The sequence below is a fragment of the Dipodomys merriami genome, unplaced genomic scaffold (genome assembly GCF_024711535.1).
Source record: "Dipodomys merriami isolate MVZ:Mamm:240054 unplaced genomic scaffold, mDipMer1.0.p SCAF_85, whole genome shotgun sequence".
Taxonomy (NCBI): Eukaryota; Metazoa; Chordata; class Mammalia; order Rodentia; family Heteromyidae; genus Dipodomys; species Dipodomys merriami.
In genome coordinates, this window is record NW_027206457.1 from 2,166,973 (window position 1) to 2,239,061 (window position 72,089).

Below are 72,089 nucleotides of genomic sequence, written 5' to 3' on the forward strand. Positions count from 1 at the left end.
GGGAAGTGGCGCTGTGGCTCAAGTGGTAGAGCGCTAGCCTTGAGCTGAAGAGCTGAGGGACAGTGCCCAGGCCCAGAGTTCAGGCCCCACAACCGGACCAAAAAAAAAAAAAATCAGCAAAAAGCATGACTACAGGCATGGCTAAAACGCTAGAGCAACAACTGAGCAAGCATGGCTCTGAATTCAATCACCAATACTGCCAAAATTGAAAATTTAGAAATGGAATTATCAAATGATTTCACAAATCCTGCTACAGGGCATAGATCCAAAGGAATTAAAATCAGTATGCTGAACATACATCCATTCCCTCATGTTCACTAAGGCATATTTACAATACTAAGAAAGTAGGATCAATCTAGATGTCCACTCATATGATGAATAGATAAAGGGAATATGCTATAAATACACCATGGAATATTTTTTTTGCCAGTCCTGGGGCTTAAACTCAGGGCCTGGGCACTGTCCCCGTGAGCTTCTTTGACTCAAGGCTAGTGCTCTGCCAACTTGAGCCACAGCGCCACTTCCAGCTTTGTCTGTTTATGTGGTACTGAGGAATCAAATCCAGGGCTTCGTGCATGCTAGGCAAGCACTCTACCACTGAGCCACCTTCCCAGCCCAACCATGGAATATTGTTGAGCCATGAAAAGAGTAGAATTCTGTCATTTAGAGCAACATGGATAGAACTAGAGGACACTATGTTAAGTGAAATAACACAGGGACACAGAGAAAAAGATATAATCTCACTTATGTACCCAATCTCATAGAAAGAGAGATTAGAATAGTAGCTAGGAAGGGTGGGGGGAGGAGAGAAGAGCTTCAGGGTGCAGGGAGGAAGAAATTCTACTGTTCTCTAGCACATGGGATAATTGCGGTGAATAACAATCAATTGACTATTTCAAAATAGGTCATACTGAATATTTTTAATAGTCCCAGCACACAGAAATAATAAATATCTAAGATAATGGATATGCAATTAGCTGATTGGATCGTGTATTGCTTGACATGTTACATCCTGCCCACAAATACGTCCAATGGCTATGTCTGTTAAAATTAAAACTGTAGCTGGGTGCCCTATGGCTCACACCTATAACCCTAGCTACTCTGGAAGCTGAGATCTGAGGATCAAGGTTGGAAACCAGTCCAAGCAGAAAAGTCCATGAGGTTCTTTTCCCCAAAATTGCAAGTGGAGCTGTGGCTCCAGTAGTAGAGCACTAGTCTTGAGTACAAAGGTCAAGGACAGTACCCAGACCTTGAGTTCAAGCCACAGGATCAACTCTCTGTCTCTCCCTGACTCTGTCTCTGTCTCTGTCTCTGTCTCTGTCTCTGTCTCTCTCTCTCTCTCTCTCTCTCTCTCTCTCTCTCTCTATATATATATATATATATATATATATATATTTCCCCCCCTTTGGGGGGTAAGCAGAATGTACACCTGCTAATTTGACATGATTAACATGCATTTTCCATTGTTCCAGTAACTTTTACGTATCCCAGGAACTCATTTAAGCCTTCTACAGCCCTAGGGAAGGGTCATGCTCTAGGCTAGCCAACCAGAACATTCAACCCCTGGCCACAAGATTTGGTCCAGCCTGGGTCATGTGACCCACATTGAGCCAGTAGAATTGTGTTGTGGAACTGAACAGAACGCGCTTTCTCCCAGTCTTCTGTCTGTGTACACAGTTTTGAACACTGTTTTTTCCACTGTCTCAGGGCGAGCGCATGCTTACTCTCTAGTAATTCCCCCGTACTCCCTTCTCACACGGAGCCATCACCTTTGCTTCCCCCACTTTTTTTTTCCATTATAAACAATTTTGTGACAGATATCCTTGCATTTCAAAAACAATTATATAAACAAATAAACACAGCAGTTTAAGGATAAAATGTTTAAGTAGTATATAACTGAAAGCAGTCGATCTGTCATAGACAGGAAAGTAGACAGCAGCAGCAAAGGCAAAGTGTTAGCCAGGACTTCTGATCTTTGTGTCTCATTCGGCATTCTCCCAGAATTAGCCTCTTTAATTCTGGGTGAGCAATAAATTTGTTTCTAAGTTTCTTTTTTTTTTGGGGGGGGGGGTCCGGTCGTGGGGCTTGAACTCTGGGCCTGGGCGCTGTCCCTCAGCTCTTCAGCTCACGGCTAACGCTCTACCACTTGAGCCACAGTGCCACTTCCGGCTTTTTTCTTTTTGCTTATGAGGTGCTGAGGAATTGAACCCAGGGCCTCAGGCATGCAAGGCAAGCGCTCTACCACTGAGCCACCTTCCCAGCCCCTGTTTCTAAGTTTCTACTGTTGAAAACAATGTTGTAGAGAACAGTCCCTGTACAAGCATTTCTCCTCCCAGGACTAATCCTAAGAATGTAGTTGACTTTGCTTAAGCTATTCCTGTCAGACCCTGAATTAAGTGATTTCATGGACAGCTCAATTGGTCTTCTCAACAGCCTGGTACCATTATGTCATTTTATGGAAGTGGGCAATGAGTCAAGTGGCAGGTGTGTGTGTGTGTGTGTGTGTGTGTGTGTGTGTGTGTGTGTGTGTGTGTGTGTGTGTGTGTGTGTGTGTCAGTCCTAGGGCTTGGTGTGTGTATGCCAATCCTAGGGCTTGAATTCAGAGCCTTTCACTCTTGTTTGACTTTTTCACTCAAGGCCGGCATTCTACTACTTGAGCCACAAATCCACTTCCAGTTTTCTGCTGGAAATAAGAGATGAGTCTCACAGACTTTCCTGCCTAAGCTGGCTTCAAACCTGGATCCTCAGATTTCAGACTCCTGAGTAGCTAGAATTACAAGTGTGAGCCATCAGTGCTCCACTGCATTCTGCATATCGATTGACATTTTCCAGCCCCCTCCATAAGCCTGCACCAACTAATCCTCCCCAGCAATATAAAGGGTTGATTTCCCTCCATGTTTGCCAAAGTTGGATACTGCCAGTTATTTTTCATTGCTAGTTGTGGCTAAACTTACAAATAAAAAATTTTACTTCATTACAGATACTTCTTTACTTTTTTTCTTATGTGTGTGTGACAGTCCTGGGGTTTGAACTCAGGGTTTATGCACTGTCTGTGAGCATTTTGCTCTTGGCCAGCATTCTACCACTTGAACCACAGCTCCACTTCTGGCTATTTTTTTTTCTATTTAATTGACAGTAAGTGTCTTACAGACTTCCTGCCCTGACTGACTTCAACCCTCAATCCTCAGATCTCAGCCTCCTAAGCAGCTTGTCATCAGTGCCCAGGTCTCTATCTTTTTTTTTTTTTTTTTGAATAGTGGATGTCTTAGTTAACTCAAGCTACTATAACACAATGCTATAAGCTGAGCCAGGGCTGGTGCGTGCGTGTGTGCGCGCACACACACACACACACACACACACACACACACACACACATGCAGTCATAAACTGGATAGGTCAGAAGCCATAGAAGTTGATCTCTCATAGTTCTGGAAGCTGGAAATCCAAGTTCATAGTACCAGCAAATGTGGTGTGTGGTGAGGGCTCCTTCTGGTCCTGTACCTCGTACCTTCTCACTGTGCTCCCTCTGGAGCGAAAGGCTACTGCGATTCTCTGCGCCTTCTTCATAAATTCTCCTCATGAGAACAGAGCATCCCAAGGCCACGCCTCCTGTCAGCACATATAATTTGGTTTGGTTTGGTACTGGGGGTTAAAGCCAGGGCCTTGCACATGCTAAGCACATGTTCTAGTACTAATCTACCCACCGTCCCTAACACAGGAATTAGGAGGGACACAAACATGACTGAGACTATATATCTTGTTTTGTAGTAATCAGCCGTTTCTGTTTTGTTTTGTTTCTCTAAATTTCATGTTCATATTTTTCACCCATTTTTGTGTTTACTGGGACTTGGCTTTTTTCTCTTTCTTTCTTTCTTTCTTTCTTTCTTTCCTTCTTTCTTTCTTTCTTTCTTTCTTTCTTTCTTTCTTTCTTTCTTTCTTTCTTTCTTTCTTTATTTCTTTCTTTCTTTCTTCCTTTCTTTCTGTACCAGTTCTGGGGCTTGAACTCAGGGCCTGGGTGCTGTCCCTGACCTTTTTTGCTCAAGGCTAGCATACTACCATTTGAGTCACAGCTCCACTTCTGGCTTTTTTGGTAATTAATTAGAAATCAGAATCTCATAGATTTTCCTGTCCAGGCTGGCTTTGGACTGTGATCCTCAGATCTCAGCCTTCTGAGTAATTTAGATTACAGGCATGAGCCACTGGCACCCAACTTCCTGGCATTTTTGTTAATGTTATTGTTATTTGTTTGTTTGTCAAATAAAGCTTTTGTCTTTCATGTACTCTGCAGATCTTTTCCTGTTTTATTTTTCACATTCTAAAGAAGATCATATGATTAAAAGAATTGGTGAGATTCAAGATGTTATTTCACATTTGTTTTGAGAGGATAATTTTTTTTATTTGTTGTTTGAGGAAATGGATGGTCTGAACTCGTGGTTCTTCAGCCCATCTGCATGTTTGTGGGTCCTGAGGCTCCTGGGGGCCCCTGGTGAAGGAGACCATGGGCAGGGTCTGAGGTGGCTGGATTTTTTATTTCTTTCATGGTTCAGCCAGATGATACAGGCATTGGCTGGGCACAGGCAGTGCGCCCCAGGAGGTATGCAGCCCACCGGCCCCGCCTGCCAACCAGCAGGGCTGATCCCTCCACCAGCCTGCTGGGCCTCTGCAGGAATATTCTGCCTTCCCTCATAGGTCGGCGGGGGCTGGAGGGGGGCGGGGAGAGGGGGGTTCTCTGTCACTGCTCACTTTCCAAGTTCCACCTCTGACCTGGCCAAGTGATGGGCCATGACACCATCGTGCCCACAACTCCTATTCTGTGCCCAAGACAGGCCGCTTCTGTTGAGTGCCCAGCTCCACCAGCCACCCTCAGGCCAAGTAGATCTGGGGCAATAGAAGGAATTATACACCACAGCAAATGACCCCGGCTTCTGCATTCTACACTCCACAAGCTATGATTTCCCCACACCACCAGGCTCCTATGTAGCCCAAGTGCTCTCTCCTTCCCTGAACATCTCGTTGTAAGGTCCGTTCCTGGATGGCTAGCAGACTCCACCCTCCTTGCAGCAAAGTCTCCACCCAGTACCTGCGTTACCTAGGCAACTGGGACACCTGGAAGAGGTCACATCTGCATCCGCTGAGGTCACATCTGAATTTGATGTGGCCACACCTTTCTCCGCCCATACCCTAGATAAGGCCTAGCCCAGGCCCAGACTGCTCTCTCTCTGCTGTTTTCTAGCTCTTTCTCACCTCTTTCCTTCTCTTCTCTTTCCCAGCTCTCTCTCTTTCCCAGCTCTCCCAGCTCTCTTTCCCAGGCCTTTGCCCACCGCGTGGAGGACCAAGATGGCCTGGTGCCAGCCGGAACGATGAATAAACCTACTCCTTACCTGAATACCACGTGCGTGCTGCTGTTCTTACTCGGCTACCTCTTTTTAAAAAACCTAACACTCTTGTCCCTTTTCCTGGGCTCCTCCCCACAAGACTTTACCTAAAGGCTTTATTTTAAGAGGTAAATCATGCTTGGCCTTCTTCCATTCTGTGCAGTGGGACCTCATCTCCTCTATGTGTCTGGGAGATGCTGAGCTAGAAGACTGATCTTCAAAAGTAGACTAGAGCTGGGCACTGGTGGCTCACGCCTGTAATCCTAGCTACTCAGGAGGCTGAGATCTGAGGATTGCAGTTCAAAACAGTCTGTAAGACTCTTATCTCCAATTAACCACCAGAAAACCGGAAGTGGCACTGTGGCTCAAGTGGTAGAGTACTAACTTTGAGCTGAAGAACTGAGGAACAGTGCCCAGGCCCAGACTGACCAAAAATAAAAAAGTAGCCTAGAACTCCAGGGGTCCCCAACACCCTCTTAGGGGCCCCACAGTCAAACTTACTTTCATAATGATACCATAGTAGATTAAATGGTGCCCCTCAAATGTATGTCCATGCCCTAATCCCCAGAAACCGTGAGTCTATCTAGACTTGGCTAAAGGCTCTTTGCAGATACAATGAAGGCAAGGACATTGAGATGACAAGATCAGTGTGAATCACCCCGGTAGCCTTGAGTCCAATGACAGGGAACTACGAGATTGAAGGGATGTGACAACAAGCCCAGGACAGCAGACAGCCACCAGCAGCTGGCAGATGAGAGAGCAGTTCTCCCTGGGCCTCTGGAAGAAGCATGACTCTGCTGACACCTTGAACTTGGAGTGCTGGCCTCCAGGACTATAAAAGAAGAAATTTCTGGTTCTGTAACTCATCAGATTTGTGATAATAGGTTACAGCCGCAGAAAGTGACTTCAGATACTGAGACATTATTTTCATCTGTTCTCTCCCTCCCTCCCTCCCTTCTTCCCTCCCTCTTGAGTGTGCTATGGAGTTTTCCAGAACTTCAGGACATGTGGCTTTAGGACAAACTGAATGCAGAAGCAAATATGAGAAATCAGCTGTCTTCAATTAAGTGGAATGATATGAGATTTAGAAAACAACAAATAAGCAGGCATGGTAGCATATGCCTGTAATCTCAACACTCAGGAAATTCAGGCAGGAAGTTGCTAAGTTCAAGTTCAGGCTGGGTTACATGGTGAGATTCTGTCAAAGAAATGAAGAAATGAAAGAAGGAAGGAAGGAAGAGAGAGAGGGAAAGGGAGGATAGAGGGAGGTAGGGAAAGCAGACAATGGCATTCTTCAAACAAATCTTTTTGTTTTGAAAAAACACTTGAAAAATATTATTTATATTTTAAAAATAACTAAAATATTCTTTATTATAACAATCCAAAGGAATGCAAGTAAGTAGAAAGAGAGACACCTGCAAAGCCAACATAGGGAACCAGCCTAGATACCCAACAACCCATGATTAGATAAAGGCAATGAAGAACTTATGGAGTATTATTCCACCATAAAGAAAAATGATGTGATCTTGTTTGCAGGAAAACAGGTGGAACTGGAGATCATGTTGAATGAGACAAGCAAAGCTTAGAAAAACAAATATCACATGATTTTGCTCGTAAGTTATGACATGATTGTAAAAGGAGGGTTGTAACTGAGGGAAGCCCAGGAAAGGGAGAAGAGGAAAATGGGGAGAGGGGAAGGAAAGGGGAAAGTGTGGGGCTGAATATGATTTAATTACATTAATGGATGATGATAGCATAATGAAAACCACTGAAAACTGTTTAAGAAGGAAGTAGGAGGGAGGGATTAAGAAAAAATAATTGACACCAGGTGACAGTGGCTCATCTCTGTAATCCTAGCTACTTAGGAAACTGAGATCTGAGGAACACAGTTCAAAGCCAGCCTGGGCAGGAAAAGTCTGTGAGACTCTTATCTCCAATTAACCCCCAGAAAACAGGAAGTGGGACTGTAGCTCAAAGCGGTAGAGCGCTAGCTTTGAGCAAAAAGAGCTCAGGGCCAGGAGCACTGGTCCCAAGTTCAAAAAAGAAAAAGAAAAAAGAATTGATGCTAGGCGACAGTGGCTCACACCTATAATCCTAGCTACTCAGGAGACTAAGATCTGAGGATGGTGGTTCAAAGCCCTCCTGGGCAGGGAAGTCCATGAGACTCTTACCTCTAAATAACCACCAAAATGCCAGAAGTGGAGTTATGGCTCAGTTAGTACAGTGTCTAAGCCCTGAGTTCAAGCCCTAGAACTGTCACAAAAGAAAAGAGAGAGAGAGAGAGACAGAGAGATAGAAACAGACAGAGACAGAGACAGAGAGAGAATAAGAGAGAGTAATAGAGGAGATGAATTTGATCGACGTATGCATATATGCAAATATCACAGTGGAATGCCTTTGTACAATTCATGTATGCTAATGATTTCAAGAATTACTAAAGATCTAAATCTTCCTTTTTAACTTCTGATATAGTAAACCACGATGGCTGTCCACATTAACCAAAGTTCTTTGAGGTCGTTAGTGAACCAAGAGTGAGCGAGACCTATGGTTAGATAATGAAGGACCACAGGGCTAGATACGCACTACCTCAGCTGCCTTCTCCAGCCCTCTGGTTCTCCCCTTGTGAAATGTGCCCAGATAGACTACATTTGACTGTTACTGGCAGAAAGCCCAACTCAAACTGGCTTAACAAGGTCTAACTAAAGAGTCCAGAGTCTGGGCCTTCTGCATTTGGCCAATTTATCTCTTCAACTGCAAGCACATCACTGTTGCTTTGATTCTGCCTCCCTACGGGCACTGGGCCTTGTCCTCATGATCACAGGATGGCTGCAGCTGTGCCAAGCATCACATCCTTCTATAGCAATGGTCAAAGTGGGAAAACTGTCCTCTCTGACTTTTCTCATGGTCCACAATTGCATCACGGTGCCATTTCTTACCAGGAGAGTGGCATTTCTAGTTCTCTGTGTGATTGGTTTGGTCTGTCCAAGATTGACTCTAGAGTGAACAAGGAACTGTGTCCTCTGAAGACATGGCAACCTGGTTAGGCCTTAGTAGGACAGAGGACCAGACTGCGGGGAGGCCCGGGAGGCGGCTACTGTACCTGCTGTGCCCCTTGGGGATTCTGGGTCTTTGGAAGTGACAGTTTCATGGGATGCTGACCTGGCTATCCCTTCACCAGGGACTTGGCCACAGGCCAGAGGATCAGGCTGAGCCCCTTTCCTCAGTTAGCCCCCCTCCCCCTTCCTTCCTTCCTTCCTTTCTTTGCCTACTTTCTGATACTGGGGTTTGCATCAGAGCCTTACGCTCACCAGGCAGATGCTGTACCATTTGAGCCAAATCTCCAGGCCTTTTTGCTTTATTTATTTATGTATTTGTTTAATTTATTTACTTTTTGCTGTTACTGGTCATGGGACTTGAACTCAGGCCCGGGCACTGTCCCTGAGCTTTTTCACTTTGAATCACAGCTCCATGTTCAGTTTTCTGGTGGTGAATTGGAAATAAGAGTCTCACAGACATTCCTTTCCAGACTGGCTTCAAACCATGACCCTCAGATATCAGTTTCCTGAGTAGCTAGGATTACAGGCATGAGCCACCAGCACCCATCTCATTTAGTTATTTTTAGTGGTGTCTTTCATTTCTGCCTGGGCCAGCTTGGACCATGATCCCTCTATTTGGAATCACAAGCATGTGTCTCCACGCCCAGCTTATTGGTTTATACGATGTCTCATTACCATTTTCACCAGGTTGGCCTTGAATGTGATCCTCCTCACCTCTGCCTCCTGAGTAGCCCACAGAGCTCTATTTTGAGGAAGAAGGAAACAAAAATCCTAGAATTGCTATGGATTTGATGGATGGTGTGTGTGAAGCCACTCACTGTCAGTCCTAGGAAGCACTGACGTTGTTGCTATATGTCAACATCCCTACAGGGAATCAACCCTGCAGCATACCCCAACCTGAACACCGCCCCCCCCAGCTGCTTTCCTAACAGTTCAGGAAGTGAGCAGAGGCCAGGATACCCCCTAAGTGTCTGAGGCAGCAGGTTGAGAGCAAATAGGCCAGGTGATTTGGCTCAGGTCACAGAATAACTCAAAACCAGTGCTGTTACCCACATCTCTGATTCCAAGCCAGGGCCCCTCTGGGCTGCACCTGCCACCCAGTCCCTGTGTGTGGCCCAGAGAGCTCAGATACCTGTTGTGACATAGGAATCTGGTCTAGGGCCATTGGTCATCACCTGGTCAAGAGTGACAGCAAAAATTCCCAAGAGAGAAGACAAGGGAGACTCACAGTTCACATAGCCCATGAAGGATCCCAGTAAGGAGAGTTCTTCTAGGAGCAGAAACCAAACACAGAACAGAAAACAAAAACAAAAAACAGACCTACTTTACAGTAAAATGTCTAGCTATTGTAAAGCAACAGATAGCATAAGCAAGGGGTAACAGACAAGCAGTAAATTTGGAGGGGGAGGGGGATCTTTGTGAGGCAGAGGACAAAGGGTTAACATCTGTAATAGACAAAGAGCTCTTACAAACAGAAAAGAAAGGGGCAAACAACCCGAAAGAAATTATGGCAAAGGACATGAATAGACCATTCACCAAGAAAGGAGGCTGAGTGACCACAGACAATGCAAAGATGGCCCACATTGGTGGCCAGGGGAATGCAAATTAACCCCACAATGAGCTATCATCCAGGAAAATTAGACGAACAGTAACATACACACTGGCTGGCAGGGGATTGGGGACCAGGCTCATCTCAGGCAGGGTTACTGAAAATGTAAATTATTTCCCATCTTTTGTGGTGTGTGTGTGTGTGTGTGTGTGTGTGTGTGTGTGTGAGAGAGAGAGAGAGAGAGAGAGAGAGACAGACAGACAGACAGACAGACAGACAGACAGACAGACAGACAGACAGACAGACAGAGACAGAGACAGAGACAGAGACAGAGACAGAGAAGATATTGGAGCTTGAACTCAGGGCCTGAGAGGTGTCCCTAAGCATCTTTTTGTTTAGGGCTGGCACTAGAGCCACAGCTTCACTTCCCATGTTTTGGTTTGGCTTTAGTTGCTGTTGTTGTTTTGTAGTTCATTGGAGATAAGTCCTATGAACTTTTCTGCCTCAGCTGACTTTAAACTACAATACTCAGATCTCAGTCTTCTGAGTAGCTAGGGTTACAGGCATGAGCCACTTGGCACCTGGACAATTTGGGCTTTTTGATGATTAATTGGAGATAAAAGTCTCACAGACTTTCTACTGGGCTGGTTTTGAACTATGATCCTCAGCTCTCAGCTTCCTGAGTAGTTCAGAGTACAGGTGTGAGCCACTGGCTCCTCATTTATTTCTAATATTCTGAGAAGAAATTTGGCAGCTTCAGAGGAAACTCGAGGAGTTCTATTAGGAATTTGTATTTTAAGCATAATTTTTCATTGAAGAATAGTAATATTCCCTTTAAAATATTTCCTAAACCTGAAAAATCTAGATAGAAATTAAAATGCCATTGGCAAAAATAGCAATGTATTCAAATGAGACCTACAAATTTGTAACACTGGGGACAAAGCAAACTAAATCTACCTGAGTGCTTTGTCATCTAAATTAGCAATACTTCTTTCTTCCTAGTAGCTTGGTAATGTTATATGTGTGTGTGTGTGTGTGTGTGTGTGTGTGTGTGTGTGTGTGTGTGTGTGTGTGTGTGCATGCACACATGCGTGTGTGTATATAAAGTGAGGAAATTTGAAAACCCTCAAATAGTTCTTCCTCTATTAAAAAAAAATTGTGCCATTGTTGGGACTTGAACACAGGGCCTGGGCACTGTCCCTGAGCTTCTTTTGTTCAAGGCTCTACCACTTGCGCCATAGCTCCACTTCTGTCTTTCTGGTAGTTAATTGAGGATAAGTCTCACTGACTCCTGAGCCAGCCTCCCCCCCCCCCCATGGCTTGGAACTGCGATCCTCCGATCTCAGCCTCCTGAGTATTAGGATTTCAGGCCTGAGCCACCAGCGCTCAGCCTTCCCTTCAGATTTAATACAAGGATTCTCCCTTCAATGGGAACCCAGATTCCAATTGATGAAAAAGAGCAGTCCTGCAGGTGAGGAAACCAAACCTGAGGGGGGGTGGGGACTGGAGCTGTGATAATGCTAGGTCAGAGGCCTCACCAGCCCCTCCTGGGTCTTTGAGAGCTGTCCCACACTGAGGCGGCCTCTGGTCCTTTATGATGAATCTCTGTCCCCCACTTGATGGTGGCAGAAGCATGGCAACTGCCTTCCCTTTCAGCCAGATCATGCTGAGAAGGGACTCTAATGCCAGCAGCCACAGTACTCAGACCTGTCCTTGAAGGTCACACACAGTCTGGAGGCAGACCTGGCCCTGACCACCTCATCTCAGCTGGGCAGCCAATGATGCATACCATGACACTGGGTAGATGGAAATAGCCCTGACTTGTAGAATAAGAGACCACAGGGTCTGGACCTCATCTGTCTGCTCCTGTATCTACTGACTAGACACAGGGCTTAGGTTAGACAAAGCACCCAAAATGTGCTTATAACAAAGCAAATGACTGAGTAGCCCTGGATGGGGACTTGACTTCAATCTCTAACCTGCAGAGGTGGAAGACACAGCTAGCAGAATTTGCCTTTGCTCTGCCAGATGTCGCTGAGCCTTGGCTCTACTTCATTCCTACCATGGATGAGAAAAATAGACTCCTCTTTGTTTTGTTTTGTTTGTTTGTTTTTGTCAGTTGTGGGGCTTGAGCAGGCCTGGGAGATGACCCGGAGCACTTTTGCCCAAGGCTAGCACTGTACCACTTTGAGCTATATCTCCACTTCTGGGTTTCCTGTTGTTAATTGGAGATAAAAGTCTCACAGACTTTCCTGCCTGTTCTGGCTTCAAACCTGGATCCTCAGATATCAGCCTCCTGAGTAGCTAGTACTACAGATGTGAGTGCCTGGCTCTCTCGGTCCTTTTAGGCTGCCTCCTATAGGAAGTTCTCCCTGACTCTGCAATCCCATGAGCGCTCTCTCTCTCTCTCTCTCTCTCTCTCTCTCTCTCTCTCTCTCCCCACCCCCCCTTCCCTCACCCCCCAATCCCTCTTCTCCACTAACCCAGGAAGTTTTCCTCAGGTCCTGGCATTCAATTTTGGCCAATGAGGGGATCAGGAGCCTGGGGCTACTGCCAGCCCCTCCCTTCATTCCTGTCCCCCCCCCGCCCCCCCCCCCCCCCCCCGCGCCATGAAATGGTAAGTAGCACCACCGGGGTGTAGACATTGCCACCCACATTTAGGAAGTAACCTGCGAGCTGGGACTGCTACCTCGGGTATGTGAAGGTTGTGGGCCTGAGCATGCAGATTGCCACATGAGGGCCTCAGGGCCGTGCAGAAGCACAGCTCTGACTAATCCACAGGCTGTAGCAGACAGGTCCCCCATGGGCCTCCCCTTCTGGCCAGCTCACCCCCACTTCTGCTCCTTTATGCTTTGTGTCTAATAGCCTGCACCTGGGGCTGCCTTTGAGGCCTCCCCAGGGCTCTGGCTTTCAAAGCCAGAGAGCTTCAGACATCACTAGCAGAGGGCTGCTCTGTCCTGCTAGGACTGGTAGACCAAGACTGTGCCCCCTTTCTAAAGACAGCAGTCTTTTGCAACCATTTGGCTCTGAGGTAGAAAGCAGAAAGACTGGGGGAAAAAAAAAGATACCATAAGTACTGGTTACTATGCCTGGTGCCCTTCCTGTCTCTAGTCTCCACTGGCTGAGACTGGAAAGCTTTTCACAGGTAAGCTACCTTTAGTTGAGACTTCTGAGATATATCGTCAAGAACATCCTGAGATGGAAAGACTACATTTTTTGCACTTTTGTTAACATGATCTCCACCCCCCTACCTCTCTCTGTCTGTATTTCTCTCTCTCTCATGCACATACTCAGGGTTGTACATACATCTTCAAGGCCCATTTCTGAAAGTCCAAAGCTTTTCCTACACAATGAGAAACACACTGGCAAAAACACTGTGGAAAATAGTACATCAGTTCCTGAAACATAGAATTCCCATATGGCCCAGCAATTCTCTGGATCTAGATCCTAAAGAAGGAAAAATGAGGTCCTGGATATCTGTATACTCATGTTCACATTAGCATTCGTCACCACACTCAAAAACATAGATGCAACCTGGCATGTCCACTGATGAATAAATGATCCACAAAATGAGGCTTATACATACAATAAATTATTCAGCCTAAAGAAAGAATGAAAGTCTCACACAGAAGATACACAGATGAACCTTGAAGACATTATGCTAATGGAATCTCTCAGAGACAGAAGGACCAAGAGTGTATGGATCCCTCCTGGACCACATATAAGCTAGGCAAATCATAAAGGCAGAACAAAGGCTGGTGATTTCTGAGACTGAGGGCAGGTGGGAACTGGGAATTTCCTTGGGGTAGATGATAAGGTTCTAAATGACAGCTGGACAGTACTGTGACTTACTTTAATTCCACTCCAAAGAGGTTAAAATAGTAAATGTATGCTATATTTACTTTCCACAATAAAAAAAGCTGAAAACATTACACACACACCAAAAAAAGATCACAATAACAACAACAAAAAGCCCACACACAATACCTTGGATCTGAAAAAAGTCACAAAACATTAGGAAGATGTAAAAAAAAAAAATGATCCAAGTAAATGGTGGTATACTATGTTCATGGAGAAAAAGAATTAATACTAGAAAGCAGATAAATCTTTCTGAATCAATCTATCCTATAATACCATTCCAACCAAAGTCCCAACAGAGGTTTTCATTGAATTTACTAATCCAATTCTAAAACTCCTGAGGAGGATTCTAATACAAGATCAACAAAATACAAGATTTTGAACTTTTGGGTAAAGTATAACACACACAAAGAAAGCACACCAATTATGCTAGTTACTTGTGGCTCATGCCTGTAATCCTAGTTACTCAAGAATCTGAGATGTAAGGATTATGGTTCAAAAATGAGATGGAGCAAGAAAGCCTGTGAGAAGCTTATCTCCAAATTAACCAGCAAAAAGACGGAAGTGGAGCTGAGGCTCAAGTGGTAGAGCACCAGTCTTGAGTGAAAAAGCTCTAAGGGACAGCCCAGGGCCTGAGTTCAAGTCCCAGAATCAGCACACCCACACGTCTTCCCAAAGATAACACATCCAAGTCACCAGGAGCCAGATGGTAAATTAGAATCTAGTCACAGGCGACTCCTGCAAACCCTGTCAGGCACTCCCACACCCCCATCTAAGGGATCCAGGAGTCTATATTAACTGGCTCTGTCCATTTCCAAACTCTCTATGCATAGATTCATAACACATATACTCTTGAGTCTGGGCTTATTTTTTCCCACTCAACTCATTCTCACTGTTGCTAGAGCAATTGATCATTTTTATTTTCAGGTGATTAAAATAATGATGTCCCAATGTATGAATACCCCCCCACCCAGTGTTTATCTCCTCTTCACAAGTATTTAACTTGCAGATGTTACAACTGCACTCTGTGCATGACTGTGGGTCTACATTTAAGGTACACAGTTTGTTAAGTATATTCCTAAGAATAGATCTGGGTCAGGAAAAAAAAAGTTAAGCAGGAACAGAGGTTTGTGTGGAGTGTAGGACTGTGAAGTCTTGTTTTACTAGGAATCAAAATTCATTACAAAGCTATTGTAGCTAAAAGAGACATATATTGACAAGTCCCCATATCTGCACAAACACACAGGATTTTCATGTATGTGCACACACATCCATCCATCCACACGCAAGCATGCACTTCCCGAACACCCCCCCCCCATACTCCAGCACTCAGCACAGAAAACTCTCAGGCCGGACTTCCCAGACCAGATAACTGAGTGTCGCGGTCCCTTTCAAGTGGTATCACAGCACAGTTCTGCAAGTATCCAGGAGACACCGGATGGAGAAGGGAAAGAAGAGAGAGAGCCCCCCTCCCCCACCCGCCCACTGGCTTTAAAGGGAGAACAAAGTGAGCCGGATCAGAGTATGCAAGGTGATGGCTGCGCGCTGAAGCCATTCATCACTGCCAGATGTGCAAAGGGTCAGGCTGCAGGGCAGGCTGGGCGTGCCAGCAGGGGTTGCCTGGACCACAGCCACAGCAGTGAAGAACCTGCACCGTCTGTCTCCCCCTCCCCACCCCCAGGAAGGGCTGCCAGGATGCAGCTCTTAACAAAATGACAATGTGCTTTTTTTTCTGTCCAGCCTAGAGGGGCTGAGGACCAGGGCTGGAGGCAGCAATGGCTTAATAAAGGGCTGTCAGTCAACTCTTTAAAAATACCCTCCTGCTGCCAGCACGCTCGCGCTTGTGCCTGCCTGCCCCCTTGAATGGTCCCTCGGTGACACACAAGGACAAATGTTTGCCCAGAGAGGCCTGATGTCAGGCAGCACACATGATCCAGATTGTGGAATCTATGCTTTCTTCACCTTCATTCCCAAAGGCATATGTGGGTCCAAGCAGGGTCTTCATGGTCCTGGGTGAATCATGAGGGATGACCTCAGCCTGGGCTTCTGAACTGTGGAGAGAGCTAGCCTCTCTCCTTACCCCAAAGCCAGGCAAACTCCACAGGGGATTCCAGGACTGGACAGAGAGACACCTGGGCATCTGAGAGGCTCTGAGCTTGGGAGCCGGGGAGGAGGAAAGGAGGCTCTACCAACCAGCCCCTGATCTGGCACCAGAGCTTCAACTGCAGGGCAGGTTTGTAAATAAGGCCCAGCGTCTGCTGGGAAGGATACCAATCTGCTGGAGGAGGTGCAGCCCAGCTCTTCTGATCAGATGGAAAAGTGCTCCCAGTCTGAGTGAGACAGGAGTTACAGCTTCAAAAAAACATGTTCCCATAGTGCTGTTGGCAAGCTTTACGCTAAAGTGGCCTTACAGAGCATCCCAGTCCCTGATGCGCTTTCAAACGCCATTTTCCTTCTCAGGTCTGCAGAGAGGCTTAGGAGTCTGCATGTCCAAAGCCAGATGACAGTTTCTGTGGGAGACTTTTGGAGAAGTGGAAAGGAATCAGGTGAGTATGGAGTACTTGGTAACTAACTGATCCTGGGCTCAGTCTGGCTGTGGCTTTATTAGCTGTGTGGTCTTGGGCAATATTCTTGACCTCCTTGAAGCAAAGGGCAGCAATGCATCCTGTGAGCAGATGGGGCACTGCATGGCTGGGACAGTCAGTGCATAGAAGAAAGTGCTTGGGCCTGGGGGCTGGGAGCTGCCATTAGTTACCCTTAGCAGATCAGGAGGCTGAGACCTGAGGACTGTGGCTCAAAGCCAGCCAGGGGAGGAAAGGCCAAGAGCATTGTCTCCAATTAACCACCAAAAACAAAACAAACAAAGCTGGAAATGGAGGCGTGACTTAAATGGTAGAGCATCATCTTGAGTTAAATAAGCCAAGCAAGATCGCAAAGCCTTTTGTTCAAGACCCAGTATATATAAACACATGAACTGCTTAAGATAAAACTACTCCCTGTGCGGGTGGACGGGGAGGCCTAAGGTGCCATAGGAAGATGTCTAGGAAACAGACCTGGAAGATGGGAGCTGAAGGCAGAGGGCAGAGGGGACAAATTAGAGAGGCTGGTGGGACGCGGGGTCTTTCACACCCTCCGTCCACCACCCGTAAACTGGAGATCACAACACCCCTGCTTTGAAACTGCTGAGCTGGCCACTGTGCACCAGGCCGGGCGCGCAGGGGGCGCTCCGCAGAGGCCGGGCGCGCGCAGGGGGCGCTCCGCAGAGGCCGGGCGCGCGCAGGGGGGTTCCGCAGAGGCCGGGCGCGCGCAGGGGGGTTCCCGCAGAGGCCGGGCGCGCGCAGGGGGCGCTCCGCAGAGGCCGGGCGCGCACAGGGCGGGGAGGGGGGGGGTGGTTCCGCAGAGGCCGGGCGCGCAGGGGGGGCTCCGCAGAGGCCAGGCGCGCACGGGGGGGAGGGAGCTCCGCAGAGGCCGGGCGCGCAGGGGGGGGGGGGGGCTCCGCAGAGGCCGGGCGCGCACACGGGGGCTCCGCAGAGGCCGGGCGCGCACGGGGGCGCTCCGCAGAGGCCGGGCGCGCGCAGGGGGCACTCCGCAGAGGCCGGGCGCGCGCAGGGGGGTTCCGCAGAGGCCGGGCGCACACGGGGGCGCTCCGCAGAGGCCGTGGCGGGCGGCGCCGCGGGAACACGTGCCGGGCCGAGCTGGCCGAGGTCGCCGCGGCCCCGGAGGCCGCGCCCCGCCCCCGCCGGCGGCTTTGAAGTCCCAGATGGGCCGCGGGAAAGGGGCCCCCGCGCCCGGCCCCCAGCCCGCACCTGGATAAACACGCGCTGCCAGCCGCGCTGCCAGCCCCGCCGCCTCCGGGGCCCCGCCTCCCCAGGCCGCCGCCCCGCGGCGGGGACGCCCGGCGGCCCGGCGGCCGGCCGCGGCTCACTTCAAAGCCCCCGGCCGCCCCCGGGAGGCGCCCTAATCAGCCCCGGCTGCCGCCCGCGCGCCGCCCGGCCATCTGCTCCGCGTTAGCGCGCACCGTCCAGTCCCGGACCCCGGGCCAGACCGGCTTCTCCTCCCCGGCCCCACAGGTCCCACTTGCCAAGTACCCGCAACACGGGGCCTAAGGTTCGTTCACCTTAACACTGCAGGATCACACACCCCAGAGGTACCATTCATTCGTGTATTCATTCATTCATTCAATAAATCGTCCGTGTTCGGTGTCATCTAAGGTCTCCGGGCTCGTCGCCCTCCATCCCTGCACTCCAGATAACACCCAATCTATTCACCAGGCTTCTTTGCTTTGTAGCACTGATATCCAAGCTTTAGCCCTTCTCTCTGCCCGGATCTGCCCAAACTCCTACTCATCCTACAAGAGCCCTGCTCAGAAGTTTCCTCTGTTGTGAAAGCCTTCCCTCCTCCCACGACCCTGATCTGCACCCATTTAGTGACTTCCTTCTACTAAAGAACATATGACCTTGAGTGACAGTGATTTATTCCTTTGCAGGATTGTGTGCCCACCCACCTCCTCCCTCACAGGTTGAGTCCATCTGGACCCTTCCAGTCAGTCTCTGGGTGGCCCTGGGAACTTCCCTCAGCTTCAGTTTTCTGAAACAACAACAAAGGATAAAATCAAGGATTTACACACAAAGCCCCGCCCAGGCAAGCACCTGTCTAGCAAGGATTGCCTAGTCCTCTACTTTTCTCTAGAGCTTCTGGCCCTGGGAAGCAGAGCCTCTATCTTCTATCGGGCTGCCCTCCTGGCTTCCCTCCCTCTGCTTAATTCTTCTCCTGTCGTTCTGCCTTTCCGCTTCCGGAACCCTAGGCTCTGGCCCTGCCAACCCTGCATCTTTGGGTCTTGGGCTAAGTGGGGCTGCTTGAATGCTAAGCAAAGGGGCAAGAAAGTACCTGAAGACTGAACTTTTAGTCCAGGAGTGGTGATGAGGCACAGTCCTGCTGCCTCCCCAGGGATGGGACAACCAGAACTTCAGCTCTGAGAGCTACTCAAGGACTTGTTGGAACCCTGGGCACTTGGAAGAGGCAACCCTAGAAAATGGAGCTAGAGCACCTGTCCAGGAAGCAATAGACCCGCAGGCTGGGCAGCCAGGTCTTGAAGGATCTGAAGTTACCCATGCATACTGGCAGACAGACGCACAGACAGACAGGACAGGTGCTAGGTCTCTCTGAAGACCCTTCTCAGGTCTTCACCCCCTTCCTCTCTGTCCCCACTTCTCACCAGCTCATGGGAAAGTACAGAGCCGCTGACTGGCCTCTGTGTATTTTGCTTACCTGTCAGACAGCAGGATGGAACTTGGAAAGATTAAATACTTGGACATGGGTTAAGATAGGAAATGGGTTGTGGATATTGGAGGACAAGAGGAGATACTTGTTTTTAAGCCATAAGGCTTATGACAAAAGAAGACCTGGGTTCCATTCCTGCTTGACTCGACCACTTCCTGGGTAAGATGGGGGAGTCCTCTGAACAGAGAAGGAAGGGATCAAAGAAAGCAGGCAAGCCAGCCAGTCATCTGTATCCCAGGCCAAGCACACACAGCGTTCTGGCTCCCCAGGAAAGCTGGCTTTGGTGAATGGGTTCCCATGCTGGGTAGAGCAGTGTCTCAGGTAGACAGGGCTTCCTGTGGGTACAGCTGTCTTAGACTAGATCTTAGGAACACAGCCTGAGGTAAGAGGTCAAGGGCTCACAATGGGCGCCTACATGCTCCACCCACAGGAGAGTGTCAGTCACCTGGAGAAGCAAACAGGAACAGAGTCAGGTGTAAGTTCAGCAACCTGCTGCAAACCGGCAGGCAGCTCTGGAAGCCAGGAGTGGAGGCGCTGGATTTCCTAGTTCTTGAACCAGCATGGAACAATAGCTCCCTGCTTTGCTGACTGCAATAGGCACAAAAGGGGTAGCAGGGTCCCAGGGAGTCCAGCCAAGGGCAGCAGGTGCTGGCCACACACAGCACACCCAAGTGAGCACTCATAATAGCCAAGCACAGCCAATCCATCATCATAGCCAATCCAAGAACTTCTTTAGCCCCGCCCTTTGGAGCACGTTCTAGGAAAGCACCCCCTGGAGGTGATCTGCTGTGTGGCGGGCTGGAAGAGTTACAGGATCCCTCAGGTTAGTTCCCAAATTGTCTGCAAGACCTCACTCATTGTCTAGGAACCTAGAACCTCCAGAGCAGGCATCCTTGGCAAAGGTGCCCTGACAGTGGTTTGACCCGATTACTTCCCAAGTGGAAGAGACTTCTTTTCAAATCAAGACATACCAGGGCTTGACAGATAGCCCGGGAGTACCTTAAATCTGGCCCCATCTTTTAGTATCTTGACACATGTTGCCCCTCTAGCCTCAACTTGCTCAGAACAATCAGGGAAGTTACAATTACTGAGTCCTTGAATTATTCCGATGCCCTGCTGGACTGCAGTTAGATAGCTGGGGTTCCCAGGTCCTTACATCGACCCCACTTTGCACAGGCAGTGGGCCTTGTCCAGCCTTACCACCATCCATCACCTTGAATTCCACTCATATGGCCCATGGGGGGAAAAAACCACCTCCAATGATCCTCATGCATATTAGCTGATTCCTGAGGATTTTTACTTGTTTGTGCTGACCCTGGGACTTGAACTCAGGGCCTGGGCACTGTCCCTGAGCTTTCTGCTCAAGGCTATCATTCTACTACCTGTGCCACAGTTCCAATTCCAGCTTTTTGATGGTGAATTGGGAGATAAGTATCTCACAGACTTTCCTGCCAGGCTGGCTTCAAACAGCCATCCTCATCTCTCGCCTCCTGAGTAGCTAGGATTACAGGCATGAGCAATTGGTGCCTGGGCTGAGGTTGATTTTATTGACAGTATTGATTTATTGACAATATTGATTGACTATAATTTATTGACAATATCTGAGTATATGGATTCCTGGGCCTTTCCTATGTTTCCAGCACTCCTTGGAGGAGCACCATGGACAGAAATACTAGTTGTACACTGAGCAAATACAGGAGCATGATATAACCACAGTATGAATGGGCCCCAGTGGAAATTCGGATTTTACTTGATCATTTCACAAATGACAGCCTGTGAACTCCTAAGTCCAGCAATTTGGCTGTTCTCCTCCATTCCTGGAATGTAGTATCCACCTCTGGGATATAGTATCCTTTTTTTCTTTTCTTTCTTTTTTTTTTTTTTTTTTTTTTGTTGGTCATGGGGCTTAAACTCTGGGCCTGAGCGCTGTCCCTCAGTTCTTCAGCTCAAGGCTCGCGCTCTACCACTTGAGCCACAGCGCCACTTCCTGGGATATAGTATCTTGAATACACCTATTTGTCCCACGATTAATAGTGAAGCTTTGTGGGTATGTGTGCTAAGTTATGAGCTCTGGGCCTGGGCATACTCATTTAGCTTTTTTCACTAAAGGCTGGCACTCCACCATTTTGGCCACTCTTTTATTCCTATCTCTCTCTCCATTCTCTTCTCTCTGTTCCCTCTCCCCTCCCTTCCCCTCACCTCTCCTCCCCTTCCTTCCCCTCTCCTCCCCTCCCCTTCTCTTTTCTCTCTCCTCTTCTCTTTTCTGTGTGTCTCCCCCCATTTTGCTGGTCAATTGGAGAGAAGAATCTCACGGAATTTCCTGCTCACACTATCTTTGAACCTCGATCCCTAGATCTCAGCCTCCTGAGAAGCTAGGATTATAGGTGTGAGCCACTAGCATCCAGCTAACTGCAGTTTTTAAGGTCATTGCATAAGGAATCAAGCCAGCACTGGCCCCCTGCCTGGCACACAGAAAACTCAGTCAACAATACTGCTATTTTGATTTTTGCCTCCAGTATTTTTCTGCTCAAACACTAGCGCACAGTGGACTTTGGGCTTTGAGCTTTGAAGCCCCTTCTAGGAGGTACCAGCAGGCTAGGGATCCCAATCCTAGCCGCCAGGCCTCTGTTCCCATTAAGAGTACCCCTCCTCCTCCTCCACCACCACCCAGCTGGCCTCTTCCCCTGGGGAGAAAAAGGGTAGGGATCACAGTGTCCCTTCCTATCTCTGGTTCAAAGCTACCGCCAGCCCCCACGTGGCCCTGCTTGTTTCTTATCTTTAATTTTTTTTTAATCGGGCAGATCCCCTCCGGTTACTTTTTCTGCAGCATCTTAGGACATCATTGCAGCAGGCAACAAAAGCATGCTTTCTGGAGCCCGCAGGGGGCCAGGGCAGAGCCACTTCAAAGGGATGCAAAGCAGTGGTGACAGCGTGTCCCCTCATTGTCCTCCTGGCAAGTCCGAGCCTCCCCCCCCCCACTGTCCTAAGGCCATCCTGAATAGACAGGCACAAAGGCCACACGTTCAAAGTGGCACCACATGCCCCATTGGAAGGCCTGCTTTGCACACTGCTACTCCTTCTCCTTCTCACACTGAATCCAACCAGCCAGGAGTGTGACTGGGGGGGGGGGTTCTCCTGTCCTCTCTCTCCTACTCTTCTATCTCTCTCTCCATTCTCTTCTCTCTGTTCCTTCTCCCCTCCCTTCCCCTTCCCCTCCCTTCCCTCCCCTTCCTTCTCCTCCTCTTCCTTCCCCTCCCCTCCTCTTCTCTTTTTTCTCTCTCCTCTTCTCTTTTCTGTGTCTCTCCCCTTTTCCTATCTTTTCTCTTTCTTTCTCCTGTCTCCTCTCTGTCTCTCTTTGTCTCTCTCCCTTCTCTCCTCTCTGTCTCTCTTCTCTAGCATCTTTCTGTAACTTGCTCTGTCCTCCCCTCTCCCCCCCCAGCCCCTGACCACCTCTCCCTCTCCCTTCTGCAGAACAAGCAAGGTTTGCCCAGGCACAGGTTTGTGGGGGACATGGAGGCTGTCCTGTGGGCTAGGAGCTGGGGTGGGGGTTACTGTCTGTCTTCCTCTGAGTTATTCATGTAATTGAGGAGAGAGGGGATCCCACCCTTGGCACCAGGGGTTGGAGACCTGCTGGGCTAAGTGGAAATCTAGAAAGAATATCAACTGGAATTTATAGAAAAGGAGCCAGGCCCAGAGATGGGAGAAACTTGCCAAACAAAGCTCCCAAAGCCTCCCAGCAATGCAGGTGTGGCCAGGGTTGATCTGGGGTGTTTCCATTGCCAGTCCTGTGATGCTTTATTTCCTGCAGGCATTGCTGCATGGGCCACCCTGTCACCACGGAAGAAAATAGCCCAAGCATTGAGGACCAACTCTGAGCACCTTGCGCTCCTGGAAGGTGCCCATCAGCCCTCTGCATACATTGCCAACATTGTTCCTGAGGCCTGGCTCACGAAGCAGAGGAGACGGCAGAAATGATATAGAGGGAGAAGGAAAGGGAGCAGGAGAGAAGTTAGCATGGTCTGCAGGAATACTAGTGGCGGCTCTAGTGGTGGCTATCAGCAGATGGCTTAGAAAGTCAGGTACGGCTCAGCAGGCCTGGCTCAGGTCTGACATAGGATCCCTTCTAGAAGGAATCAGCAGAGCCCTCAGCCCCAGGAAGGGGAGCTCAGAGGAGGCTTTCAGGGCAGCCTTTCCAGCCTCGACACAAGACCCAAGTCCCCCAGCCCATTTGTTGTACAAGTGAGGGGCAAGCAAAGCCCCTCCCCATGGCTCACTTTCTCTGAAATCAAAGAGTGCTCTAATTTGCAGGAGACTTGGTCCTAAGGTACAAAAAGCCCCCCTCCCCACCCGCCCCAGGGAAAGAGGCTGCCAAAGGAGCAAAGTGCTGGTGTCCACCCCCAACTGAAACCAGCACAGTCCCCCCTGAGCCGGCACAGATCAGGTCCTGGATTAAGGGGGCATTGGCACACAGGTACAGTGACCAGGCCACAAGATCTAAGCAGAAAGAACCCTTAGGAAAATGGAATGTTTGCCCACAGCTGGATGGCTCACAGCCTGGGGACCCCTATTACAGATGCTGAAGCTAAATGTTATTGTCTCCTTTTCTCACACACAGAGTGCAAACAACTAACTGCTCAGGTACCCCATATCATCTCCAGAACCCACTGACACATACCTGCCTGCAGTTGAGACCCTCAGAATGAGCTTCTTCTAGGGACAAATTAACACAAAGTATGTATTTGAAACCAAGCATGGTAACACACACCTGTAATTCCAGCCAAGTGGGAAGTGGAGGAAGGAGGATCACAGTTCCAGGCTAGCCCAGGAAAACACATTGAGACACTATCTGAAAAATAAAACAAAAAGGGATGGGATGTAGCTGAAGAGGTAGAGCACTTTTCTAACACACCCAAAGCCCTGAGTTCAATCCTCAGTATGGAAGGAAAAAAAAATTCAACTGGGCGCTTGTGGTTCAAGCCTGTAATCCTAGCTACTCAGGAGGCTGAGATGTGAGGATCACAGTTCAAAGCCAGCCTGGGCAGGAAAGTCCACGAGACTCTAGTCTCCAAATGACCACCAGAAAACTGGAAGTGGAGGTGTAGCTCAAAGTGGTAGAGTGCTAGCTTTGAGCACTAAAGCTCAGGGACAGCATCCAGGCCTTGGGTTCAAGCCCCATGACTGACCAAAAAACAAAAAAAGTAAGTTCTCAGTGGCTTCCTACTCTCTAAACCTCTGGCCAAGTCAAAATGCCAATAAAAATATGAACAACAGATACCATTAAGCATTTCCTGTGTATCAGTCTTTGTGAGAGACAGGTTCTGTTCTGTGTGTTTAACATCCACTCACCTAGAAGATACAAACAGGTATTCTTGCCACAGGACAGGGGCTCCTTGGCCCTCAGCAACACCCCAGGGGGACCAGGCCAGCCTTCTGAATAAGACTGTCAGCACTGAGGAACTTTTTTGGGTTTTTTTTGGTGCCAGTATTGGGGCTTGAACTTGGGGACTCATGTTCTCGCTTAGCTTAATTTTCCTCTTGAGGCTAGTGCTCTATCATTTGAGCCATATCTTCACTTCCTGCATTTTTTTTCTGGCTAATTGGGGATAAAAAGTCTCATGGATTTGTTCTCTGAACGGGCTTCAAACCATGATCCTCAGATCTCAGTCTCCTGAGTTGCTAATATTACAGGAGTAAGCCAAGTGATGAACTAATTTCTTAAGAGCTACCCAGAAAGAACTTGATCTTCCAACGGGCTTCTCAGAGACCTCCTGACTGCCAAATGGGTTCCTGATGGAAACTCCATCTCCAATCCTCAGCTCTACTTAATTTCACTCCCCTAAACAAATCAGTCTAATGAAGTTTGCTCTTTCTGTAAATGCGCGTGGGGAAGAAAACAGCAGATTGTAAACAGTTCATGTAGCTTCCCTGTTCAGACTCCATTGACTTTCAAATCAGTTCACGTCCCCCACCCGCCCAGCAGAAATAGACTCCAATGCGAACGCGGCATAAACGGCTCTATCATAAATGTTCATTCAACATTTATTCTTTCTCAAATCATCTCTTAAAGCCCTTTCATGCTAATGTCTAGGAGATGTGACATTAGAAAAATTGCTTTGACATGCTAAGGGGCTCCAAGATTAACAGAAAAAGGAAGGACAAGATAAAGCTTTTGGAAGACCTAGTTCAGAGGAATGCCTCCCGCTTTTGAACGCGTTCCAAGGTTGCAGCGCTCTTCAGCTCGTTGGCATACATGTAAATGAAGTGCTACAAAAGTCCCAGCTAAATTCCACTTGAATGAAAGCTCCCAGCCGCTGGCTGGTGCTGACACTGGGAGGGTGGCCAATGCACCATAAAGGGAGCTGGAGGGGAGGGGTTTTCTTGCCCTGAAGGAAGAGAGGGAACAGACTTCAGCTCAAGCCATGGGGTAAAAATGTCAAGATCAGGTAGGGTTCATGTGTCTAACACCCAGTGGCCAGATTGAGTGTAGTTACACTGCCAGCTGCTGGCCCCACCCACCGTATTACTGGTTTTGTTATTGTTATTATTGTTAGTGTAGTGCTGGGATTTGAACTCTGAGATTCTCACCTGCTAAGCAGGTACTCTACCACTTGTACCATGCCACTAAGTCTTTTTTTTTTTCTCTAGCTAGTTTTCAGATAAGGTCTCATGTGTTTGCCCAAGGCCAAACTAGACCACATCCTTTTACCTCTGATTGCCCCATAGCTGGGATTTCAGATATATTACTACTATGTTCACCCTCTTTTTTGGGGGGTGGGGGGGTGAGTGAAACGGAACCCAAGCAGTTCTCTTTCCCAGCCTATTGACTGGAGATACAACACCTACAGTTGACCAGCTTCTTTATGGTGAAAAGTCAGACTCTGGTAGCTCATACCTGTAATCCTGGCTACTCAGGAAGCTTGAGACCTGACACAGTGTACAAATCAGATGTGCTGTGAACATAATACTGCACTCCCCACGTATCTTAGTGTTTCTTAGAGAGGGAGAGAAGGTCCTTCACTGAGCTTCTTCTAAACAAAACACATCATCAAGGCTGGCTTTACCCCACTGATTTCTGTATTCTCATTACAAATGCCAACACACAGACAATTAAATTCCCTGGGCATCCTAAAACTTCAGCAGTGAGGTCATTTCCTGATCGGTAGTGGCCTATAGGTGGCACCCAGAGGCCAGGCTTCCTGGGGTACCTGCCTTAGGAGCTGACTCCAGGGCCATCCTCCTTCTTCTGTCACAGATGGGAAGACAAGGACAATGTCTGGAGGCCTTGATGGACAGCCTGAAGGGACACATTCCAGTGCCCAAACTCAGCCACCTTGCTGCCCCTCACAACCACAGAGCAGCCAGGAATTGTGGCCAACCAGGGGAGGAAAAGAGGAGTGTTTAGTAAAACCAGCAGCACAGAGTCAGAGAAACAGTGGACTCTCAAAGGGAACAGCAAGTTAGCGACCACTCTTAGCGACTGTCAGCAGTGTGACTGGCATCAGTCCAGCATCTACGCCAGCTGCTCCTCCATTTCTACCTGGGTGGTTCCAGCACCCTGGGTGTGTGTGTGTTTAAGTTTCAGCAAGGATTTATTTTCATGTGAAAGGTGAAAGTAGAAATAGGAAAGGAGAGAGAAACATTTCCCACTCCCTTCAGAGGAAATGGGAGTTAAAGACTCTCCAGGACCCTCTTTGAATACCCAAATCTGCCTGTGCTCAGGGTCCTTATGTAAATAAAAGACATCTTTGCATAAGATCTATGCACAGGACTCTGTATGCTTTAAACAATCTGGACCAATCTTTCCTTAAAATACCTGATACAAGGTCAATGCTAAGCACCAAATCTGTACTCATTCAGCTCGGCATAGATGTAGTTTTATTCTGAATATTTTTAGTATATGTCAGTACTGGGGTTTGAACTTAGTGCCTCACTCTTCGTGTGTGTGTGTGTGTGTGTGTGTGTGTGTGTGTGTGTGTGTGTGTGTGTGTGTGTGTGTGTGTGTGTGTGTGTGTGTATGCGCGCGCGCACGCGCGCTGGTTCTGGGTCTTGAACTCAGGTCCTGGATGCTGTCTGAGCTTCTTTTTGCTCAAGGCTAGCACTCTAGCACTTGAGCCACAACTTCACTTCCTGCTTTGTGTGTGTGTGTGTGTGTGTGTGTGTGTGTGTGTGTGTGTGTGTGTGTGTCATTTAGTAGAGATCAGAGTCTCATGGGTTTTCCTTCTCAGGCTGGCTTCAAATCACAATCCTCAGATCTCAGCCTGCTGAGTGGCTAGAATTACAGATGTGAGCCTTCAGCACCTGACTTATTCTGATCCTTGGCTAGCTGACCACAGGTCATGGAGCCTGTGCACCTGGAAGGACGCCTGGTCCTGGGTGGGAGGACACTGCTCTGAGAGTTGACCTGCTGGGCATGGTGCTTGTGCTTGCGGTCCCTGAGTGAAATGATAAGCATGCTGGTGAAAAGGACAGCAGCCCAGGCCCGCCTTGCTCCGGACAGGGCTAGAGCTGGCCCTTGGGAACAGCCGGTACTGGCGATAGGGACTGGGGAGGAGGGACTGGAGCTGATTCATGAAGGGTGAGGAGGACACAGGGGATGGCCGGATGAAGCTTAGCACAGCACAGCACAGCAGACAGAGAAAATGAGGTGATAGTCAGAGACCTCAGGGCAGCTCTGAAAAGGCTAGTGGCGGGGGAGTGGGAGGAGGGGAGGGGCTGGCCAGGTGGAATGGATGGTGTTGTGAAAGGTCTCACAGGTCCAGGCCCAGGACTGTGAGCAGTAGATAAAGCTGTTAGATCATGACAGTTTTTTCTTCCTTTTTTTCCCTGTCTTCTTCCTCCCCTCCCCCTTTTTTTTCTTTCTGTCTCTTGTTTTAAACTCTTTTTTATTTTTTGGTGGTATTGGGATTTGAAGACAGGTCACCTACTACTTGAACCATGTTCCAGCCCTGTTTTTGTTTTAGCTAATTTTTTTAATAGAGTCTGGTGTTTAATGCCAGGGGCGTCACACAACAGTCCGACCTGTGCTTCCCTGTCTAGCTGAATTACCACTATGCCTGTTTACTTACTGAAAAGAAGGGTCTTTGTCCCAGCTGGCCTCAAAGTTTGTTTCTCCCAATCTCTGCCTCTCAGGTACCTGGGATTACAGTTGTACACCACCACACCTGGTCTTGGGTTATTTCTTTACTTACAGTTTTTTAATCTGATGCTAGAGCCCTGAGTTTACCCCATCTGTATGCTGCAAGTTGACACTTCCTAGGAGTAGGCCTCAACCTATGACTCACAGGAGTTGATGTAGAACCACCCCAAACCCCTCATGCCCAAGGTAGGAGGGGGCACCTCAAAGCCAGGCATCTTACATCATTTCCCAGAGTGCCCTACATGGTGAGGCTCCAGTCTCCTTTGCCTGACAACGTGCCCTTTATCCCCCGGCCTTCCCTTCTCCATTGGGTCTCACTACAGTCTTTGGGCAGGTACATCCTGGGATTTTCTCCAGATAAGCATTTAAGAAACAGACTTAGGTATTACAGCAGGATTCTGTTGTGATCATGGTGAAAGATGCTGGCAGGTATCACTCATCAATTAACAACTTCCCAAGCTCATCCATTGTCACAGTGGCCCCAAATGGCTGCATATTCTGGTTAGAGCAGTGAGCTCAGTCTCCATCAGAGGAGATGTAGGACTCTCTCCTCTTGCCCACTGGTATCTCCTCAGAGCTGCCCACCCCCACCTCTCAGATCTCCAGAGCTTCCACTTGGGGTAGCTTAATACAGGATGGAGGTGGGGGGAGCTGGGAGAGCCTGAGCAATTATAATTCGAAGGGAAACATCCCCTTCCTGAATAATGTAGATTGCAACCAGTAAAGCTACATCAGAATTGCTGAAAACACATGAAAGTCGCTCGTGAACTGCAAAACTAGAGCCATTGTTTCATGGTGTGAAAAGAACAAGTGGTTTACCCATGTAGAAAAGACACGTTTAAAACATAAGCAGCTCTGAGCTGGGAGAAATTGTGTGGACCTGCCCAAGTTGCTGTGGATGAAACAGAGCTCTGTTACCTCGGGACTGTGAGTACGTGGGGTAGGGGTGGGGGCCAACCCTCTCCTTGATGTCTTCACCCTGCCATAGCTGTCGTGGTGGCTGAGTTCCTCAGAAACATGGCCTGGCTGGGGCCTGCAGTTTCGTGGGAGGTGGGTTCTCCTAGTGGCAAACATCCAGGAAGAGCCCTCACAAGAGGAGGTTGGGGGGAGGGAGAGGGGTTGCCTGAATAGAAGCCCTCAGCGGTGATTGGAACCTCTAAGAAAAGGGGCGGGGCTTTTGTGCTCTCCAGAGGTGAGTCCAGCCAGTAACTGCTGGCTGCAGGTGAGCTCTTAGGTAAAGGCCAGTTTCTTTCTGCTTCCAGGCAGTCCACACGCACGGTGCAGGGAGGACCTTTCTCCAGGACTCTATGTCAAGCTTTGTCCACATTGTGTGCTGAAGTGGGCCTGGGGCCTGAGCCATCCGCTCTACGTGGAAAGAAAAAAGCTTGTGGAAATAGGGATACAGGTGGACTTATTGCAGCAATGAGATGTACAAGTCGTTTATGTTGAAAAACGAACTTTACAACTTTGGCCAGGGGAGGAGGGAGGGGGGAGGCTGGGAAGGGATGTGAAGGGTAAACCAAAGGAGGAGGCTGCAATGCTTGGTAAGAAATGTACGCATTATCCTGCCCATGTAATTGTAACCCCTCTGTACAGTATGTTTACAAATAAAATAAAATAAAATTAAAAAAAAAGAAGAACGTGCAGATATCACACCCTGGGTTTGTCCCTAATATCATCCTCCCCAAAGGAGGCCACACATTCTGACACCAAAGTTAAGCAACTCCCCAATGCCAACCTAGGAGCTACCCACCTGCTGTGGGAAAGCACAGATAAGGCCCCAGGATGGGAGGTTCTCAAGGAGAACCAACAAGGGCCTGGACCTCTGCTTGAATTGGGGGAGGGTCTTGTAAATCCAAAGCATTTAAGTTTCCATGATCCCAGGAGGGTTGTTTTATTTTTACCCCAAAGTAAGACTTTACCACAATTCCGCCAAGAAGAGATCAGGAGGATCTGAAATGGGGAAATGAACTGATTAGCAATGTCTACTGAGGCCAGGCCTGGGTTCTGCCTGCCTGAGGCCAGAGGAACCAGAGCCCTGCTCTGCAAAGCTTCTAAGTGGAGGAAAGGATACAGAGGAGGGACATGATAAATTGGACTCGTTCCCTGAACTTGCTGGGCCTTAAGCTCCTCCTCCCCTGTAGAGGGGCTGGTACAACATAATCTCACAGCAGAAGTGCAATGAGACTATTCCCTTAAAGCCAGCATGTGTAACACATGCTTTTATTATTATTGTTGTTGTTGCTATGTGATACCTAAAGGCTGCCCTAGAGAACAGAAGCTAAATCTCATAGCACTAAGTTCAGGGAACTGGAGATGTCTGAGGTAGAAGGGACTTCAGGGGTCAGCCCTGACCAAGGTCCCTCAAGAGAGTTGATAGAGTATGACTTTATATGAGCTGTCCTCTGCTAGTACTCTAAGAAATTCAGCTCTGGCCCTAAATTTGCATGCCACAATAAGCCCTACAGAAGCTTAAAATTACAAGACCCTCTACCTTCCATGTTGGAGAGGATTCTTCCTTTCTCTTGTGTGTACTCCTTGAAAGTCTTACCTACCTGCCCCCCACAAGCTGGCTTTTCAAGGGATTTTTTTCCCCAGCCATATACTGTGCACTGCCCAAGGATAAGGTCTAACAAATGCTACTTTTTCAAGATCTGCCTTCATTTTCAGGAACCCCTCCCACTCTACTCACCACTTTCTCAAGCCCTGTTAAGAATCATCTCATCTCCATTTTATAGCAGTAAGAAACAATCATTCTGAGAGGTCTCGTGTGAGCAGCCTACAGCCACATAGCAGAATAGACCAAGGCCATACCTCCAGCCTCTCCAGCCAGTACTCTTGCCAAGGACTTGATTCAACCTTCTATGACTGGGTGGGTAAGGCCAGTATACCACTCCTGAGGGTATTCACCCTCCCAGGAAACATGAGCTATTGGGAGTTCTGATGACAGAGACCCAGAGAGAGCTGCAGATTCTGAGGCCGGGACCCACATGGCCAACTCATCTCAGCACCCAGCCCACTGATACATATTTTATGGGTCTCTTTTCCCTTCTTTGCAAAGGATGTCATTAATCTGCTCCCTGGCTGTGTGGAATAACATCCCTCAGGAGAACACTGCTTTCTGAATATTTTATCATCTCTCATTCCTTCTCCCCAAACTAATATATATTTACACAGTCTACCTCCTGCAGGAAGACTATATTGTTTTCTCTCAGTGCCCAAGAACTTAGACACAGAACTGCGCATAAGTTTAAAAAAAAAAAAAGATGTCTCGCTATTGATGTTGAAAGTGAGAACCAATCATCTATCAAGCTGTGAGGGAAGCCAAGAAGAGATTTGCATATGGTTATAAAAAGGAAGAAAGAAAAAATAGAAGAAGATAGACCCCAGCCCCACAGAGGGATGGAATGAAAGACAGCAGCCGTCTTTCTCCTCCTCTAATAAGGAACTGTGGATGTCCTATCCCATCCTTCTTGTGTTTGGCAAATCTCAGCAGTGAGGAGAGCAAACAGCTACTTTGCTAGCTACTATGCTAGTAAGGTCAAAAACTTCCTACTTCGAGATCCAATCTAAAGAAACCAAAGTTCTTGCAAAGTTTTACAGTGCCATTTTTATCATCATGGAATATTTATTACAACAAGGCTTCGGATCCTTATTGTTTGGTTTGGTCCTTTTGCTTCCTTGTGCATTATTCTGTTTGAAGCCCCTACCAAATTAGGGCTTCTGAGATGGGAAGGTAGAAATAGTGACACTCATTTACAAATGAGGGAAAACAGAGCTAGACAAGGTAATAAGATGACTGGCACACAAGAGTATAGGGAAGGGAGAGAGTGTAATTTAACAGTTGGTGCCAAGATCCCTTTTTTAAAAAATAAAAAGTTTCTGTGTTTATGTTTTGCTGGTCCTGTGGCTTGAACTCAGGAGGACTGAGTGCTGTCCCTGAGCTTATTCTGCTCAAGGCTGACACTCTACCACTTGATCTGTAGCTCCACTTCTGGCTTTTTTTTTTAGTAGTTTATTAGAGATAAGTCTCACAGGCTTTTCTTCCCCTGATCAACTTCAAACCACAATCCTTAGATCGCAGCCTCCTGAGTAGCTAGCATTACAGGTGTGAACCACCAGTGCCCAGCTTCAAAATCCCTTTTAAAGAAAATTTTTTGTTTAGAAAAGTGCCTTTTCTGGCTACTTTGCCTGTGAAGTTAGGGCCTTGAAGGCCCATTGGGAAGTTATTTGTCAGCTTTCCGTTATTGTAACAAAAACCCAAGGCAGCCAATTTACAAAGACAAAAGATTTCTTTGGGCTCCCAGCTGTATAAGCTTCAGTCTCTGGTCACTTGGCCATATGGCCTTCAGGTCTGTGGGGGAGAGTGTGGTACAAAGCTGCTCACCTCACAATGCAAGAAAGAAAGGACTAGACCAGAGTCCACAGTCCCCTCCAAGGGTACGCCCCCCATAACCTAACTTCCTCTCATTAGTCCCTTTGTCCCCAAGACTCCATCACCACCCAATAGTGCACGGAGACATCCCAGATCCAAACTGCCACCATGATGAAACATGAGATTGCTCTGCATGAGTGTGTCAGGAATTTGAGGGAAAAGTGAAGCTGACATGGCAGGACCCCACATGAAAGGCACAGACTATGGAACAAGGGTGAATAAGGATGATAACCTGCCACCCGTGTCACGTAAGCTTTCTGCCCTGAAACCCTCAGCCCTCAACAAAGTCCACCATGCAAAGAAACAACTTGTGCAAATTTAGGGAAAATATGGAGTCTGAGGAAGGGTGGCTGCAGCCTCCTTTCCCAGGCTGCTCCAGCCTCTGCCTTAGAGGGCAAACTGTACATCGAATAGACCAGGACACCTGCAATCTCAACCTCTCTGCTCATGATATTTGTGCCCTGTCTACTAGAACGTGGCCATAGCCTCTTCTGTCCTACCAGGCTGTTTGCTATGGCTTGAATCACTACTTGCCAACAGTACCTGGCCAATATCCACATCCCTTGGGACAGCAACCACATGGAACTCAGTTCTGTTTCCTAAGTCTCTCTCCCATCATTGGCCTGGGGCCTATGGAGACAGGCAGCAGCCACAGAACTACCATGGAATGGATGCATGGAGAACACATACAAGGCTAAGATATCTGTGATAATGTGGAGAGGAAAAAGATGTGCTACAGCAGATGTCCTCTGCTCATTTAGTACTGTTCTGTCTCAACTGATAGGTTCCCATTGCATCATGATAGGAATTAAATTAATGATGTAGGTATCAGTAGCATGGAAGAGAGAGGCTAACTGCTCAAGGTCCTATCCCTGGTATAAGCTGGGATTTAAACCTCAATGGTCTGGTTACAGATTTCCCAGTTTTGGGGAATTTCTACTAAAAGAGCCCAGTAAGTGTGGTGCCTGAAGTAGAGTTCATCTCCTTACAATGGAAGTGCCTTAGAGACAGGGTCTTATCCACCTCCCTGGGGTGACACCAGGCAGGAAGGTAAGTTGGGGAAGGTATATTTGAAGGCATATAGAGGGAGCAGGTCCAAACAGCTTGACGGGGTCACAAGCTGGGCTGGCTTCCTGGTTTCCCAAGTCTGAGGTCAGCAAGAAGTGGCTGGACCAAGAAAGAGGATGGAGAGGAGGAGGAGGAGGAGGAGGAAGAAGAGGAAGAGGAAGAGGAGGGGGAAGCAGATCCAGTGGGGAGCACCCATCACCCCTTATGACCTGCATATGCCAGGTTGCAGAGTGCCCTCACACACTCTGTATTATTCAGGTGAGAAGACCTCCAGATAGGAAGTTTGTGATATCTTGGGGCTCCATGACCACTTAAGAGAACTGAAAGAATGCTGAAGACCAGTGACTCATATCTGTAATCCTAGATCCTCAGGAGGCTGAGATCTGAGAATCCCCATTCAAAGCCAGACCAAGCAGGAAAGTTCATGACACTCCCATCTCCAATTAAATGCCAAAAAAAAGCTAGAAGTAGAGCTATGGCTCAAGTGGTAGAGTGCTAACCTTGAACAAGAAAGCTCAGGGACGGCACCTAGACTTGGAGTTCAAACCCGATGACTGGAGAGACAGAGACAGACAGACAGACAGACAGACGAAAAAGAAAAGAATTTTATTCTGCTCACTTATCTCCTAACCTTATAATTGAGGATCAGAGGCAGACTTGGCACAATGAGGGGCATTGACAGTAGTCTTGCTCCATCCTTCATGATCAAATGAGCTTACATCACTGATTAATAAACAACATTTTGAACTCTTCTAATGGGGCATGCAGTTCATGCCTTAGCTGCAGCAGCCCACTGTCCTAGCAAAGTTACTAAGCCATAGAGTGGGCTCAGGAGGGGGGTCCCAGCACAGACTGTGAGAAGGGTCCCAGGGAGTGCCCTGGGTAGGTAAGCAGGGTTCCAGGACCCTCCTCTTCAGAAACCAGCTGCCAGCATTGTCACCATCCAGCTAGGTGGCCATGGGAGGAGGTGTCCCTTGCCTGTGAATGCATTTGCTCAGTTTTAAAATGGAGAAACAATCACACTGATGGCTGCCTCCTAATAAGGATTCCTGTGCCAGGCCTGCTGCTATCTGGGGGGGGGGGGTGGGGAGACTGGGTCGCTGCTCACCATAGATCCCAGGCTTCCACCTCTGACTGGGCACAGCCCAAGAATGCCACAGTGTGAGTTGGTTGTCACTACTGCAGGACTTTCTGCAGAAACAGCCCCCATAAGGCCATGGTCAGCAGGGGCTGTTGGAGGCCTGTAGGAGGGTCCTCCTTCCTTCATGGCATGAGGGACACTTGCCAGCTGACCACCCCCCTCCCTGCTGTGCCTTAGGACACAGGCATGACGCTCCTCAGCTAAGTGGCTTCTGGTTGGCTTGGCCATGGGGAGGCACTGTGGAGAGAAGATGAATGTCCTTTTAGGTTTCCCAGTGCCTGGCACACAGATTCCAGCTCAACAACCAGCTCCTTGGTGACCCAAACCCTAACTCTTCTCTTTGCCTTCCTGTCCTACAGAGGCTGGCCTTTAGGCTGTTCTTTCTACCCATTGTGTCAGTCCCTGGTCTCTTGTCTAAGCAAGTGCCTCTGTTAATTCCCTCTCGGTGAGAGACCTGGTGAGGCTGTGATTGGCACGATGCTTAGCCAACGCACACAGCATCCCTCATTCTTCTGTGCAGGGACAATTCATTCCTTCTTGGGCCCAAAAGCTCACAAAAGTGTCAGATGAAGACCCTGCCTCTCATTCAGGTGGATGCTAGGAGACACGTACCTACATCAGAAGCTGTAAGCCAACCAAGCTGTGAGTGTGCCCAGGGATGGACCAAGGGATACAGAAGGTGCACATGGCCAGCAATGAGAATCAGGCCTGTCCACTGCATGGGCACCTTCACAATTGTCTATGATGCTGATGAGTCAAATGGCAGGACTGGTCCTGTGGATACACGGGCAGGAGTGGGCCAGAAGAGGCAGAAACTGTGGAGTCAGCACCCCAGGGGTGGCCCCTGGGACTCCAAGTGGCTTTAAGTCTCTCTCTTGCTCACTCTCGTTTTCTCTCTCTCTCTCTCTCTCTCTCTCTCTCTCTCTCTCTCTCTCTCTCTCTCTCTCTCTCTCTCTCTCTCTCTCTTGCTCGTTAGCTCTTGCTTTCTCTCCATCTGAGAAATGAACAGCTTTCAAGGCACCTACATGGATATGTTTTAGGAGCTTCAGGTAGCTCATCTAAAGGAGAACACGAGTCAGATGCCAGTGGCTCATGCCTGTAATCCTAGCAACTCAGGAGGCTGAACTCTGAGAACTGGGCTTTAAAGTCAGCCCAGGCACAAAAGTCCATGAGACTCTTACCTCCAATTAACCACTAAAAGTGGTTAAAAGAGTAAGACCCTGAACTTAAGCCAGGAAAAGCGCTCTCTCTCTCTCTCTTTCTCTCTCTTTCTCTCTCTCTGTGACCTCTGTCTCTGTTTCTCTCTGTTTCTCTGTGTCTCTGTGTCTTTCTCTGTCTCCGTCTGTCTGACTTTCTCTCTCTCTCTCTTTCACACACACACACACACACACACACACACACACACACACACACACACACACACACACACACAGAGCTGTGGAGCTGGACCCAACCTAGAGAAGCTTCCAGTCCAAGGCTTCTGGAGGTGCAGAAGCTGTCCTTTGAGTGTAAGTATCACTCTGCCACAGCTCTCTGTGTGGCCCCAGCAAACTCCACTCCCATTTGGACCCTCAGGTCCTCATAAGAAAAATGTGGTCCCATAAAGACAATGCAGATGGAGAGAAAAGGTGTGAAAGTCACCAGGGGCACCATAGGCGATGACCAAACTGGTGGGCACAGTAAGACGCAGGCTGCACCCATGAAAAACAGGGCCAGAAGAACATGCTAACAATCCAGCACCCCCTGGCAATCTGTACCGCCACAGCGACTCGCCCTGCAAGCCAGAGAACGGGTACCGCCAGCAGCAGGATGGAGTTCTATGACCACAGAAGGTTTCCAAAGGCCAACAAAGGTTCCAGCTCCCATGCAGTGTCCCAGAAAGGCACTTGCACACCCTGCCCCCCTGCCCACAAGTGTTTAGGGTGACCCATAGCTCACACCTGTGAGCAGGAAGGCCCCTGTGGAGGTGACCAGGCAGGTGGGGGGACATGGTTGGCTATTTCAGGTGGATACAGAACAGACAGCCTGGAGCCCCGATTCTCCCCCCACCCATTGCCCCGCAGCCCTGGTGAAGAAATGGTTCTAGGCCGTGCCTCCAGTACTGGGCACGGACTGTATTAATGCTGTCTATGGCTGTCTTGGGGCAAGAGGGGGCGGGGACGACAGGTAGGTGATCAACGTACTTCTTTCCAGCCCCAGCCCTCACAGGCTCCGGCTTAAAATAATATCTCCCAGGAGACAGCTGCCGCTGCCGCGGTTGCTTGCAGAGCCCGGCCTTGCATAAAGCATGGCTGCTCAGGTTTCCCTCTGAATGGCTCCTTTCAGAGGTGAGAGGTTTATGGAAGAGATCACCTGGCTTCCTGGAGGGACTGGATCAGCCCTGGCCTCTCCACTCTCTGTCTGCCCCCCACACCATGGTGCCCTACACAGAAGGCTCCCAAGACGGGTGGGGTGGGGCTGAACTCCATCCTGGAAGAAGGTCTGTCCTGGATGGAGTCACACAGCCCTGAGTTTGGATCCTCCTTCCTACATATTCTGGTTGTACTGACTGTGTGCGCACCCCACCTGCCAAAGCATGTTCAGAGAGGTTGGGTTGCACAGACACACAGAAGGACTAGAATTTGGGTACGATGTGACTATGTCCCCCAGAGGTTCATGGGCAGGAAGACCCAGTGTAGCCATGTTGGGGTAACGGAGCTTGAAGGGACGTGGGGGGAGGGTCCTGGTGCAGTGATTAGCTAATGGGGTACTTTGCCATGGTGGCCTGGTCCGTGCTACTTGGACCCTCACCTTGTTCATGAAATATCCAAGCTCCAGTGTTTTGTTACAACAACACAAAACAGAGGAAGGTAGCTAGGCAGAGGAGGAGTCATCAGATTCAAACCAGCTCCGTCTAACTCAAATGTACTGTGGTCTTTTGGTTGTGTCTAAGGGTACAATGGTTCAAAGGAGTGGGTAAGGAAAGAAAGAAAGATCCAAGGAACCAACCCAGATGCCCCTCAAGAAAATGTGGTATATATACACAATGGAATTCTATGCCTCCATCAGAAAGAATGACATTGCCCCATTTGTTAGGAAATGGAAAGAATTGGAAAAAAATTATATTAAGTGAAGTAAGCCAGGCCCAAAGAAACATAGGCCCCATGGTTTCCCTTATTTGCAATAACTAGTATAAGTCGGAGTCAAGCAGAAAAGGTCAGATAAGTTGATGTTAGGTGAAATAAACCCCAAGATATGTATTCAAATGTTTTTGCTTTCATGCAATTGTTTCTAACATATTTATAAGATGATTTCTTTGTTGCCTTGTATGCCCCTTCCCCACAGTATAACTCCTGCTTTCACTGTATTTGATGTTGGTATAATTTGTGGAGGGGAAGGGAAAAAACAACTCATTTAAATAGGGATACAGGTGGACCCATTGCAACAATGAGATGTACAAATCGTTATGTCGAAAACAAACTTTACAACTTGTGGGGGAAGAGGAGGGAGTGGGGGAGATGGAAGGGATGGGAAGGGGAAACAAAGGAGGAGGCAACAATGCTTGATAAGAAATGTACTCATTATCTTGCCCATGTAATTGTAACCCCTCTGTACAGTATTTTCACAATAAAAAAAAAAGCTTTGGGAAAAAAAAAAGATTCAAGGAAGCCTACCTGGACTGGAGGTATGGTTCAAATTGTAAAGCACCTGCCTAATAATTGCAAAGCCTTGGACTTAAGACCCCAGTAGTGCAAAACAAACAAAAAACAAACAAGGAAACCAATGATTGCCCTAAACACAGTTCCTTCCTCTTCTCCTTCTCTCTCCTCTATTCTTTATTCAATTTTTCTTTTTTCTTCCTTTATTCATTCAACCAATATTCCCTTATAAATATTTTCTCTGTCATAAAACATATACAATTAAAAATAAACTTGAAGTCTAGAAAAGTAAAGTTAATAGAATAAAAAGGCAGGCTGGTGCTAATGGCTCACGCCTGTAATCCTAGCTTCTCAGGAGGCCAAGATCCAAAGGATTGCTAGTTGGGGCAAGCCCAAGCAAAAAAAAAAAAAGGTCTAAGAGACTAAATCTCTCACATAACCAGCAAGAAGCTTGATTGGAGGTTTGCCTCAAGTGGCAAGAGCACCATCCAAGCAAGTGGAAGGCCTCAAAAAGGCCTATAATCTCCTATGAATTTTGCTATGTAACAAACATCTAGAATTAGCTATTTGTTATGCAGGTTCTGGGAGTCCAAAATGGTCCAGGGCCCGCTACCTACCTCACCAAAGCCTAAGCTGGGAAGGCTAGATGGCTCCCTCCATCAAGAAAGCTTGTCTCAGCCTTCTTTGCCCTATGACTTTCTCATTTCCTTTCACTCACCACACTTTGTTTTGTAGGTTCACAGCAGCCTACAGTTTCCCATAGACCCCCCCCCAGGTGCCTTGTCTCCCATCAGTGGCCCCCACAAGAGGGAGACTTTAGTTACAATCAGTAACCCTCCACTGACACCCCACATCACCAATGTGCCCTGTTTAACACTCATGTTTGGTGCTAGGCACCCTGCAGACCACTGTCACAGCCGAGCGTTTCACTGGCCTAAAGCTTCCCTGTGCTTCTGGCAGTCATCCCTCTCTCCGGAGCCAGGGGACCAACGGTGTTTGGACTGGCCCCATAGCATGGCTTAGAGTGTCATCACTGGAGTCCCACACATGTGGCCTTTTCACACTGGCTTCTCTCAGTACTACACGTTTCCTCTGTGACTTTTCCTATCTTCATCCTGTCCTCATTATTCATGTCTATTTGTTCCTTTGATTACTTTAGAGGGAATCTCACTACTTAGCCCAGTCTGGCCTTGAACCCATGATCCTCCTGCCTCAGTCTCCTGAGATTACAGAAATAAGATTTTATGGGGCTGGAACTTAGGGCCTTATACTCTCAATTCAGCTTTCTTGCTCATTGCTGGTGCTCTACAACTTGAGTCACACCTCCAGTCCAACATCTTGCTGGTTAATTGGAAATGGAGTCTCAGGGACTTTTCTGCCTGGGCTGGTTTCTAACCTTGTCTTCTAGGTCTCATCTCCCTGAGTAGCTATGATTATAAGCATGGATCACCAGTGCCTGGCTTCATTTCCTTTTTTAATACTGAATTAATAGTCCCTTGCCTGGATGTACTACCACAGTGTCTTGTCAAGATTTTGTGTTGCTGTGACCACATACAGGGAAGGAAACAAAAAAGCAACATGAAGAAGGGAAAATTTATTTCTGCTTGTGCTTCCCCAGGATTCTGTTCATCATGGCAGAGGTGTGGTGGAGCTAGCCAGTTCACAAAGTCGTGACCAGGAAGCAAACACAAACAAACAAAAATGGGGGAGGGTGGGGACCAGGCTGGGGACCAATATAGCCTTCAAAGACACATGCCCAGTTATGTACCTCTTAAAGTTTCCACAACCTTCCAAAACAGCATCGCCAGCTGCGGACCAAAACCTGAGCCTTCACGGGTGTTCCGTATCAAATTATAACACCGTTTATTTATTCACTCGCCTACCAAAAGATGTTGGAAGGTGGCTGCCTTCCAAATTGTCAAGTAAATAAAGCTGCTATGAACGTGCAAGGACAGGTTTCTATGTGGCCTTGGTTTTCAAACCCTTTGGATAAATACCCAGAAACTCAATCGCTGGACCCCAAAGCAGTGTTTAGTGTCATAGGAAACTATTGGATGGTCTTTTCAGCTGGCTGCCCATGCTGCATTCCACCAGCCGCCAGGAGAGTCCTGGCTCCAGGTCCTGTGGCTTCAGGTCCTGTGGCTCCAGGTCCTGTGGCTCCAAGTCCTGTGGCTCCAGGTCCTCGTCAGCACTTGATGTTGTCAGTGTTCTGGATTTAGGCCGTTGTGACAGGTGAGTAATAGTGACTTCCTGTTGTTAATTTGATGTTCCTGATGACCTGAAGCAGCTTTTCATACACCTATTTGCAATCTGTGTGTTTTTTGGGTTAAGGGAGCTGCTAAGTTTCTTTATCAATTTTATGTATATTTTCTTTTTCTTTTTTTTGAGGGGGGCAGGGGGGAGTCTGGTCGTGAGGCCTGAACTCTGGGCCTGGGCGCTGTCCCTCAGCTCTTCAGCTCAAGGCTAGTGCTCTACCACTTGAGCCACAGCACCACTTCTGGATTTTTTCTTTTTGCTTATGTGGTGCTGAGAAATCGAACCCAGGGCCTCATGCATGCAAGGCAAGCGCTCTACCACTGAGCCACCTTCCCAGCCCATGTATATTTCCTTAATGTTGAGTTTTGAGAGTTCTTTGAATATTTGGGATAACCGTCCTTTATCAGATAGACCATGTGCACATAATTCTCTCACCATCTGTGGCTTGTCTTCTCATTCTTTTGATCTTAGCCTTTGCAGAGCAGAAGTTTCTAATTTGAACGAAGTCTAGTTTATCAATTCCTACACTGTGGGTCATTGTTTTTATACCTACAAAGTCCTCAGCAAACCCAAAGCCATCTAGATGGCCTTTTCTGTTAACTCATAGGAGCTGCTTCTGCATTTCACATCAAGGCCTGGGATCCACATTGAGCCCATTTTACGAAGAACATAAGGTCCGTGTCTACCTTCAAGTTTTTGCCTGTGGTCACTGGGTTGTTTCAGCATCTGCTGTTGAAAAGGCCTCCTTTACTCTTGGGATTTACTTTCTTTTCTCTTTCTGGTGACAAAGCTTGAACTCAAGGCCTTGGCACTTGCCTAGCTGCCTGGCTTGTGTCTGCTTGCTGGGCTAGTTCCATACCACTTGAGCCATACTTCTAGCCTAGCTATTTTGCTGGTTATTTTGCTGGAGATAAGTGTCTCACAGACCTTTTTCCTCAGGCTGGCTTCAAACCTTGATCCTCCATGTCTCTGTTTCCTGAGTACCTAGGATTACAGGTGTGAGTCACCAGTGCCAAGCTGCTTTTGCATCTTTTGCCCTTTTCATTAAAAAAGTATTTTTATTAAGGAGTTGTACAAATGGAATACAGTTTCATAAGTCAGGTAATGAGTACAATGCTTCTTAAACAATGTCACCCATTCCTTCTCTTTCTACCATTTCCCCCTCCTATCCCTACCTATAAGTTGCATAGTTGGTTTTATTATTATTATTATTTGTTGGTTTGTTTGTTTTGTGCCAGTCCTAGGGCTTGAACTCAGGGCCTTGGCACTGTCCTTAAACTTTTGTGCTCAAGGCTAGCATTCTATCACTTGAGCCACAACTCCATGTCTAGCTTTTTTGGTAGTTAATTGGAGATAAGAGGTTGGCTTCGAACTGCAATCCTCTGATCTCAACTTTCTGAGAAGCCACTGGCACCAGCTTCCTAGTTCATTTTTTACATAGTGTATCCAGAATATCATGACAACATTTGTTCACTCTTACTCCCTCCATTTTTGTACCCCCATCCATCCCCCCCATAAGAATGTTTCATTTCCTGGAATACATTTTGATAAATAGTACCTTAGATGTTCAGAGAGGGCCTTTGGGCCCCTCCCCTAAGTATATCTTCCTTTAATCTATTTGTATGTAATGCATAGAGTCCTGTATAAGTTATCATGCTTAGTTGTATTTAGATCTAGCTTTCACCTATGAGAGAAAACATGTGCTATTGTCTCTCTGAACTTGACTTCATCACTTAACATGATTTGTTCTAGGTCCATCCATTTCCCTACAAATGACATAATCTTATTCTTTCTAATGCATGAGTAAAATTCAATTGTGTATAGGTGCCACATTTTCTTGATCCACTCATCTATTGTAAGGCATCTGAGCTGTTTCCATAACTTGGCTATTGTGAACACTAATGTAGCAATGAACATGGATATGCAAATATCTTTATAGTATCCTGACTTGCGATATTCTGGGTAGATGCCCAGGAGTATGACTAGATCATGAAGAAGACCTATGTTTAGTATATTGGGGGATCTCCAAACTACCATCCAAAGTGGTAGTACTGGTTTACATTCCCACCAATGGTACAGTAAGGTTTCTTTTTCCTTGCATCCCTGCCAGCATTTGTTATTGTTTGAATTCTGAATGCTGGCCAATCTTACTGGGGTAAGATGAAATCTTAATGTTGTTTTGATTTGTATTTCCTTTATGGCCAGGGATGTTGAGCATTTCATCATGTGTTTATTGGCCCTTCTTCTGAGAAATCTGTTTAGTTCACTTGCCAGTTTATTGATTGGATATTATTTGTGAGAGGGAGATTAACATCCTCATTTTCAAAAGTTTTTTTTGAAAAGCAAGAACATTGATTTGGGTGCTGGTAACTCATGACCATAATCCTAGCTACTCAGGAAGCTGAGATCTAAGGGTCTCAGTTCAAAGCCAGCACAGATAAGAATTTCCATGAGACTCTTATTTTCAATTAACCAATAAAATGAAGGAAGTGGAGCTGTGGCCCAAATGGTAGCATGCTCGCCTTGAGTACAAAAGCTCAGGGACAGCTCCCATGCCCTGAGTTCAAGTCCCAGTGCCAGAAAAAAAAGGTAATTGTTTTGTGGCAGAAGAAAATATGAGCTATGTAATAAACATAGTGGGACTGGGTGCCAGTGGCTCCCACCTATAATCCTAGCTACTCAAGAGGCTGAGATTTAAGGATCACTGTTCAAAGCCAGCCTGGAGAAGAAAGCTTATGAGACTCTCTTCAATAAACTACCAAAAAAGCCCAAAGTGGATCTGTGGCTCAAATGGCAGAGTGCTAGCCTTGAGCTAAAGAAACTCAGAGATTGCACTCAGGCCCTGAATTCAAGCCCTAGGAATCATTAAAAAAAAAAAAGCCAAGTGCCAGTGGCTCACGCCTATAACCCTAGCTATTCAGGAGGCTGAGATCTGAGGATCACAGTTCAAAGCCAGCCTTGGTAGGAAAGTCCATGAGACTCTCATCTTCAATTAACCACCAGAAAACCAGAAGTGGCGCTGTGGCTCAAGTGGTTGAGCACTGAGGGACAGCACCCAGGCCCAGAGTTCAAACACCATGACAGACAAAAAGAGAGAGAGGAGAGGGGAGAGAGAGAGAGAGAGAGAGAGAGAGAGAGAGAGAGAGAGAGAGAGAGAGAGAGAGAGAGAGAGAGAGATTAAACACAGTGGGTAGATGACTTATTTTTTTTAAAAAAACAACATAAAAAAACTTGGGATATCATATCCCAACATATTAAAACTGTTCCTTCTGTAGTGTTGAAATGTTTTCCCCTTTGGTTGTTATATAGGGTGGTCCTGTGGTTGGAATCAGGCTTCTTGCTTGCTCAGCAGGTGCTCTACACTCAAGCCCAGCCTCCAGGACCCCCCTCTCCAGTTGTGCACATTTTAAGCCAGGCTTTCTTTTTTTGGTAGGTTATGAGGCTTGAACTCAGGGCCTGGATGCTGTCCCTGACCCCTTCAGCTCAAGGCTAGTGCTCTACCACTTTGAGCCACAGCTCCACTTCCTGACTGTATATTTTAAAGCACAGTTATTTCTGGCTTCCTCATTTTTCAAGTGACAGCTTAAGCACTCCAAGGTCTCAGAGCTTGACTTTCCCAGACTTCTCCCTGGGACCCTGAACCTCTCTCCCCAGCACAGGGCCCCATTTTAATGTCATACTTGCTGGTGCTGCTCCTTGTCCATCTGTCATCCCACTGGGCTGTAAGCTGAAGGAGACAGGAGTCATGGAGCCCCTTTGGGTGATCTTCAGGTATCTGTTACCTGAATGCCAGGCTTCCAGGTAAACATCAGCAACAATGGAGCCTGGAGGGTATCCCTCTCTGTCTCTTTGCTTACAGGAACGTCCTGGGTCCTCACAGTGAGGCAGGTATTAGAGTTTCCCAGCCAGGGGAGGCCCCACCAGGTGAAGTCACTTATGCCAAGTTCAATGCCGTCTTTCGTTTGTTTTGTTTATTTTAATGCATAGTCTTGCTATGTAGCCCAGGCTGGCCTCAAACTCACAATCCTCCTTCTACCTCCAGTGTGCTCAGATTACAGGTACGTGCTGTCACACCCTCATAACCTCAGTGTGGCTTTAGATCACTGCACAGAGTCCCTATGCCTACCCCAGAAGACACAGCGCAGTTTAAAGCTCCAAGCCAGTGCATGGAAGCTCCAGGGTCACCTCAGTCAGGTGACAGATGGCTTTGACAAGGTGATCATGGGTCCGGGCAGATGACCAGGAGAACGACAGCAGCCCACAGCTGGCATGAGCCCTTCTGGTTTGCTTTGTATCTGGCTCCTGCTTGGCAGCATCTGCCAGGCCTGCCAGGGCAGTGCTTTTTCCATTATGTTAAAATTCTTAGAACGATTGTTCTCTGCTTTGCTTGGCAGCCTGCGGAACACACCTCTGATGTGGCAGGAAACTGGATAGGCTCTTGCTCACAGCAGTTTGCTGAACATGGGGTTTTGCACATAAAAAAATACATTGCAGCCAAGTGCCAGTGGCTCCTCACGCCTGTCATCTTAGCTACTCAAGAGGCTGAGATCTGAGGATCAGGGTTCCAAGCCAACCCAGCAGCAAAGTCCCCATGAAACTCTTCTCTCCAATTAACCACTCAAAAACCAGAAGTGGAGCTGTGGCTTAAGTGGTAGAGCACTCTTCTTGAGCATAATGAGGTTCAAAGACAGCACCCAGGCCCTAAGTTCAAGCCCCATAACTGACCAAAAGAAAATCAGAGCTAGGCACTGATGGTTCATGCCTGTAATCCTAAGCTACTCAGATGGCTAAGATCTGCAGATCACAATTTGAAGCCAGCCCAAGCAGGAAAGTCCAAAAGACTCTGCCCTCCAATTAACAACCAGAAAAAAAAAAAAGGAAGTAGAGGTGCAGCTCAAGTGGTAGAGCATTAGCCTTGAGCAAGAAAACTCAAGAACATCACCCAAGCCCTGAGTTCAAGCCCTACTATTTGTGTCTGTGTGTATGCACCCCCCACACACACGTGCACACACACACAAAATCACATTACAGCATGGAATTGTAATGTGTCATTCAGGGACAGCAGCAGCCACATTAGGAATTTTGCACAAGAAAGTTCACACACAGAAGAAGTCTTGTATGACTTATTTATGAGCCCTTACAGAGCTTAAGAAGGTGAGCCACAGGACTCACCCCAACATTAAGACTCAGCTTAGGCCGGAGCCAGTAGCTCATGCCTGTAATCCTAGCTACTCAGAAGGCTGAGATATGAGGGTCATGGTTCAAAGCCAACCCAGGCAGGAAAGTCTGTGAGACTCTTATCTCCAATAAACCACCAGAAAACCAGAAGTGGCACTGTGGCTCAAGTGGTAGAGCACTAGCCTTGAGCTGAAGTGCTGAGGGATAGCACCCAGGCCCAGAGTTCAAGCCTTACGACCACCACCACCACCACCAACAAAAAAGACTTGGCTTAGGCCAAAAGGAGAAAATAGCAGTAAGGCTGTCATCTGGGTAGGGGTTATTTTTAGCTTCACCCCCCCTCCCTGTCTCCCCATTGTGTGATCTTGGGAAAGGCAATCAAACTTTCTGAGCCTCAGCTCTTTCAAGTGTAAAATGAACAAAAGGATTTATCTACTAGGCCTCCTGCAGAACGCTCACAGGGTGAGAGTTGGCCTGGTTACCAACACATCCTGGCCTGGAGCAGGATATGAAACATAGTAGGAACTCAGTAAATGTGTGTTAAGTAAATGTAGCTTGCTCACAGTGTGGCCCTGATGTCTTGAATTGGACATGGCGTGCAGCAGACACTGGCATCATGTGAGTTGAAATGGCTTAATTGTTCACAGCTGGCAAGACATGCCATGCCATACAATATTCCAGAAGTAACTTCTGAATGAGCAAATGTAAGAATTTAGCATATGACTCAGGACATAGTGCTCTATTTATGTTAGTAATTGTTTTCCTTGCTTTTTTAATTTTAATTTTATTTTGTGTGTCAGTCCTATAGCTTGAACTCAGGGCCTGGATAGGCTATCCCTGAGCTTTTGTGCTTAAGGCTAGCACTCTACCACTTGAACCACAGCTCTACTTTTTGGCTTTTCTTCTGTTTAATTGGAGAGTCTCATGGACTTTCCTGCCTGTGCTGGCCTTGAACTGTGATCCTCAGATCTCAGCCTCCTGAATAGCTAGAATTACATATATAAACCACCAGTGCCTGACCTGTGTATAGGGGGAGGTGGGGTGAGAGGGGGTGGTTGTTCTAGACTGGGGCTTGAACTCAGGACTTTGTACTTCTACTTGGCTTTTTCTTTCACCAGTGCCTGGCTTATTCTTTCTTCATTCAACACATACCCACAGAGGGCCAGGTATGGCATTTTCTGACTCCAGTTCTCCAATCCCAGCCAGGAATTTGACTGTTCGCTTTAATTCTTACTCTATCTACCCAGAGTTATGGTCAGACTCCACAGGTTTAGCAGCCCCACAAGACAGTCCCTACTTCAGACACTAGACACAGTAGGGAGCACTTGCAGACATATTCAACATTTCCACAATGCCCTGCTCAGGAATAATTCACAGAATTCTAGAAAGTGCTTCACTTATTGTTAGAAGCTTATTCTAAGAACTAGGACCCAGGAAGGGGCAGGTAGAAGACACATACAGGGCACAATTATGGAGTAAGATACCACAACCTAGCACCTCATGTGTTCAACAACCAGCTGCACCCCTAAAATTTCAGTCTTTGCCCTGTCCTCTTCCTGAGGAGAAAGTCCCACTTTCTAAAATGATGTGCATGTGTCTCTGATGACCAGACCCATCCCCACGGCTATCTAGGAGCACCTGAGTCTCCCCACTAGCAGAAGCTCTGATGCTATTGAATGGGTTCATTAGGAAGAACAACTGATGTTCTGGTCCCTGAAGAAGCACCCAGGCTTTTAGGAATCTTGTGTCCAGAACTGGGAACAAAGGCCAAGTGTGTCTTATTCAAGTGAAGCTGCTCTAAGACTTTAGGAGGGGTCAGCAGAGGAGGACCTGGTATCAGTCAGTCCCCCACAGTCAGCACACCAGCTCAAGTGAGCTCTCCAGGCTGCTTCTGCTCCTCACTTTAGCAGGACCCAACCTCAAATTTATCAAGCATCCTTGAGTATCCAGGCTCTCGAAATTTCTGCATGGCTCCAACTCACAGGAGACAGACACATTTATGTCTAGAAATACATAAGAACATTAACTTTGCCCTAAAGGGGGCTCACTATACCTCAACTGCTGCTGTGCTGAAGGGCAGAGAGATTTGTGCTTAAGGAAACAAGAACAGGATTCTGCAGGAAAAGAAGCAATAGGAGAGTATCTGACTTGAAGGGCAACAAATCAGAGATCTCCAGATGCCATTCTGGACAAATTCCTCCATTCTTCTCCTCCCAGCAGACATTGCTATTCAATTACCACCCACTTTTCTTCAACCTGCCAGACCATCTTAATCGATCAACCACACACAGTACTTGAAATGAGACCTTCACCTTCTGCCTACAGTTGCCTCTTTTGTAGGAAGTAGATCTAAAGTCCTTGAATAAAAGAAAGACTGCATAGAGTCAAAGATCACCCTTGAAAATCTCTTAACTCTCAAAGCATAGGAATAACTCAAACTCCTAATGAGTCCAACCAGGCAGTTTTCCTCCAGCCTTGGCTGCAGATTGCTGTGTCTTTGGTTGAGCATAAATGATAGGCTTGTCCACTGCAGTGGGGATAGGATGCACAGAAAACACCTGACTTAGGCCGGGCACCAGTGGCTTATGCCTATAATCCTAGCTACTCAGGAGGCTGAGATCTGAGAATCACGGCTCAAAGCCAGCCTAGGCAGGAAAGACCATGAGACTCTTATCTCCAATAAACCACCAGAAAACCAGAAGTGGCGCTGTGGCTCAAGTGGCTCAAGCTCAGCTGAAGAGCTGAGGGATAGTGCCCAGGCCCAGAGTTCAAGACCCATGACTGACAAAAAAAAAAAAAAAGCCTGACTTGAAAAGCTAGAAACTCTGGGCCATGAGAGAGGCTTTGAGGGGTAGAACTCCTCCAAGAGTCATAAGAACCAGAACCTCATTTTCTCCCACACACTCCTAGGTAATGATGCACTCACTGGTCAGTTCAAACCTGCTGTCCAGACAGGCCCTTCATTTTCTCCCCCTGAAATACACAGTTGAGAGTATAAAATGTGCATGAGTTCAAAGTAATACATGGGGTTAGAGGTATGGCTCAGGTGGTAGAGCACCAGCCAATGAAAACAAAGCATCGGATATCGAGTTCAAGTCCTGATCTTGGGAAAAAATAGTACACATGATGCAAATAATCTGCCTTGTCATTTCCACAATAGCCATCTATCCTGGAAGTTGGAGTGACTGACAACGTCTCCTGAGGCCCTGCCAGGCTTTATTACACATTTTGCTTCTATTTCTATTTCTACCCTCCATAAGCTGGGAGGTAAAGCTGTCCACACTGACATAAATGCTTATCATATTTTAGAGGAGTGATTCCCAGAGCCTATTCTCTTCTGAGTGCTGGGTGGGGGGCAGGGGGGGGCGCAGAGGGGTGCACTCAGCTTCCTGGACTCCCTTGCAGCTATGAAGCCACTATATGACAGGGACTGTCTTGGGCAGCTAGTCAGAAACACCTCTCCAGACCTAAAGAGAAAGAGTCAGAAGCTATGTTTTTGTTCAAAGGTAAGACTGAACTTACCAAGGCAGCCTCAAGGAACAAAACAATGAGTTCCCCAATCAATAGAGACAAACAGCTACCAGGATAAAGGACAATGGAAATGAGTAAGCAAGATAAAGAATAGGAACACAAATGGCTGGTGAGCTTGTGAAGAGCCCAGTTCCCTCATACCTGTTCTTTCATACCTGTCAGGTTGACAACAATGTTAAAGTCTAACAGGTGTGAGATGACATCTCCTTCTGGTTTAACAGGACAAATGGCAGTGTCTAGCAAGGCTGACAATGTACACACCCTATATGCCACCTTTCTTTGAGGTGTATCAAAATCCACAGTAGAGAATTCAAATCTTCTTATGTGGGATGAGGATGTGGATTCTCCCAGGCCTTGGGAGACAATGGGAGGAGGGAGAACTGGAGCAGCTTGAGCAGCTTGAGGACTCTGCCAGCTGCAGCACAAGCAGCCCACCCACTGCTCAGGTTCTTCCACCACCTCACTCTCCCTAATCACCCAGTGTGATGTGCATGCATTCATGCTATCTGCTGCAGAGCAAGAACTAGTGCTCATGCACAAAGAAACAGATTCCCAAAGATGTCCTTTCCAGCGCTGGTACAATGGGAAGGTACTTACCCCTTAGGAGTGGATACTGTTAGGAGCTGCCCAGATTTTTCCATCTCTCAGGAATATGGGATGTGGATGGCTCACTGCTGAATTCCTCTCTGAGAATGGCTTCCTCTTCAGGACTGCTGCCTTGCCTAAGGTGACATACCTGGCCCAGGAGAGCTACAGCCAAAGACTGGTCAATGTAGTAATACAAAGGTTCTGATCTTTGGTCTCTAGCCAGATAGTTCAGAAGGGCTCTCCCAGTTCCACAGTGCCCTGACCCCTCTCAAGACTTGAGCAGGATGATGACAGTAGATAAAATAGAGAAACTAGCCCCTGTGGAGAAATGATACAATCATTAACCTTTTTTCTGGGTGAACTAGGACAGGGCAAGAATGGATGGCACTACACTGAGTGGTGGATCAGCGCTGACATTTATGATATACTGTGCATAGCCACTGTGGACTGCTATCAATGTTCCAAGACTAAGAAGGCAGAGATGATTAAATCATTAGTTTCAGGTGAAGCCCAAGTCTCTCATCTCCTGCAGCAAGAGGACATGAAAAGCTGAGGGTCAAGACCAAGATATAACCACAAGCAGAGCAGCAGCATAGCTCCAAAGAAAGCTGGATTCCCAACCCCAACTCCAGGCAGACTTCTGCCTGGTACCTTGGACAGGGTCAACTTGCTAAAGGATTCTGAAACTTTGGATTCTCCTGAACCCCCTGGTCCTGAAAAAAAAAAATGGCCCTCTTCCTTTCCCAGGTTCCTTGGCTCAAAAATGGTGCCTTTACACTACCATATGTACCCTTCAAAATATACCTGGCCTTCCCTCCTAGCCACAAGACCAACAACTAGTGAGAGAAAAGACTATTTCTGGACGGAACCTAAGGACTTCCTGGGCCTACATGGCAGCATTAGGGAGAACACATTTGGAAATGGATCGTGAGGATTCTGAATTAGAGGGGGGAGACAGACAAAATCTGGCAAAGGAGAATGCATTGTCCCATGATTAAATTTAACACTTGGGCAAGGACCATGGGAGATGGCACTAGAATGGATCCTGTAGTCTAAGGCCTGCTTCCTTCTCATGGGATGATAGAGGAAAGGCCCTGAGGTCACCCACACAGCAAGCAAGGCACCATGCCTGACACATGTCTGGTCCTCCATAGATATCAGCCTCCCAATTCCCAGGGACAGCTCTCCAGAGACTCCTGTCAGACGTCTCCCCAGGAAAAAGTCACCTCTCTCAGCCTTGTAGATGGGTTAGGAAAAGAACCCTTCCTTCCTAGGCAGTGTCCCGATGCCTCCCTCAAACAGAGGAGGATAAAACTCTTTAACTGGTCCCACAAAGGACATTACAGACATGAGCCACTGTGCCCTTAGACTGGGTAATTTAGAAATAACAGAATTTGCTCACAAGTCTAGAGGCTGAAAGTCCAAGAAAGATGCCACAGCACACATGGTGTCTGGTAAGGACCCATTCCTTGTAGATGGCACCACCTTCCTGCTTCTGTGTGAGGCAGAAGGGCAAATAGGGGCTCAAAAGCTTCTGCAAGCCTCTTCTATGGCCTGATCCCATTCTGAGGGTAGGACCCTTATGACCAAACTGCTTCCCAAAGTCCCCAGCTCTATCATGCAAGGGGTTAAGTATGAACACGAATTTGAGGGAGAGACCATGTCAGGCCAAGGGAAAGGGCAAGGTACATGGTCTCTGCCAAACTGGACATCTGAAAAGGGCTAAAGGAATGTGCACAAACTTCCTCCTGCTCTCACAAGGAGGAGCAGAACAGGAGCCACACTCCCTGCTCTGATCCAGTCTTGCACAGCCATTAGAAAACAGCCAGACACATGTGTCTTGCCGTGTGCTGCAGCTTGAAGCTCTCCACTCCGCCTATATGTTGTTCTAGCCAAAAACTTATTTACCTGGAGTCCATCAAACCACAGATCTGACTTACCACCCACAAGAGGTGAAGGAAAAAGAGGCAAACTAAGTGAGAACAAAGGAAGCAATCACAGCAACCCACCCTGCAGGACGACAGAACTGCTCTCTTGCAGTAAGCACAAGAAAGGATGGTACATCCAGTAGAAAAGCTCTAAGGAGATTGGTACCAGGAGGCAGTGCATGCCCCAGGACGAGGGCCTCCTGTGGGCAAACCAGCTAGAGCTCACAGCTGAGATGATTCAGAACATTCAGCTATGGACCAGGCAGAAAGTGGCATTTAAGAATATTTACCCAGGGCTGGGAAGGTGGCTTAGTGGTAGAGTGCTTGTCTTGCATGCATGAGGCCCTGAGTTTGATTCCTTAGTACCATATAAGCAGATAAAACCAGAAGTGATGCTGTGGCTAAAGTGGTAGAGCGCTAGCCTTGAGTTGAAGAGCTGAGGGACAGCACTCAGGCCCAGCCCAGTTCAGGCCCCCTCAACTGATCCAAAAAGAATAGTTAGCCAGGGCTGGGAATGCAGCTCAAGTGATAGAGTAAAAGAAGTTCAGGGACAGTGCCCTGACCTGAGTTTAAGCCCCAGACTGGCAAAAAAAATTTTTTAAGAGTATTTAGTCAGGTGGCAGTGGCTCATACCTATTATCCTAGCTACTCAGGAGGCTGAGATCTGAGAATTGAGGTTCAAAGCCAGCCCAATCAAGAAAGTCCATGAGACTCTTATCTCCAGTAAACTACTCAGAAAAAAGCCAAAAGTGGAGCTTTGGCTCAAGTGGTAGAGCACTAGCCTTGAGAAAAAGAAGCTCAAGGACAGCACCCGGGCCCTGAGTTCGAGCCCCAGGACCGTTACAAAAAAATATTTTTTTTTTGTAGATGCAAACTGGCAGGAAAGGGGGGGGGTTGTGAGGGAAAAATGAGGGAGGAGGTGACACCATTCAAAAACAAATGTACTCATTACCTGATTTATGCAACTGTAACCCCTCTATGCGTCACTTTTACAATGGGAGGAAAAAAATCAAACTGGTGAGTTATGGTTAAGACACCCATGTGGCAAAGCATGACAGATGACCTGGATTCTGCTAACCATTCTGTGAACTTAGCAGAAGACTCTGGGCTTCAGGCAAGGTCATAGCCCCTTCCCCCCTTCTCCCCCGCCCCCACTGATAACCTTATGGGAAGCCCTAAGCAGAGGACCTAGCACACCTAGCTCACCTAGGAATGGACACAGAAGCCTCCAGGACTGTGAGATAATATGTACATGCGGTTAAAAGCAGTGTTCACCTTTTATGATAAAACCATAAAAGACAAATACTCTGCTTTATTCCTTATAACCTAAAGCTGAAATTTCCCAAATTGTGGGCTGGGAATGCGTCTCAGTAGTAGGGCTCCAGTCAGGTACAGACAAGACTGTACTCTAGGACCCCGAAAAGAGGCCGTATCATCCCACAGTGGACCAAGAGTCATCAATAACATGGAATGAAGTACTGATACATGGAACACACTGGATGAGTCTCAAAGGTATTCTATACATCAGAAGTAGCAAAATATAGGAAGCTATGGTTATATTCGTTCTAATTACATGACTTTTTTTGGGGGGGGGGTCTGGTCATGGGGCCTGAACTCTGGGCCTGGGCTCTGTCCCTCAGCTCTTCAGCTCAAGGCTAGCGCTCTACCACTTGAGCCACAGTGCCACTTCTGGCTTTTTTCTTTTTTTGCTTATGTGGTACTGAGGAATCAAACCTGGGGCCTCATGAATGCAAGGCAAGCGCTCTACCACTGAGCCACCTTCCCAGCCCCTGTTTACATGACTTTTAAGAGCAGATAAATACTCCAGGGTTGGGGAGCGAGACCATAAAGAAGGTTCCTGGGTGAAGCTGAGCTCAGTGGCTCACACTTTTAATGCTAGCTTATATAAATAGGAGGATCTCATTCCAGGCCAATCTCAGGAAAAAAATTAGACCCTATTTGAAAAATAACAAAAGCAAGACGAACACCTGCCTTACAAGTTCAAGACTCTGAATTCAAACCCCAGGATTCCGTTTCCCTTCAAAACAGAACTTTCCAATCAGAAAGCTGAGATCTGAGGATCACCGTTTGAAGCCAGGCTATGCATGAGACTCTTATCTCCAATTAAGCACAGAAAAAGCCCAAAGTGGCGCTGTGGCTGAAGGGGTAGCTCACTAGCCCTGAGCAAAAGGAGCCCAGGGACACTGCCAAGGTCCAGAGTTCAAGTCCCAGGACCAGAAAAAATAAAGAACTTTCCAGGAGGAGAGAGATATATTATGTCTTCGTGAAGAGGTGGGTTACATGAATTTTACCCCTTTGTGAAGATCTATACATTTATTTCACTGTATAAGTTATTTTTTAAATAATAATGAATCCACAGTAATAATTCCACCCCAAGTGTTTAAAAGTCAGTAGGGAGTTGCTTCTGAGTCTGGGAGCAAGACAGCTGTAGCTGATCTTTAATGCACCCACACCCACACCAACACACACGTGTATGCACAAGTGCACAATACTTAGGGCACACGCTTTAACAAATGGATATAAATGCGCATGTGTACACATGAACATATGTGTATCTTTGCGTGCACACACTCACACGTACCCACACATGGACACACATGCCTGTGAACACATAGACAAGTATATACAAGCATTTATGCAGACATGCCATGTACACATATGTATACAAACACATGTACACACATAAGCTTGCACATACATGTAGGTGTGCACATATGTGCAGATGGTGGCCCTCCAAGTCCAGTGCAGCTCCCCTTTGGCCTTTGCCTCATTTCCTGTGGCTCAGGCAGCTGCCTCCCAGTGCCCAGGTCACAGCTCCGTGTGTCTGCCTGTCAAGATAAGAAAGCAAGGGCAGACACTGCCAATTACCTGGCCTTTCAAGTAATCCTCTGGCCTCACATCTGACTCCACCTGCAACATCCAGCTGGAGCCAATAAAAACAAATTAAAATCACAAAGGGCTAATTTGGTGGCCAGTGCTGTGACAGATGGCACCTGAAGAGGTGTGGGGGTGGAGGACAGGACACAGTGGAGGCAGAGGGGAGGGAGGGAGGACCCGCTGACCACCTGCTCCACACACCACCAATGGAAGGTAAGACCACACACTCATAGTTAACAGCTTCTGCTCTGCCCAAGGCTGGAACAGGTCCTAGACACATCTTCACAACTTGGAATTGTTGTGAGCAACATCCAGGGAGCCACCACCTTCCCAGCCATCCAGGAGCCAAAGCCACAGCCGATATGGTATGCACAATTGAGTACTACTCAGCCAAATGAACAATAAAATCACATCATTTGCAGGAAAATGGATGGAAGTGAAGATCATCAAGTGAAGTAAAATAAGTCAGAGCGAGACAAATGTGTATTCTCTCTCACATGCAGAATCTAGCTGTATTTTAAAAATAAAAGAATGGGCCAGGTGTTGGTGCCTTGTGACTGTAATCCTACTCAGGAAGCTGAGAACTGAGGTTCAAAGCCAGCTGGAGAAGAAAAGTCCATGAGATTCTCATATCCAAATAAGCAGCAAGAAGCCAGAAGTGAAGCTTTGGTTCAGATAATGAACACTAACCTTGAGAGAAAAAGCCAAGTGAAAGTACAAAGCCCTGAGTTCAAGTCCCAAAAAAGGGAAGGAAGGAAGAAAGGAAGCAAGGAAGCAAGGAAGGAACGGAAGGAGGGATGGAGGGAGGGAGGGAGGGAGGGAGGGAGGGAGGGAGGAAGGAAGGAAGGAAGAAAGGAAGGAAGGAAGGAAGAAAGGAAGGAAGGAAGGAAGGAAGGAAGGAAGGAAGGAAGGAAGGCAGGCACGCATTTCATGTGTCAGTCCTAGGGCAAAGGAGTTTGAGCTCAGGGCCTCATGCTCTACATGCACGCACGCACACACACACACACACACACACACACACACACACACACACACACACACACACACACACACACACACACACACACACACACACACACACACACACACACACACACACACACACACACACACACACTGAACTGAGGACCTGAGCTTTGTCCTTGAGCTTCTTTTGCTCAAGTCTGGCACTCTACCACTTTGAGCCACTGCTCCACTTCCAGATTTGTCTGGATTAATTGGAGATAAGAGTCTCACAGACTTTCCTCTCAGTCTGGCTTTGAATAGTAATCCTCAGATCTCAGCCACCTGAAAAGCTAGGATTACAGGCAGGAGCCACTGGCACCCAGCTTCACTTAGCTTTTTTGCTCAAACCTGGCACTCTATCACTTGAGCCACAGCTCCACATCTAGTTTTCTGCTGGTTAATCAGAGCTGAGAGGCTCATGGACTTGCCTGCTTAGCCTGCCTTTGAATTCTTACTCTCAGATCTCAGCTTTTACTCAGGCATGTCATCAGTGCTCAGCGAAAGCAGCATTTCTTTGAGTTGTAAAGCATAAGATCTGTTATTAAAATCCAAATGGTAGGAGAATGTCACATTGTCCCGTATCTCAGGACGTGACATCACACCTCAGGAAGTGACATCACATCCCAGGAAGTGGCATTACATCCCAGGAAGTAACATTTTAAAGTTTTGTATCTTAGGAGAAGGAGGCATGTGTGGAGAACGCAGATCAGGAAAATCTTGAAGTGAGGGTCCTCAATTTCCTCAGTCTGTGGAAGAAGCGTTGAACCAATGACCACAGAGGTGATAGGAGAAAGGCAATCTGTCTCCCTGTTCCTTATCTCTGCCCCTCCAGCAGAGATAAAAGACTAGCAACCCTGCCAGCCAGATCCAGCCAACAGATCTGTTTGGTTTGGCTTGCAGAATGTTTTCAGAAAACTTGGGCCAACATTTAAAAATGGAGAGATTTTACATCTTAAAAAATGTCAAATGTCTTGCTTCTTTTGGAAAACGAGAAGTTCTGATGGCATGGTGCCCACATTCCCACACGGCAACAGTTGTTGGGCATTCAGACAGCTGCCCCATCGTGACACGGCACATTGGCCTCAGTCTCCCCACTCCTGACTGTTCCAACTCAGCCCAATTGTCAGGAGCACTTTACTTGCCTGATTCTTGCAGGCATCAGAACTGGTGAGCTGGTCCTGGAGCTCCTAGCACCCTGGCTAAGGGGACTCCAACTCCAACCTCTGCCCAGGATCCTGGGCACCGCTCAGCATTCTCTTTGGAAAAGCTGCAGTGGAGCTGCAGCAGGCGTGATGCTGACAACTCTTTGAAGGCAATGCCGTGGGATTATTTTGCTAAACATAAAAACCCAAAGGCAGCAGAGTCACTCATGCGTGGTTTTTTGCAAATTAAAAAAGTGTGTGTGTGTGTGTGTGTGTGTGTGTGTGTGTGTGTGTGTGTGTGTGTGTGTGAATTCAATCAGGGGCATGGACTATTGGCCAAGACAAAGCAGCTAATTAACTCGTAGGGGCCATGTCATGCCATGTAAGCAGGCTCCCGGGTCTGTGAGGACACAGCCATCACAGGCCCTTATCTCTAGCCAGATGTGCTGCCTCACACTCAGTCTAGAGAAGCACCAGAAATGGCTCAACAGCAAATGTCAACACTGTTTGATCTGCTTTTAGAAAATCCCCTTCCAAGGCCCTAGAAGTTACTTGACACTTTGCAAAGAGATTAGAAAGTTTTTTGCTGACTTAGGAAAGGGATCAGGGCAGGTTTGGTTGTGAGGAATCAGGATTGTGACCCCAGAGGTACCCAGTGGGAGACATTGGAAGCCAATAGATCCATTTACTTTAAACATCAGGCGCCAATTCCTCCATGGCCTCAGCTAACCACCCTGCTCTTTGCATTTAGAAAAGTCCCAGGATGGTTTTCCTTTCTAACAGTCATCCAAGAAGTGACACGGGCTGGAAATCCTAGCCACCTTGCCACCAGAAGGTCTGGAAGCCCTAGAGACACATAAAGTCAGGGAAGGTCCTGGGCTGGCTAGGCTAGAGGGCGAGGTCAGATCAGTAAACACAAGGTGACTTGTCACATGCCAGGATCCACTGATCTCACCAGGTCTACATATCTGTGCTCCTCCTGTTTCTAGCACTGGTCTAGTATTGACTTTACTGTAACTACTTTCCAGCTGGTGTCCCCTGACTCTCTCCCCCACCCACACAGCTTGCTCATCCAGGAAATCTTCTGTGTGCTTACACTTTCCTGTTTCCTACAAGACAGAGCCTGCCATTCACACATCCAGTCTTTTCCTTATGGTAATTACTTTTATTGTGGCTTGCTGTACCACTATCATGTGCCAAGAGCTTTTTACATGGTTTAACTACTTTAATATGGCCTCCATCTCGTTGGCTTTATTTTACAACTGCGAAACTTGAGGCTTAAAGAGCTTTGACGTAGCTGAAGTCATAAAGCCCAGAAGGAAATCAAACTAACCTTGGCTCATCCTGACCTAAAACCCACGCATAGAACTGCCAGCTATACACATGCTCCCATAAACACATTACCAGAAATGCTCTCATGGCAGAGGAGATTACTGATATACTGAGGCTGAATGCACCCTGTACTGCCAGCTGCCCCTCTCCACAGCAAATGGCTTTGCGCTACAGTGGAAGGTGATGCTTTGAAAAGGAGAGAGCGAGGGTGAATGTGCTTTCAGGAACAAGACCAGGAGATGAGAGTGTGACTGAGAAAAAGATTTTGTGTCATCACATGAGAACGCTTGGCTCTGGTCCTTGCAGAAAGCTACACATACCACCAGAGGTGGCAGAAACGAATCTGGGAGAGTCTGTTATGGTTTGGATTTGAAATATCCCCCTATGGACTCATGTTCAAGACTTGGTCCCTGATTCAGCAGGGTGGGACCTTGAGAGGTATTTGGATTGAGAAGCACTGACTTTATTGTTGGATTCATTCACCGATGAGTTCAAGTGTAAAAAGCTATTCAGAACTGGGCACCGCTGGCTCATACCTACAATCCTAGGCACTCAAAAGGCTGAGATCTGTAGGACTGCAGCCAAATCATGTAGAAAAGTAAGTCTAAGAAATCCCATCTCCAACAAACCAGCAAAAAACTGACCTGGAGTTGTATCTCAAGTGATAGAGCACCAGTCATGAACAAGCAAGCCAGTTAAGAGTTCAAGGCCCTGAGTTTGAAACCCAGTACCAAAAAGAGAGAGTAAAAAACAAACAAACTATTGAGTGGTAGGGACTAGTTGAAGAAAGTAGATCACTGGAGGTGTGCCTTGGAAGGGTATAGCTTATCCTTGGACCTCTCCCTCTTTCTTTCTTTCTCTCTCTCTGTGTATGTGTGTGTGTGTTTAATTTCTGTCTCTGTCCCTCCTCCTCCTCCTCCTTCTTTTTCCTGGATGCCATGAGATGAACCATCTCTTCTCCCCTGGCAGCCATGATGTCTCTACCTCACCAGAGGCCCATAGCAATGGAGTTCCTCTGAAACTGACTGAGAATAAATTCTTCCTCATTTAAGTTGATTCTCTTAAGTCTCTTGTTACAGGAATTAGGGGTAAGGGCTCCAACCCTCCTTGTTTCCAAATCCAAATTAACTGTTGGATATCAGACAAACTCCCAAGGCTCATACCACTGTCCATAAAAGAGAATAAAAATTCTGCATTGTTAGATCAGGCAAGGCGATGCTGCTGTGGCAAACAAGGTCGAAGTCTCCATGGTTGGTCACAACAAATTTCACTTCTTCAACACATTGCCTAGAGAAAGAAGGTCAGCAAAGGGCTGTTCTCAGGACCCAGCACCTCACAACAAGATTTCAGTTCACTGAAGCACGCAAGAAGAGAGCCAGAGAGTAATGTACCACAATTAAGTGTTTCTGTCATAGTGAGACACATTACTTCTGCTTACATTGGATGGGCCAGAATGTGCCTGTGGACACTGCCACAGGATCACAATTGTAGATCTGAATGAACATTAATCCTGTGCCCTATGTTCCTGTCATTGTTGGCATCAACAATGATATCAGACAGATACAAAGTCAGGTCCTAGGTCTGGGAGGTTATATATCACCTTGAGGAAATTGCTAAACATCTCCGTTTCCATTTATCTGGGAATTGGGGTTATAATCAGAGCTGCCCTGAAAAACTACTGTGGAAATGGGATGAGACACAAAAGGCCTAGAACATAACACTTAATAAATCCTTGGCCATGATGGCAGAGTAGACAAACCGGATCATTGGAACCAGGTTGATGAGTTCATGGAGGTTCATTAAAATATCACCCCCCTGGCCAAAAGAGAGAGAGAGACAGACAGACAGACAGACAGAATATCAGCATGCCTTTGGCCATGAGTACAAAACTCTGCAGGTCTCAAATATGAGAGATGTTAGTGGTCTTCCCTTTCTCCAGCTTGGATCTCTGCCTGGGATCTTTAAAAATAAAGACGATGACACTCTATTAAAAAAATAAAATAAAATAAAAAATAAAATATCACCCCCACTCATATATAGCTTCAATTTTTTAAATAATCAAAACATTGTTTGTTTGATTGATTGATTGATTTAACAAAAAAAAAACTGGAAGCCAGGGGGCAGTGGCTCATGTCTGTAATTCTAGCTACTCAAGAAGCTGAGATCTAAATATCATGATTTGAAGCCAGCCTGGGTAGGAAAGTCTAACACTCTTATCTCCAATTAATCAACAAAAAGCCAGAAGTAGAGCTGTGGCTCAAGTGGTAGAGCACCAGCTTTGAGCAAAAATGCTAAGAGACAGTGCTCAGGTCCTGAGTTCAAGCCCCAGGATCAGCACACACACACACACAAACACACAAAGAGCAGCAGGTAGCCCTGTTGTTAACTGCCAGTCATCTCCCATGCTCCAGCTCAGCAGTGAATGGCAGCCTTGTACTTCCCAGCAACAGAGCACTGGATATTCTATTCAGAGCAATTAGCTAATAAAGACCATTGGAGCAATCAAAAATGGCACTAGAAATACACAGGACAAAAAAATGACTAAAACAGCTTTATTTATATTTATAAATAATATTTATGACCTATGTCCACTTAATATTGTGAAGATAACCATATTACTCCAAGAAATTTACATACTCAGTGCAATCCTTACCACAATTCCCAGTGGCGTTGTTTTTACAGAAATAGAGAAATTTTAATTTTAAGAGGCCTCACTGAAATAGTTAAAATAATCTTGAAAAAAGGCTAAGAAGATCTATTCTTCCTGGTTTCAGAGTCAAATTACAGTAATAAAAGTAGTAGGGTACAAGTATAAGGACAAGTGTGTTGCTCAGTAGGCTGGAATAAAAAGCCCATATATGGCCCATTGATTTATGAAGAGGGTGCCTGGACCAATCAGTGGAGAGAAACAATCCCTTTAACAAATGCTGCTGGGAAACTATAAATGCTCCTGAAAAAGAATGAGATTAGACCTTTGCCTTTTACCATATACAAAACAGATCAAAGGTATACATTTAGAAACTGAAATTATAAAACTGTTAGAAATATAGGAGAAAATATTGCTGACCTCAAGTTTGGCACTGGTTTCTTAAATATGCCATTAAAAGAAGAACACAGGCCACAGTGGAAAAATTAGAAAGAATGAACTTCCCAAAAGTAAAAGTGTGTGCCTCAAGGCACTGACAAGTTGGGCAAATGACTCAAGTCTATAATCTGTACTTATTTGAGAGGCAGAGATCAGGAGATCAAGGCTTGAGACTAGTCCAGGCATAAAAATTTGAGACTTCAACTCACTCAATGGTTAGGTATAGTGGTTCACACCTGTATCCTCCAGTGACACATAGAGGCACAAGTAAGAGGATCACATCCCAAGATAGCTCAGGGATAAACTGAGACCCTCCTTCAAAAATAACCAATGCATAAAGAGGTTACTTGTGTACCTAAAGTGGCAGAATACCTGACTGGAAAGCATGAGGCTCTGAGTTAAAAAAAAAAAAAAAAAAAAAAGAACCCTGTCAAAAGAGAGAAAATGCAACACATAATATGGGATAAAATATTTGTGACTTGGGCTGGGAAGGTGGCTCAGTGGTAGAGCGCTTGCCTTGCATGCATGAGGCCCTGGGTTTGATTCCTCAGCATCACATAAGCAGAAAAACTGGAAGTGGCCTTGTGGCTCAAGTGGTAGAACATTAGCCTTGAGCTGAAGAGCTGAGGGACAGTACCCAGGCCCAGAGTTCAGGCCCCATGACCGGACCTCCCCCCCCCCAAAAAAAGTGACTTGCTGGGCACTGGTGGCTCACACCTCTAATCCTAACTACGCAGGAAGCTGAGATCTGAGGGTTGCAGTTTGAAGCCAGCCCAGGCAAAAAAGTCCCCATGAGACCCTTATCTCCAATTAACCACCCAAAAACTGGAAGTGGAGCTGTGGCTCAAAGTGGTAGAGCACTAGCCTTGAGCAAAAGAGCTCAGAGACAATGCCCAGGTCTTGAGTTCAAGCCACCAAAAAAAATTGTGAATCATTTATCTGGTGAGGGATTAATATCAAGCATATATAAGTATTCTTGATATATAACTCAACAACAACTACAAAAACAACCTAATTTTAAAAAAAAGAACATTAGTGCAAGATGACATACAGGAATCCATTTCCAAAGCCAAGAGTTATTTTCCAGTGACCCAACTATTCAAAAATAGATACAGAAATAACAAAGGAATCTTGAGTACAACAGAGTTGAAGAAAGTCACATCTCATTCCTTCTCGAGTACAGTAAGAAATTTTTTGTAAAACTTTTATGAATGAGTCAAAAGTATTTTGAGCACTTACCATATGTGCTATGCTCTGATAAATATTAAAGTAGACATGAGAAACAGAACATGAAGCTTTCCTGGGGCAGAGGAAGAACAAAGACCAGACATAATGGCATACACTTGTAATCCCAGCTAGTAAAGAAACTGAAGTGAAACCTTCTCTTAACCCTAAGAATTCAAGATTGAGGTGGCCAACATAGTAAGACCATATCTAAAAAAAAATGGCCAGGCACCAGTGGCTCATGCCTGTAATCCTAGCTACTCAGGAGGCTGAGATCTGAAGATTGTGGTTCAAAGCTAGCCCAGGCAGCATTTACCTGAGTGATCACAAATAAGACCATACTAAGGCTACCAACACAGCTATGTTTATTGCAGCATTATTTACCATAGCTAAGATATGGAACCAACCCAGATGCCCCTCAGTAGATGAATGGATCAAGAAAATGTGGTATATATACACAATGGAATTCTATGCCTCCAGCAGAAAGAATGACATTGCCCCATTTGTTAGGAAATGGAAATACTTGGAAAAAAATTATATTAAGTAAAGTAAGCCAGGCCCAAAGAAACATAGGTCCCATGGTTTCCCTTATTTGTAATAAGTATATATCTGACAAGCAGAAAAGGTCAGATAAGATGATGTTAAGTGGAATGAACCCCAAGATAAGGACACAAGTGGTTTTTTTCTTTTTTGCTATTGTTTCTAACATATTTATAAGGTACCACGTGATTTTTCTATTGCTTTGTATGTCCCTCCCCCACGGTATTAACCCCTGTTTTCACTGTATTTCATATTGGTGTAATTTGGGGAATGGAAGGGAAAAAACAAATCGTTTAAATAGGGATACAGGTGGAGCCATTGCAACAATGAGATATACAAGATGCTATGTCGAAAAACAAACTTTACAATTTAGGCGGGGGTTGGGAGGGGGGCGGGCAGGGACTGTGGAGATGGGAGGGAAGGATGGTAGGGGAAAAACAAAGGAGGAGGCAACAATGCTTGATAAGAAATATACTCATTATCTTGTTCATGTGATTGTAAATCCTCTGTATAGTATTTTCACAATAAAAAACTTATTTAAAAAAAAAAAACTAGCCCAGGCAGAAAAGTCCATGAGATTCTGATCTCTAATTAATCACCAAAACAAGACCAAAGTGGAGCTATAGCTCAAGTTGTAGAACACCAGCTTTGAGCAAAAAAATTCAGAGATAGTGCCCAATTCTTGAGTTCAAGTGCATGCACATGGGTGCACGTGCGCGCGCACACGTGCATGCACACACACACACACACACACACACACACACACACTCAAAGACTTTAATAGATATTTCTAAAAAAAAATGTATACCAGTGGCCAATAAACCTTTGAAAAGAGATTCAACATTAGTATTCATTAGGGAAATGCAAATAAAAGTTGCAAGAAGCCATCTCTAGGATGGCCGCATTCTAAAGAGTGTTGGTGAGGATATTGAGAAATCAGAGTCCTCAAATTTTGCAGGAAAAAATGTAAACTGGCTCTGTTGCTGTAGAAAACTTTGGTAGCTCTTAAAAAGTTAAACATAAAATTTTTCTAGGCAAAGGATTAAATAGGGTGAGTGTATTTAGCTACAGTGATTATAGCAAAATAATTGCTTCAAGATGGATTTTATTTCTAAACATGATTTCAGTAACAATCAACTTTTGTGCAAACTTCAAAAATTAAAGTTGGTATTTTAGAGAATGTTTTTTGTTTGTTTCTATTTTTAACTGGAGCTTGAACTCAAGAGAGACTCTTGATCTCAGCATTTTCCCTTATGGTGTTCTACCATTTCTGACTTTTGGTGGATATTTGCTGCTAATTTGTCTCCATTGGCTGGCCCTGAACGACAATGATCAGCTCTCAGCATCCCAAGAAGCTAAAACTATAGGTGTGAGCCATCATCATCTGGCTCACTGTACAATGTTTTGTTGTTGTTTTGTTTTGTGCTAGTACTAGGGCTTAAACTCAGGGCCTGGGTGCTGTCTTTTAGCTTTTTCACTCAAGACTAGCATTCTACTACTTGAGCCACAGCTTCCCTTTTATCTTTCAGGTGCTTAATTGGATATAAATGTCTCATGGACTTTCCTGCCCAGACTGACTTCAAACCTCAATCCTCAGATCTCAGCTACCTGAATAGCTGGTGCCTTTATCAGACATGACTAAGGTCATAAATGAAGCTAGTGGTGACATTGTCCAAAACCAAATGTACGCATTACCTGAATTGTGTGACTACCACCCTCTGTACATCACCTCTATAATAACAATAATAAACTTTTAAAAAAATTAAGCTAGTGGTAAAAAGTTGTATCTACACCTGATGTATCAGAGGCTCTCAACATCATACTGGATTATGTCTTCAGAAATGTATAAACAAATTCTTAATATTCACAAAAAATAAATAAAAATAAAATTTCCATATGATCCCATGGTTTTACTCCTGAGTATACACCCAAAAGAATTGCGGGCAGGTACTGCAGTAAGTATATAACATCCCAGTTCATAGCATAGAGCATTATTTACAATAGCTGAGGGGAGAGGGGCTATCCAGATGCCATAATAGGTGAATAGATAAACAATTGTAGTTCAGTAGTCTTTCCTGATCCAAGATGCCCAGTGGAAGCCTAAAGCCTTGACTCTTACCAAGCCATATATGTTCTATATATGCATACATGTGATGGAGTTTAACTTACAACTCAGACATAGTAAGAAAGTAACAACCAATGAAATAGAATGACTAAAACAATAACGCAACTATAATGAAAGTTACATAAGACTTATGGCGGGGCTAGGGAGGTGGCTCAGTGGTAGAGCGCTTGCCTTGCATGCCTGAGGCCCTGGGTTCGATTTCTCAGCACCACATAAGCACATAAGCAAAAAGAAAAAAAGCCAGAAGTGGCGCTGTGGCTCAAGTGGTAGAGCGCTAGCCTTGAGCTGAAGAGCTGAGGGACAGTGGCCAGGCCCAGAGTTCAGGCCCCATGACCAGACCCCTCCCCCCAAAAAAGACTTATGGCATCTTTCTGGAATTCTCCATATAACATTTCAGACCACAGCTGACTTCAGGTCACTGAAACCCAGGAAAGGGAAACTGGAAAGACAATTATATGTATGTTATACTCAGTCGTAAAAAGGAATGGCAAGTTGAACATTTGAGCATTGCTTAAGTGGCAGAATCCAGACACAAAAGATCACACAGGGTATAATTACATTAATGTGAAATATCCAGGGTAGGTAAATGCAGAAAGAAATGAAGGTAGAGATGCGATTGCCAGGGACTGGGGTGAAGAGGGATGGGAAATGGTTTATTTTTTGGTTGGTTTGGCAAGATGGAAGGGTTCTTCCTGCTAATGGTGAATATTCTTTTGATGGTTAACACAACACTGAAATGGACCAAACTCTATGGAATTGTTTGCTTAAAGCTGTTAATTCATGCCAGGAGCCGATTGCTCACACTGGAATCCTAGCTACTCGGGAGGCTGAGATCTGAGGATCTCAGTTCAAAACCAACCCGGGCAGAAAAGTCTGTGAGATTGTTATCTCCAATTAACCACCAGAAAATCGGAAGTGGTGCTGTGGCTCAAGTGGTAGAGCGCTAGCCTTGAGCTGAAGAGCTGAGGGACAGCACCCAGGCCCAGAGTCCAAACCTCACAACCGACCAAAAAAAAAAAAAAGAAAAGAAAAGAATTCATGTGTACTTCATCTTAATAAATACAACTTGAAAGACAGGTTTTGTCATTTCTATCTATTGCTGAAAAATCTAATGTATTTGAAGACAAGTAACTTCCTCAAAGTCACACAGGCTTTTTTTTTTTTTTTTTTTTTTTAGTGTCAGTACCAAGATTTGAACTGGGGTCCTTCCTCTATCACTTGAGTTTGCCTCCAGTCTAGCTTTTTGCTGGTTAGTTGGAGATGAAGTCCATCCCGATGGGATGGGATCCACAGATCTCAGCCTCCTGAGTAGTTATGTATACAGCATGAGCCACTGGAGCCAGGCCACACAGGACCTTCTCAGGAATCTCAGCTTCTGAATGTACGGTTGTGCTGTGCTGAACTTCCAAGATGTTAAAGCAGGAGGGTGGGGGATTTGTAGACCCCAAATGGGCTTTATGGATCTGGTGGTTTCTTTGTTATTTTATTTTGTCTGTTTTTAAAAGATTTTCCAAGCGCACCCTCACCTTTACACGTGTATTTCTTGTTCAGGAGCCAGCGGGGTGAATGAGTTCCACAATCTGACCATAAACCCTGGCAATGGCTCCCACAGGAGCCAGTGGGCCACCAGCCTGGAGATTCATGAGTACTAGGGCAAAGCCATCACCCCAGACCCCACCCATACCACCCCCAGGTTACTGTCACTGTGGGGGCCATAAAGCCAGGTTTTTATTACACAACTCGCTTTTATTTTTTCTTACATCATTGACTACCCTATCCTGAGTTTTTGCTGCTTGTGACCAGACTGTTAAAGAGATTTAAAGGTTTTTATTCTCTGGAATATTTCTTATTTTGGGATCTTATTTTAATATGCTGGAAATAGAGTGAAAAATTGAATAAGAAAATAATCTTCTATCTTGATTGACATATTTGCTTTGCCCATGTTTCTCCCCCTCCCCCTTTTTGGCTGAAGCATTCAAAAGTACACTTTAGATATCATGGCAGTGATATCTGAAATGTGATTTATTTGAGGGTGCCAGGCCAGAAGTAAGGATATTTCCCACAATACTGTTATCACATCTAACAAAATCAATACTAACTCCCTTATATATTAGCTAAAATTCAGTCTATATTCAAATCTCCACTGGTTCAAGAAATGTCGTGTGTGTGTGTGTGTGTGTGTGTGTGTGTGTGTGTGTGTGTGTGTGTGTAGCTCTACTGGGGCTTGAGCTCAGGACCTGGGCACTGTCCCTGAGCTTTGTTGCTCAATGCTAGTTTTCTCCACTTGAGCCACAGCTCTGCTTCTAGCTTTTTGCTGACTAATTGGAGATAAAAATCTCACAAAGTTTCCTGCTTTCTTCCTGGATACTCAGGATTCAGCTTCTGGAGTAGCTAGGATTACAGGTATGAACCATTGGTGCGGCTTAAAAAAATGTCTTTAATGGTCAATTAAACTAAGACCCAATCAAAGGCCATATCTCCCATTCAGTTGTGTGTCTTAGATCTCTGTAACTCTAGAACAACCCTCAACAACATTGGCTTTGCTGTGGATATCAGACCTTCCATCTTAAGGAATATTCTAAGTTCTGTATTTGTCTACCTCCTTGTGGTATCATTTAATCTGTCCACACTCTGTCTTTTCTGTACACCAAAATAAAGATTAGGTTGGTTAGAGTCAGGTTCAACATAACTAACAAGAAAATATCTCTGATGATGCGATGTGTTTCTTAATAGCTTTCTATCAAAAGAGTTCCCCTATTATTAATGCTAAACTTGATTCTAAGATGACCACAACCACATCATGCCAATGTACGACCATGTTTTCCTTCTACAAGAAGACAGGAGGATTGATAGACAAGATTGGGCAAAAACTCATTTCTCTATCAATTCTTTACCCAAAGCTTCCAATGACCACTGATGATCCTGGCTTGAATCAATTATTTTGTTGAGAGTCACAACATAGCCATTCTCTAATTGTCCCATGGCTTCATTTGTTAGCTTTCATTGTTTTATTTTTTAAGAAGTTTCTTGGTCAGGTGCTGGTAGATCATGCCTGTAATCAAAACTACTCAAGGAGACTGAGACCTAGAGGATTTCAGTTTGGTTTAAAGCCAGGTCAAGTAGAGACTCCCTTGTCAATTAACCAGTAAAATACCAGGCTGGAGGCATGGCTCAACAAGAAGTAAAGCACCAGCTGTAACTAAGTAGGCAGAGCTGTGCCTCAGTGAGCATAGCCCAGCACAGTGTTGAGAAGCAGGAGGTGTGTATGGGACTCTACCCAGCAAGAACGCCAGTGTCCCTCATCTAGTACGAGATTGTCAACAGCCCAGGTGAACTGGCAGATGGAGTAATAGCCAGAGTGACCAATGGGCCAGAATTAGTGGCTTTTATTTTTGTTCAATATCTCATTGGACCAGTGTTTTCATAAGTGGATAGCTTAGCCACTGTTCAATTTATTTTAGCTAGTTCTGAGAATTTGGGAGAGTTTTGGCTTCTCCAATTTCTACCCACAAACAACTTTTGCAAAATGCACTTGTCAGTTCTCTGCTCTTTTTTGGAGCAATAGGGAGTGGTGGGGATTGGACCTATGGCTTTCTGCATGCACTACCGCTGGATTGCACCCCAAGCCATTTTGCTTCCTCTCTTAAGTCTTTCATTTCAAGCCAGGAGCCAGTAGTTCATGTCTGTGATCCTAATTTCTCAGGAGATCCAGAGAAGTAATGCTCACAGAGCCTGTGCAGAAAAGTCTGGGAGACTCTGTCTCTGAAATAACCAGCAAAGAACAGGGATGAGAGGTGTGGCTTAAGTGGTAGAGTACCAGCCAAGCAAGTAAGCCAAGTAAACACAAGGCCCTGAGTTCTAGTACAAAAAACATTTGTACTAGTACAAAAAATTTTAATTTCAAAACTCTTTGCAGGTGATATTGTCTGCCTCAGTGACTTTTACAATGTTGTCATGAATTTTTAAAGTTGTCTCTGGTGCTAAGTAAAATGCCCAAAATGGATCCAGGCAAAATGAACTTGACTTTCTAAAGGCTTATTTCAAGCCCTGCTATTTGAAATCATAGCAATTTTTCACACCTTAAAATTATAAATTCATTCTAACCCAATAGTCTCACTTTATAGACTTAGCTGCATTCCCCTGGTTTTATGACGTATTCACTTTGTATGTGAGTCATTTTCATAAAGAAAACAAAACTGCAAATGGTGACAAGGTCATGAGCAGCTTCTTTTATGGGCCATTCCTGAAAACAGAGTTAAGATTTTAAATGTGATCCCAAGGTTGGTATGTGGAATAAAGAGGTGAGAAACAGTTACATAGATCTCAAGTTCGGTTTTCCTTTCATCAGAGGCCTTGCTCCAGCTTGACCTGCCACGCTCCTCACTGCGGGGCGGGGCTGTGGCTTTCTTTAAACAAATCATTGTTGGAAAAGTGCTAAGCTGCTCTTTGTCTCAGTGAAGTCACTAGCACAAATTTTCTTTTAAAAATGATCATGATAATGATAACAATATTAACTCAGGATCGAATTTTTCAAAGTTATCCTAGGGGGCTAAAAAAATAAAAAAGTCTGCCTCCACCTCCCCAGTCTTCCTAATGGAACCAGCTCATGGACATGGGGCTGTGGGTGTCTCTTTTTATATGAGAAAAGAGTCAGGATCCAGGCTCAGGCACACTGAGGGACTAAAACAAGGATGAGACTCAAGATGATACCCTACCCTAAGGTGGAAGAAGAGAGGTGTCTCTCCCTCTCCATCGCCAACATCTGGAATCCAAATGCCCTTCCATTTTGAACAAATATCCCCAAGGAATCTTGGGAGATTCCAGCATGAGAGACTCCAACCTGCTGTTGGACTAAGGAGACTTTTCTCCACTCCCCCATGCTTAACTTTGCCATTACACCATTTGGGTTGCCTGAAACCAGACCACTGGCTGCTCTGGGACCTCTAAAATGCAAATCCTCCTGAAGGGAAATCTGTCTGGTATGAAGAGCGACTGAGCCTGAGAGTAGGCAAGGAAAACTAGTTCTTACTCAAGCCCCACCCAAGATAGTCACCATGGCAACAAGAAGGAGCCTTATAAAGTCCTAACACCTACTTACATACTTGGGGGGCATTCCAGTGGGATGAGAACAGCAGCTCTCAGGGTGCCAGTCAAGGAAGTCCAGGAGAGACTAGCCCAGGGCAGTACCAGATGGGGACAGGGGACAAAGTTACATGGAGGTCAACCTCCTGTACTGAATGGTGAGAGGGTGGCTTTCCTGAAGGGCCAGGAAGGAGGAAGTGGTACCTGGAGGCTCTAAGATTCCAAGATCATCTCTTGATCCGTAGGTGGATGAGGCTTTAAGGACATTCTGAACACTTGGAAGCTGCGGCTGATGGGCAGCCTGAATGCAATCAGGATCCAAAGGAATGGAGCCTCAGGTGCTGGGGTGAAACTGTAAGTTACTGAGCAGTATGTAAATAGAGCTGGGCCATTGCCCTGGGGACTCCGACTACACTAGTCCTGAGTATGCACCTAATGGAAAGTCTCACATGTTCTGACCACACGGTAGACCCACAAACAGCATATTGCTGCAATGTGCATAACCAAACAAAATGGAAACCACCAAGCCAGGCACTGGTGATTCACTCCTGTCATCCTAGTACTCAGGAGGCTGAGATCTGAGGATCACAGTTTGAAGGCATCTTGGGCTGCAAATTCCATGAGATTCTTGTCTCCAACTAATCAGCAAAAAGCTGAAAGTGGAGATATGGCTCAAGAGGTATAGTGCTAGTCTTGAGAGCAAAAGATAAGGGACAGCATCCAGGCCCTTAGCTCAAGCTACAGTTCTTGTACAGAGAGGGGGGAGGTGGGAGGGAGGGAAGGAGAGAGGAAAGAAAGGACAAGAAAAGAAATGAAACTCAACCAACAGTGTGGCTGAATCACACAAAACGTTGAGCAAAAGAAGCCAGACACAAAAGAGCACTTTCTGATTTCTTGTATGTAAAGCTCAAGTTCATAACCACATAGGCTGCTAGAAACTAGAACTGTGGCTCTGAGCAGGTAGAGCTCTCTGGGAAGAGTTTGTGAGGTGTTGATGAGATTCTCTCTTTATTTTCCCCCACAATTTTTATGTCAGTGGTTTTTTTCCCCTAGTACTACAATTTTAACCCAGGGCCTTGTATCTGCTAGGCTGGTGTTCTACCACTTTACGCCACTCCACCAACTCAAGATTCATTTTTTGATATGGGTGCTGATTTCAGGGGTACATTCTCTTGGTAAAATTTCATCACATTGGCCAGGAGCCAGTGACACAGGCCGGTAATCAATCCTAGCTTCTCAGGAGACTGAGATCTGAGAGCAGGAAAGTCTGTAAGACTCTTTTTTCCAATTAACCACCAAAAGGCCAGAAGGTGGAGCTGTGGTTCAAGTGGTAGTGCATTAGTCTGAAGCAAAAAAGCTCAGGGAAAAGCACACAGTATCTGAGTTCAAGTCCTAGGACCAGCACAAAACAACAACTCCAAAAATGCATCACATTCTTTTTTTTGGGGGGGGGGTCCGGTCGTGGGGCCTGAACTCGGCCTGGGCACTGTCCCTCAGCTCTTCAGCTCAAAGCTAGCGCTCTACCACTTGAGCCACAGCACTACTTCCGGCTTTTTTCTTTTTGCTTATGTGGTGCTGAGGAATCGAACCCAGGGCCTTGAGCATGCAAGGCAAGCACTCTACCACTAAGCCACCTTCT